At 41.6% G+C, this 72,089-nt stretch overlaps 1 protein-coding gene across 1 annotated transcript; it reads left to right on the top strand.

The window, feature by feature from the left end:
• The first annotated feature begins 16,419 nt into the window (after window positions 1-16,419).
• Window positions 16,420-46,310, top strand: MBOAT1 (membrane bound O-acyltransferase domain containing 1). Its single transcript, XM_018077716.2, has 11 exons — window positions 16,420-16,562; window positions 17,102-17,179; window positions 20,892-20,987; window positions 30,585-30,640; window positions 32,827-32,881; window positions 35,431-35,614; window positions 37,363-37,555; window positions 40,652-40,755; window positions 43,492-43,556; window positions 44,886-45,018; window positions 46,155-46,310. Exons 2-11 carry the CDS (start codon window positions 17,130-17,132, stop codon window positions 46,308-46,310), a joined length of 1,092 nt encoding a protein of 363 aa, XP_017933205.1. The 5' UTR covers window positions 16,420-16,562; window positions 17,102-17,129.
• The last annotated feature ends 25,779 nt before the right edge of the window (window positions 46,311-72,089 follow it).

Raw genomic sequence — 72,089 nt, forward strand, 5'->3', positions numbered from 1 at the left:
TGGAATTCTCTGACCTTCATTTGGCGGTTTCTTCAGAGCACAGCACTGGTCAGGCTTGTTTGGTCACTTCTGAATAGGTGGAATCCAGCCCATTCTGCACGGGGATCAGCTGGGTCAGCCAGTCCTGCCTCTGCCAAGGGAGAGAACAGCACGAGGAGAAAAACAGCTCTGGGAAACCCTTTGGGTGGTCCTTCCCCAGGTCAAGGTTGCGTCATTCTCCCTTCGTATGATCTCGACTGGAAATGTTCATTTTCACTAGTCCTTTTTATTCCTGGCTCAAAGCACTTTAAACGGGTTTTGCAAAATTGTAGGTGAGCGCAAAAACAAAAGCACAAGCAACAGTTTCTGACATAAATGGTTTTTTAGAAGTTTTTCGGGAGGCGTCTATTTGCAGTATGTTGCATTCTTACTGGAGTTGAGTGGAAATTTCTTTTCTGCTCATTGTGGGCTTCCCTCATGGTAAGAAAAGTCCAGGCTTTAAAAAAAAAAAAAATCTTAATAATGTAAGGAAAAAGTCTTGTAAACATATTTCTGAATCAAATATGTTGGAACATTTAAAGGTTCCCAAAGAATTTGTTCTCAATGATTTCTCTAAGTGTTAGGAAAATATCCAAATGGAAAATAATTTTTAAAACCAAAATTCAAGGTATTAGCTAGACAACTTTACCACCCTGGAATTATTTTTATTTTTTTTCTTTAACAGGAAATGGTAGTGTTACTCTGAAAACTTAAGGAAGTTAGTCAATCACTCTGTAACATGGGTGTTGCCATGCTGTCTGGTCTCAGGCAAAACGATATTCGAACAATTCTTCACTTCCCTCTTTCTGGATGCCTTGTCCAGGTGGGATTTGAGCACCCTGGACATTTGCCTGGTGTTCTGGGTGATTGAGTGGCTGGATAATGGGACTTTTACCTGTGCCCTCTTGTGACACTCTGCAGTGTAGTGGGTCGGATGCTGTCTCAAAGCATCTGATCTGCCTACCTAGATGACTTATGCAAAAGGCAAATAGATATGAGTGTATGTATCTGTCTGGTAAATCCCAGACAAAAAACTGGCAATCTTATGGAATACCAAGTTTAAAATTTTTGATCAGTGTGAGATTATATTCTGTGGTCTTTGAGTTCAAGTGAGTGTGTCAGGCTGGGCATATCTGGGGTGGGAAGAGGAGGCAAGAAAATACTCTTTTGGATAATTTCTTTGGATTGCATGCAGAATACTAGAAGAACTTAATAACAATTTCAGGCCAAGAAAGAAACTTCAACTGCAGGCTGTCATGTGCTGGGTGAGTGTTTGCTGCTTCTACAGGCCCCAGTCTTGTGACAAAAGCTCTAATTGGACTTGAGCATTTTCTTCGTTTGTGGTTTCTTATTCAAGTGCAATTTGGTATTGGTATGCAGATAGGACAGGAATGGGGAAGGTAAAATAACAAGGCAAAACCCGAGACATTTGAGGACCCCCCACTCCCAACATTTCTTGAATAACTTCCATGCTTGTTTTTGTGCTCATGTATTGGTTTTAAGTAAACCTTTTTTTTTTTTAATGGACCACTGAGTAGAATAGTTTTAATTATTAACTCTTACATCTAGCTTAAATGACATTATAAACTGGTGAAAGTAGGTTTTTTCCTGTTATCAGTGAGAGGGAGTGTTAAGGAGAGTACATTATTGACTTTGTTTATCTTACGTGTGCACACACAGAGGGCAGGTTCAAATCCCTGACTCCTATGGTTTGCATTAAGTATTTATACCAGCAAATTCCAGCTTATAGATCAATAATTTATCTATTTTAGAGAGAGTTTTAGAATTACTTTGTTCGCTCAGAAGCGGAGTTTTAATAGTCTGACATTTACACTTCTTATGTGTAATGGTTTTTCAGGATGTTTTGCCAACCATGCTATATTGAAGGTGAAAACAAAGTGTAGACAAACGATTTGGAGACATTGACTGAGAAGTTAAAGGACTTTTTTGAAGATCAGTTTTTGATGGCAGCGTTATGTATCCACAGTGAGTTGTGGGCACTGTTAGCACTCACAACTTTTATGCCTTTGTGTGTGTGTGTTTGTGTTCGTGCTAATTCTCTTGAGGCAAAAAATTGTGGTCTGTAGTTGCTACAGCAACAATAACACTGCACTGGTATGGGTATGGGTGGGTTTTCCCTATTTTGTACAAGTATGTCAAAAGTGTAGGCATGTTGCTGTGATACACTGTGAAATACGATAGACTCTTGAGAGAGGAAACATTTGTTTGTTTTCTATTCAGAGAATGTGATTTTAATTTTGTGTTACCTTTATTACCACTTCTGTGGTAGGGTTCTGGTTCCCAATTTTCAAATATAGCATTGCAGAGAGGAAAATGGGCTCAGCAGTTTGGAAAAAGAAATTTTCAGAGATGTTCTGTTGGTGATAATCAGTAAATAAAATGAGGATTAGAACAAAGAATGGTCCAGGGCAGAGGGAAATGTTTCTGTCCCGTTGTAGTTGCTCTTGTCAATCAAAAGATGACTACTGTTCTTTGTCATGAAAATAGAATGAAAATATGAACTAGGTAAAAGAGAAAAAAATTACAGGGTAAGCTTATTTTCTTAAACATGCAAAAGCAAAATGAGGGAACTAAAAGGTTTGCATTAGAAATGTGACTTTTAAGAGGGATCATGGTGAAAATATATGTGAGCAGCATAAAAGAAATAGATCCAGGACGTGGAATCATAGAATTCTTGGAATTTAGAATGAACTAGAACTAAACTGAATGAGAACTGGTTCATTAAATGAAATTAATGAACTTAGAATTCATCTTGGGTTGAAAGGGACTTTGAAGATCATCTAACATCAACCCCTTGTGCCAGGGAACCTTCCAGTAGACCAGGTTACTCAGAGCCATGGGTGATCTTGATTACCTCCAGGGATGGGGAGGGGGTTCACAATCTTTCTGGTCACAGGAAGAAGGGACTCCTTTCCTTCTGTCTCCCTGTGTTTCTTCATGTGCAGAGAAAAATGTGATAACATTGAAAGGCTGCAGATTCATCAGCGATTAAAATTAAGGTCTTTTGCATGCAGTCCAGACGTGGCTGTGAAACCCCTTTCAACAGGAGGTACTAACTTGGCCAGAGCCAGTGTGGACCTGGATGTTTATCTGAAAAACATGAGTTTCTAGAGTAATGTTAGCTTAAAAGAAAAAGCTTTTGGAAGTACCTGTTCTTTTTCTGGCTCCTTTCAGGGCCTGTCCCCTCTGCAGGCACTGGTTTCTGCCAGCTCTGCTGCTGGTGTTGCTGATGCTTTTAGGATCCCAAGTCACTGCTGGCAGTCCCAAGCATGGCCTCTTCCATTATGGGTGAGTGGGGCTGCTAAAGTCGTCAACCCCTCCCAGAGCTTGACTCAGTGCTGGATTTATTACTCATGTTTCTTCCCATGGTGATACTGCAGGAAGCACCAGATCTCTGTAGGGAAGATCAGCCAATGCCCAGGAGAGGTCACTTCTCCAACATCCCACTTTCAAGCAGCCCTGGCTGCACCTGTTCTTCTATTTATTAGTTAATATAAAAAGTAACTGACTCCTTATATGATTTACAATGTATTTCCCTGTTGGTTATCCTCTTATTTTTCTGTTCTGATTTTTAACTATTGGGGGATTTTTGTCCCTATGCTGAGCACTTCCCCTCTGTTCAGTTCATGCTGCATGTCTTCAATGCCGTATTTGGTAGTTTCACGATCTGCATATTCTCTCTGAAGAGACTCTGCCAGCAGGTGTCTAGTAAAGTCTGCCTTCATCCTTTGATAGGGTTCTGACATCCTGATCAGTAATCTGCTGTCTATCTGTTTATCAATCATACCTTTTTTGTGCACCATTATCTCAGTTGCCTAGATATCTCAGTTAGGCTTCCTGGGTTTTTTTGGCCTGGATAAAGTTGAGTCAGAGTTTAAATGATTATTAGGGGAAAATGGATTCTGAATCTGCCTTCTCTTTTCCTTTTCCTCTGACACTTCAGTTTTTGAGCACAGATGTAAGGGTGATGTAGCAGTCCAGTTTAGAAGACCCTAAATGGCAAATGTGCCTGTTTCCAGGCACATGTTTCGAGGATCATGTCTTTGCAGTTGCTTTGTCTCTTTCTGTCTATGAGACAGCGGTCTCATTTATTTGCTGGCAGGTGAAACTACCGTCTTTTGCCCTGGAGAGGCTTCAGGCAGTCATAGGGAACCTTGGTCATCTGCTTCTGAGGCTCCTCTCCCTTGTCCTCTATAAAGTCTGAAGTATGTGCTGCTCATTGCTTGTGTGCCTTCCAGCATCAGAGAAACTGAAATGCTACCTGAATCTGAATCTGCACTTTCGTGCTACAGTAACAGTGGGGGAAAACTCCACGTGTGTTTTGAGATAGCTAAGTTTGCTAAAAATCAACCCTGAAATACTTTCTCATCGTGCTTCTGAGACATCCAGATTTTAGTGGCATAAAGCCTTGCAATAGAAAGAGAGATGGAAAGCCTGAGAGATGGAAAGCTGTGCAGATCCTGCAATGTCCTAGTTCTCTTAAAGCATGTTTTTTTAGGCTTTATGTGTAAAGGGCTTGTTTGAAAGGGAAGTTATAATTGTTTATGCAACTTAAAGGATTGTTGAATTTCTTTTCCCTGGCTGTGTTCAAATTCTAAGGGTATTTCAAGAACAGTTCACTTCGAGTTTTTGGAATTTTGTTGTTGTACTTTGTTTCTTGGATAATGAGTTGCCTGTCACTGCATAGTAGGAGCATCACTGTAATAATTTTAAATTGTAAGAACATTCTTCTCTTTTTTTTCCAAACTGTTGAAGAGGAAAAAATGAGACTTATTCCTGTTGCCTAACAAAAGCAGGTTATGTTTCTGCTATTGCTGACTCATAAGCATGGCAAGAATACAAAAATATAATACTGTGATTAAGCAATATAAACGTGAGTTTTTTCCTTCTGATATTGCAGTTATCTTTGGAAAGTATTAGTGTTATAACCAAAAGTTCTGTTGTACTGCATGCAAATAGAACTGTGCAGCTCTGGTGGAGGGATGTGTAAAGAAGGCTTTAATGAGACAAGGAAATTAAGTCTTTTTTCCTCAAATATAGTATATTGCAAATAAAATTAATTTATAGCAAAATCCACATATCTCTTCTTTTTTTGTTGTTGTTTATATTTCTTTATTCAGCAACTGACGCTTACTGATGCCGTGTGTTTTCCTGTTAGTTTTTGTTTTGACTTGGTTGCTAGGTTTGAAAACTAGGCAATGTTTTGGGGGTTTCATTTGTTTGTTTGTTTGTTTTTAATTTGAGGGGTCAACCCTGAAATTCCTTCAGAGCATGACTTTTTTGGAAAGGTACTGATGATTTCCAGAGATGTTATTTCAGTCACAGTCGAGATGTTTGACTTGTGCCAAGTCCTGAGTACTTGTCATCTCCAAGTTACTTGTTTTCAATAATGTCTGAAGTTAAGCGCCTAAAATTAGACATGCTCCAGAGTTCAGCTTCCAGAGATATTTGCTGTAGATGTAAGGTGCTTGTAACAGGCATAACTAAACAACTGGGGCTGCATTCTTGTCTTTTTGCATGGTTTAAGATCCAAAATAAATGAGCATGAAGCAAGTATGCTGCAAATTCTGAGCAGAAATAAGGAAGGAAAAAAAAACCACAACAGGATATTGTCACTGTACACGTTTTATTGGTGGCTTCTCTTCCTGCCACTGTTCTGAAGGGAGTAAAAGTAAGTCTGCAACCCACGTGAATGAAGGTTAGATAAATGTGTCATATATTAAAAAGCATAGGGCAATAATTTTACTTTTAAACTGCAGAACAATAGGAAAGAGCAGTATTTTATGGCTGTGAAATCTCAGGAGACTGAAAGTGAGTGTCTGGAGTTGGCAGTTCTGATTCCACATGGCCACTGTTACAGCAGAGGAATGAAAAAAAGATAATTTTGCTTGAATTGAAAAAAAAAAAAAAAAACCAAAACAGCAAACCCATACACATCTCTTTGGAAAAAGGCTAACAATGAAGAAAATAGCTATCCAGAAAATCTGCTGGCCAGCAGAATCAAGGACCTTGGTGAAAATGGGTGACTCTGCAAGAAACTGAAGAATATAAAGTTTTCATTGTTTATGGAAGCAAAAAGAGTGAATTTTACTAATTCTTATGTTTGCAAACATAATTGCCAAAATATAAACTGACTTTTCCAATCAAATAAATGGTTCTGACTAAAGTTTACTACTAAAAACAGTGCTCGTGCATATATTTCCTCCTCTTTTGCCATGCTTCTTTTTCTTCTTGTGTGAAAAACCTGTCAATTGTACATCTGCACAGGTTGAGATGACTGAAAATTAACTCTAAAAACAAAAAAAATTCTCAGCAGATTCATTGCAGATTTTCCCTGGCCCTTACTGATGGCTTCCCAAAATCTTTGTGTATTCTCTTCTGCCTGTGAAAGGTAGCTGGGAATATTTTCTGTACCTCTTTCAACAAATTCTGTGACTCTGCATTGTTGGAAAGGGAAGGGTGGCCCCTTATTTTGCTAAATTGGAGCATGGGAGTTCAACGCAGATCCTCACCTTTCCATGTTGATGTACCCTAAAATTATATTTTTAAGCTCATCTGAAAGCATCTTTTTTGTTCTTCACTCCATCTGCAAATACTGTCACTGTGTTTTGGAGATACAAGACTGCTCAGGCAAGGAAGAGGACAGGAAGAACTGAGGTTTGTAGCACCTGCTTGGGGAAGCAGGAAACCAAGTGTGTTGACTACACCCATCATGTAGGAGCATTGTTGCCCTAAAACTCATGTCTGGGAGTAGATATGCTAGTTTGCTTTTTTCCTGATTGGCACATTTTTCGGTTTGGTTGGGTTTGTTTTGTTTTTGTTTTGGGTTTTTTTCCCCTCAGTTTTATTTCAGGCACTTGAAGTGGGCTTATTTTATTGCAGAATACCAGCTTCTGTAATAGGATACCATTTTATGGTGTCTTTAAGTGATAAACCAAACACTGGAGCATGGGAAACTGTGGGTCATTTTTGGAAACCTCATTTCTTATAACTAAGTGAAGTCCAGTTTCACAATCCAGAGATTTCTTTTTGCTTCTGGTAAAGTTAATGCATGTAGTATAAATATTGTTCATCTTTGTAAGTCTTCAGTGTACATTTCTACATTTAAACGTACTCACCTGGATTACTGTTATAGTAGAAGTACCTCTTTTAGACTTGTGTTTTAGGATTTGTTGAATTGCAACATAAAATTGCCTTTTTTTCCCCATCGAAATAAAAAGAAATTTAGATGAACTGCCTCAGGTATCAAAATGAATGTCAGGACAGATAAATTCTACCCTTCCTCTAGCAAAGTCCTTGCATAAATTTTTTAAGCATGTCCTAATACACTAACGTTTACAGTGCCCTTTTTTTAAGTTACTATGAGCATGACTGAGCATTTAAATACAGGATGTTCCAGATTTTTTGTGTGTAAAGGCCTAATAAAGTATTACAGAATACCATTGTGATATCTGAAAAGTTTAGTCTTTGATCAAACCACTAATTCCAAGGATAATGTGCCTAAATTTAGCACAGTGCTGACAGTTTCTATAGTGGGGAAAAAAAAGCCAGCTTTCTTTTGGCTTAGAATAACTTGTGAAGTTGGCACTTTTTTCCCCTTACTGATATTTGTTTCTTTCTGTTATGTCCACTTACTGGGATATAACTGGGATAATGTGAACAAAACTGGTCTGTTTGTGTTGGTTTGTATTTTTAAAGACCACTTACATTTTTCTATAGAAAAGGAACTGAAAATAGAATTGCACAGGCATTGCAACAGCAAGAATGGGGCAAGTTATTTTCGATGTGCCACTTCCCATTCTAGTGAAGGATTGCACTTTAAGCCTACTGTTTTATTTTTAGATTGATGAATATGTGCATGTACAAGGCTTTCATCTGACCTGAAAGTTAAGCGTGTTTCTGAATTGGGTTTTTAGAAACATTGCTACAAGGATCCTGCCATTCCTACATTCATGCAATTCCCATTGGTATTTGGGGAAGATAATTGACATTGAAGCCACAGAAAGATATGCCAGCAGGGTTGCTGGGTTTACAAACACTTGTCTGTATTGTTTTCTTTCTTTTTGAATAAATCATCTAGGTACTGATCAGTTTTGCAGAAAAAATGAAAAGGTGCTTGACTTGCTGTGCTGTGTTGTAAGTTTTTAAAAACTAAACCTTTAAATCTGGGGGGAAAAAATCAGGTCTGTGTTGATGCTATTCTTAGTGCTGCTACTTTGAAGTTATTTCCTGAAGAATACAAATGTAGAAATTTGACTGAAATCTCTAGAGCAGTTAGTGCTTGAGGTTGGTGAAGTCAATCTGGATCATGTCTAATAAGACCTGTCTTGATCCTGCTTCCTTTTTGTTGCTGACCCTTTGTCTGTGGTGGATGAGTTGACAGTGTTGTAGAGCAGGGGCTTGGCAATGCTCTTGAGAGGTGATGTGAAATTAGTTGTTTGGGATTTAGGAGCACTCATCACGTCGGAAAAGACCAGTCGGGAACAATACCTATTATCCAAGAATTTGTTTGTGAGAAGAAGATGGGTAAGTGGTGTATTTAATGATTATGAAAACTAAGGAACCAAGCTCCAGATAGCTGCCTGAGCCCTGCAGATGACTAAGAAAGGGGGGGAAGAAGTGCTTGGTGTCCCCACTGTGGGAAGGCTTTCAGAGGAGGCTTTGCAGGCACTTGTCTCTGCTTTGTTGTATTTTACTCTCCCAGAGTTGTTGTCTTCCGTGTTTCTGCTAATTTTCACTTCAGCCTGTGTCTCCTAACTTTACATACGCTTAAATGGTGTCTTTTGAGCGCACCCTGTGAGGAGAGCTGATGGAGTAATGTGATGATAAGGTTAGTCTGTACCCTCTGCATCAGTACGAAACTTTGCATAAGCAAGGAGGGTAGATGGCACAAAATCACATCTTTCTTACGGGAGGTGCTTGATCCAAGTGACCCTTATTTCCTTGGGAAGCTTTTGGAAAAGCAAGGCTGGTATTGATTTTTTTGGTCAGACTCCTTGTTTGGATAACAACATTTTACTACTCTTTTTCCTTTTTAGATTAAAATAGCCTCTATACTCTGACCTGCTGCCTGTAGTTCTGCTTTTAGATGTATCTGACACATTATACTGTGCGATACTCTACCTGCACAGTGATATGTCAAATTATTCTTTTTAAAGTACTTTTTTTGGATTTAAGGGTACTATAATTAGTGCACTACCTCATTGCTGAGTAGGCTGAAAAAATGATGCATCTCTCCTAGTAACCGAAAGGCATTCTGGTTTAAAAGAACCACCTGAATGAGTAAAGGCTCCAGATTATTTGATTTTGCTGCTGTTTCTATTGCAGGTAGGAATTAGTGCTGGGTATCTCAGGTACAAGGGAATGTCATCATTTGGCATTACTTGCTGATAGAGGAGTAATTAGTGAGATATGAGTAGTGGCAGAACATTGCTGCACATAAATAATCAGTGCTTAAACATCTGTTCAACATACAGAGTCATTACAGCTCAATGTGAGAGCTGTTGACAGCAAACTAAAGCTAGTTTTGGATCAGGTCCACATGTTCAATTTATCAGACATCAAAGGTAAATGTATGGGTGTGTGACTTAGCATTATGATGTAGATTTGACTTCTCAAGTTTACTTTTGACTCAAATGTTTTTCTTTAAAAATTTTTGAAGACTCAGGGTTTAATGTGTTCTATAGCTATATTTGTGTGTCCTGCTAGTGATTATTCTGCTAGTGGCTTCGCAGAAGTAATCCAGAAAGAACATCTGTTTCAAGTTTATAGTCTAAATCATGGAAGGATATTTGACCCTGCAAGTACGGAAACAGCAGAATTTACCCAGGAAAACAGCACAACAGGCCAAAATACTGCCAGTTTGGTATATTCTACTTTACCAGCTCAGTTTTCTGCATGCAACTGCACAAAAAAAGCCAAGGCTATGACAACTTAGTGCTGTTTCTGAAGAGCACAATAATCTTAAATTAGTCATGCATATTTGCATTTTATCTCTCTCCCATAAGAGAAATTCTGTATTCAAACCTTTGCTTCTGTCCCCTCAAAATCTTCCATAGGGCTCCTACAACACAAAACCAGAGAAATGAGTTGTTTTTGTATAGTATTGGAGCTGTGATGTTTCAGCAGTCAAATCAGTATTTCCCCAATGTATATTAATTTGTCTCTTCTCTAATCCATGCCATTTGCAGTCTACAGTGCCTAACTATAAAAAAAAAATAAAAAATACAAGCACCCTGCAAGTGGCAGTCAGTTCTGCTTTCTTTACAAATGCCTGTTTGTGCTGGCTCTCAGTGCACCGAGTTCTGTGCAAAGCGATACCACTGTGGGCAATAAGGGGAGCTACACAGATGATGTTACACAAATCCTTTTTCTCTGTGGAAACCTAACTCAAAATTCTAGCAGTGGGAAACTTTCTGTGATATTGCCCTCCTTTTTGGGGGTGTTTGTCCCCTCCCTGTGTAGAGCTAAGTGATCTCTGCAGAGAATATTTGCCCTTATAGTTCACAAAAATAGTCTGGAAAATCAAAATATTTTGAAAAATTTCAGTAAGTCTCAGATATCTTTGACATCTGATTAAAGACTTTTCCATCTCTCATTCTTAACACACCCATTTTAAATATCACAATTTGGATGTTATGAAATGTTATCATAACAGCAGATCTATTTTTCAACATCGAAGTAGAAATATCTTCTACAAAGTGAACTTAAACATGTTGTTTGCCAGGTGTCTTTTGATTATATGCACAAAAGAATCCTTTAAACATGGAAAACAAATTATTGCACTTCTCTAGTTCTTGCTTTATTCTTTGCAAGAAAGACACCATCCTGGAAAATGGGGCTGATCTCTAGCAAAGTGGAATCCTTTATTATGGCATCCCCTTTCCAAAATACTGCCCAAGGACTCTTGGACTTCACAGACAGTGGTTTGACTTGAGGAGTTACTACTGCTGTCAGTAGTTTCTGTTAACAAGATTTTTTATGCTTTTACAAATACTGAAAACAGCTGTTTGGTTATCTGTGTTAAGTTGGTTAATAGAGGAGAAATTCTAATTTTCCATATAAAAACCTTGTAGCAACCTCCTAAACTAATGCTCAGTAGCTCATCAGTAGATAGCAGCAAAGACAAAGTGTCTTGACTATGAGTTACAACTTTATACTGAGCCACTATGAGAGGCCTCTGTTCTTATACTCTCTTTTGTTCAGCAGATGAAATGCAGATTTAAAGCCTTATTCTCTCATTTGTCTGGTAATTGCAAAGCCTGGAATAGAGGTACCTTCTGTGATATCTCTAATCTGAGGACAGACAGGATCATCTGCTGCACATCGAAGTGGACATGGACCTGGATGCTAGCTGGAAATATTCTGGCAGCCTGACTGTGCTGTAACACACTTATACCTCTGTGAATATGTATAAATCTGCAACATGTCTGGTTTTTGTCCAAAGATTGTGTGCTGCTGGGGACACACTGGCACCTTGTCATCCAGCAAGGAACAAGTTAGCAGTGTGATTGCTCATAGTGATTTTCATGGTGAGTGAATTACAGCATTATTAGGAGTTTTGCTTACAGAGGACTGTCTGGTTTGCGTAATGGACGTAATTGCCATTTGGAGTTTGGAGAGAACTGCATGGTCAATTTGTTGTATCCTCCTAGATTTTTGGAAAGTGAGTCAGTCTTTCTGATAGTGTAAGGGAGGAAAAAAGTACTAGAGGAAAAACAAAGTATTTCTGTGGTCAAAACAGAATGCAGGATATTTCTTTCTGATGCTTAACTATAAGGAAAAGGTTTAAAGCACTAAAATAAGAGACTATGTGTTTGTACTTACTATGTCTTCCTAGAGTGTGATCTAGTAACTCTCAAATTTATATTACCACTTTTTTAAATGGGGAGATTTGCAGATGCAAGGCTTATGGGGTGAGGGAAAAGGAAACTTCCTGAAGTGGGTGATTAGCAGCCTACTTTGAACTTCAGCAAGCAGTGATCAAGATTCTTTGTGATGATTTGGTGGAAGTGTATAAATCCAGGTTTTGTCTCCTTTCATATTTTCTGTTTCCTATCTCCAGAACTCCTAGCTAGGAAAACCACTTTCCATTTTCTTCTTTTAAGATTTTTGTGGGTTTTTTTCCTAGTAATTTTTCAGTGCACCAAGCAACATATTTACCTGTCTCTTTTTGGGAATCCTCTATGGCTCCATGGCTTTCCTGTTAGAGGGATTTGGCAAGTTACTACTTTTGTTTTTTTTTTTTTTTTTTTTTTTTTTTCCTCCAGCCTTCACCATGGAGCCACTTTGCTTCCAGAACAAAAGGTGATAATTCTTCCTACTCAGTGTTATTTCCACTGGGCTCAGGTCCTCCAAATGGTGAGAGTTTTAGATCCATGTATTTAATGCCAGGTATTTAGAACCTTTATTTTGTGATTTGCCAGCTGGTATTTGCCCTTTAAAGTGCCCACCCTCTAATGGTTATTGGGACCCAATACCCAGTTGTCCTCTGAGAGTAGTTAGGAAGTTAAGGAGATGACTTTCCTATGTAATATGCCATGCCTGTTGATGGAGATGACTGGAAGGGTGCTTCCAAATCCCTAGGAATTTGTGTGTCCCCTCCCTACAGTACCAGTCCAACGTTTGCCAAGTTGTTTTCACCCTGTTAAAAATGGTAGAAAATGCAAAGGCTCAAGGCAGATAGAACTAACCTTTTATGTACTTTGAGGGCTTGGGTTATAGCATAATAGTATAAGGGGATTTTGAAACTGTTATGTTTGGTTATTCTTGCATCAGCATCGTGGGTGCTTGGTCAGTTGGTTTGACCTGATTGCTTGCTTTGTGTAAAACTCAGATTTGCAATCTAAATATCACTTTGAGTTATTGCTGCTACAGAATCTGAAGGAATAAGGGGAGGAACTACAGTTTATTTTTTTTTCATTGTTGCTCACACCTGATGTTTATATGCTCTGGATCCATCCAGCTTTTTAAAGTTAAGACTAATAAAGAATAAAAGGATTCATTAACTAGACAACAATAATGGTCAAGCCAGTTGAGCTGGAGCTGTTCCAGATTTTCTCTCTCTCCAAAAGTGCAGATATCTTGTTTCTGCATTGCAAGGCTGTCTTCAGCTGGCTGTGACTCAGATACAAGTCTTCCAGATGTCATTGCAGGATACTGTGATGAAACTGCCTTTCTGTCTTCCAGTGTGTAATCATGGAAAATGAAAGGAAGACAGTGTCTCCTTTTGGCAACCTGTCATGTGCTCTGATTCCTAATTTTATTACATCTTACTCTCTAGAGCATGGAAGAAAATGACTGTAAAAAGCAAAGGTGTTTCTTTTCTGCTAGCAAAGTGGAGAGCAGATGAGCAAAATTTTTATGGCAATATTGAATAGATGTGACTGGCTAAAAAAATAGGTTAAATTACTTGAGATGGGGGATCGGAATGAGAAGGGTTAATTCTCATATAGTTTTTATTTCCGTGTTATTTTTATGTGGACACCACTCGTCAATGTTCAGAAGCCCTTAGTAAACTGTTTATAAGGTGTTTTTAGCAACAGTAGAAATAACCAGAAGGGAATAGTATGAACCCTTTTCTTTTTGGGAAAAGAAAGGGAGAAAAGGGTGACATAGTTCGCTTGTGATGCAGCACAACATTTCTTAAACTCTTAGGGATCTGTTTACTTAGGTGCCTTAAATATGTAGAATAAAGAATAAAATTAATGTTAAATGGAATGCAGTAAAGTCACTGTCAGATGAACTGGCAGCCTTTGTGTGTACACATGTGAATGCTGTATGTGTTTAAAATGGTACATATAAATAACTAAACAGAGGTGGTAGTTACATGAAAAGCTATCACGTCCCTCTATTACTCTGTGGAAAACAGACCAAATCTGTTCTATTACCAAATTATTGCTTGCTGTGTACATTGAGTCTGATGTTTGGCTGCTCTGCAGAAACAGCCCTTATAAACTGAAAACTAATTGAAACATAGGGGTGATGTGTACTTTACTTTTATCCCGGTTCAAGGGTTTACCCCAACTCCTGCAAAAAGAGCACAGATAAGAAACTGTATTGGTTAATCTGCACAACAAAATGAAGATATGATAGTGGCATGGTTGGTGCGCCCATCCTGACTTTAATCCACGTAGCACAGGTGACACATGCTCAAAAGAATTGACGGTGTAGGCAAGCAGCAGCATATGTATGCAGGGCTGATCAGCTGTCCTTCACTGCATGATGTGATGTAATGGGTATAATGTGATGTGATGTCTCTGCTGCTTGCTTGCTGCTACTGCCTTAGCTACTTAAATGCTATTACAAGTGTGTCTGCTGTGGGATCTTGCACTTTCATTTTGCTGTGTGTGAACCTCTGAAATCCCAGCATCCTTAACATCTCGAACTGGGCATATGAGAGCTGGATGAAAGTAAAAAGCAAACACTTGCTTATCTTGATGGCTTTTACTGGTGTGAAGCTTCTGTGAGTGTCTTTTAGACAATCAGCAACATCAAGTTCCTGTGAGTCTTTGCACTCTCCTCCTTTATACTGAATCAGAGAAGCTCTGCATGCTGCAGAGTTGAGCTGCACTGGATTTGCTAGTGTGACCCTAAATGGGAGCAGGCTGAGGTGGGATTAAGGTTCACTGTATTGTCATTGATGAGTTGGCATCCATCGATTTGGGAACTTGCTTAGAAAGCATGCGATCAGAGCAGCCCTGTAGGGGGTTCAGAGATTTCTGCTGTACCTCTGGCTGGGGAAGGATGGGAGCAAGGTGTTAATGTTTTGAGTGTAACTCTATGGTAATAGACAAGAGTTTGGGATTTCTACTACAACATCTGTGTTTTGTGAGGCCAGGGCAATTTTGTTCTCTTGCTTTATAAATCTTGCACTAAAAATAAGAATTATTTGCTTCAGTATAGTTCTCTGACATCATCTATTATAAATGCTGGTTGCTTACATGAGCAAGAAACCAATTGATATTGGCTCTGCTCCAAAGAACTAAAACTCAGCATACCTAAGTATTTAAATTATTGCATTATTCTATTGCATGAGTGCCTGCATGACTGAAATAAAGCAACTGCAGCAATGAAGCCAACAAACCTCTAATAAGAGGATTTGCATGAACTGCACCATGTTGGATATGGTCCACCAGAATAAAAGCATTTTGGGGCTGTAGTATCTTGTTAAACATGTTGTAAATGTTTTTGACAAGAAGCCTGGCTGAATCCAACCACCTCTGGGCAACCAGCATGTCAGAGCATTTGAGTGAGATATATCATCCTGTCCTGGACTGGTAGCTTTGGATAATCCTCTAATCCAAGTGATTGCTTAAATGTTGCAGCCTATTTAGTTTTGCTCATTCTGGAATGACTTACTTCTGTAGAGCTCAGGGTGATTTAAAAAAAAAAAAAAGGACTGCAACTGAATAAATGAATTTAACTCCAGCTGTCTAGGGTCCAGGGTGGACTTAAGGATGTTGTATCCTAATGCTCTGTTAGAGACAGCTCCTGAGCTCTGCTTTTTTCTCTGACTTCTGGAATTTTTGCTGAGGCTGCCAAAGACAAGGTGACTTGAAGAAGGCAGCATGATCTCACTTTTGCTCTGAGGACACTGAAGCTTTTGCTTGTCCTTGTGTCTGATAAGAGTAGCCTCTAGTCATGTGCTGTTTGCCCTCTGCGTGTCTTGTGCTCCCACTGCCATCACTACCTCCTTACAATGGGGCCAGACTGATTCCCACGTGCAGTAGCCAAAGAACAGTTGTATATTCCTTTAACTGTCTGCTTGGTGGTGGAACAAAGTTGTTTTCTTTGCACTGTTGAACCACAAAAAATGGTGAATTGGAAGATCTGTGTGAAAGATGCTGGGGAGTGGAGGAATTCAACTAAGGCAGCTGTCCAGTTACTACTGCTTGTGAAAGAGTGTCACATCAGGATTGTTGATTTTGCCCTTGTACTGGGGTTGGAGAAAGTCAGGCACTGGGGTGATGCTTCAAAATCCCAGTCTGCTTCCTGGCCTCTGCCTTCCACCAAGAGGACAGAGAAGGGGTCAGGCTGGCAGCCTGGTCACCTGCGTCGGGATGGCAAGAGAGTAAAGCCCTGCTCCAGGGAGAGTGAGGAACACCAGAGCCCTTCTGTACCCTGGGGTAGCTGAGCCTGCCCTTCCTCTTGTATGAGTTTTTGAGTGCCTACGGGCTTGTTTAATCCCTTCTGTCATTGGCCAGGAGAAGTTGCCATATGGGCTCGCAAGTGAGAATGCTAAGAAACAAAAGATTCATAGCTCACTTTTTTGCTCCTTTTCCCGCCTCTACTGTTAATTGTTCTGAGAATGGAGAGACTTCTTCCCCTTCTCCTCTAAGAATAACAACAGCTTTCTGTTTTGTTTATCTTTTGCAGATCAATTTTGTAGCATGTCAGCTGTTTGCACTTCTGGCTGCATTTTGGTTTCGTATTTACTTGAGTCCCAGTCATGCCAGCTCCGCTGTTCGCCATGCATTTGCAACCCTCTTTGGAATATACTTTGCTGTCTTCTGCTTTGGGTGGTGAGTATTTAGTCACCATGTAGACAAAGCTTGGGTAAAAATATTTTCAAACTTCATATCAGCTTTTCTGGATCACATCTTTTTAGCCTTAAGGCACTTAAGGTTATCCTAAAAAAATAAATTAAAAAAATCTTTACCTGCATAATCTATTCCAAATCCTCAAAGTAAAATGAGTCATGAAAGTGTTTTTAAGTGGAGTATTTAATTTAATTTGTGATGTTTATTCTGGAAGTTAAAACCATGCCAGTCTGCTGTTAAGACACCTCTTTTGGAAAAGATATATCGAAATTGAATGTGCACTTTGATCCAGGCTGCTCTTTCTCTCAGTGAAACACATGAATAACATCTTGTCAGTAAGTATCAGTCTATGTTGGATATTCAGGCTATAAAGATCTAATTGGGGTAATCCATGTTTACTGGTACTCTGATATGACATCGCATTTGTGTAATTTGCATGGAAAAATATTCCCTTGCTCTGAACTGCCAGCACTTCCAGGTAACGTAGAAATTATCTAAATACTCCCTTTCTTGTCTTTAAGGTATTCCATTCATCTTTTTGTCCTGGTGATGATGAACTATGGCATTATGAATATGGCGAGTATTCCCAACATCCACAGGTGAGCTGATGTGGCTGCAAGTGTGGAGTTGCCCCCCTGACACGTTCTCTGCTTTCAGGGAGAAGCATGAGGGGTTTTTAGAAGCACCTTCTCTTCTTTCCTACTTTTCTTTCCCAGTTACTTGCAGGAGCTTTGTTTATCCAGTTACAGAAGCAGCTGTAATCTCAATTTGTGGTTTCTTGCATTGATGTATTTTCCTACAAAATTGCTGCCCTCAAAAGTTGACTTTTCCAGGCTTAATAATTTATGGCCAAACCTCTGGTTTCTTAAACATAATGAAGTCATGTTCTCCTTGGTCTTGTATTCTTGAGGAGTGCATTCGATAATCCTTTTTAATGTGTTTTCCCCCTTGCTCTTTGGCCTTTAGGTATTTTCCACTTATTCTTGAGTTAGGTAGTTCGAATAAGGTCACTGTGGCAGCATAACTTAGTGATCCACAAAATGAAGTCTTGCATTTGGTACTGGGCTTTGAGCCGGAAAAAGTAGAAAGTACCAGAACTGTCACTGCTGCTTAGTAGAAGCTTATGTTATGATCATGAGAAGTTCTCCACCATGGTATTGATCTTTTCCCTATACAAACGCCTTAGAGGAAGGAAGGCACGTAAGACTCCTGAAGAGCTTTATCAAATTAGTCCCCTCCTGGCCAAAAGACAAAAAGTGCTTTCTTATGAAAATGAAAACTGGGATAGTTATGTAGTATAGGATAGTTATGTAGTGCAGGATAATGTCTTCTTCTTTCACTGACTGAGAGGAAATTTGTGTGGAAGAACTTCTCTGTTCAGTCACTAAGCCTTCTCGTGTGGGTACCATACTCTCTTGAGAGAGAGTTCAGCACCAGCGAGTTTTTAAAATTGTTAGGTGGAGTTGTTTGCTTCCCATCAGTTTACATAAATAGGAATTTTTATTTGTAAAGCTGCTACTTTATAGCTGGTTGTTCTTCCCACTTCCGTACTTTTGTGTTGGTCTACCTAACAGCATGTGGTTAATACTGTGGTTTGGATGTCTTACAGGTGATTTCTGTCTCTGCTCTGTGTGGCTGTTTCTGTAGCTGCTGCTGAATGCTCATAATCCACAACAGTCTGGGCTGGTGAATGGAAAGCCTTTCTTCACTTGTCCTCAGGGCCAGGGCTGTCTGAGGATCTGATGTTCAGATAATCATCTCGCCTTCTTTTTAGTCACTTCCTGAGGAGAACTCTGTCTAATATCTAAGTGGGATCCCCACTTAAGATTATTTAGAAACATGAAGTATAAACAACAAGCCTGTCTACAGCAGTCACTAGCATTTTGCACCAGCAAGATAGGTATTAAGGAGGTTTTTTCCACCCCCTCACAGAGTGCAAATCCCAGAAGTCCAGAAATTATTAATAACTTCAGAAAAAAAAGTAATTGGATAATATTTGTTAAAGAAATGCCATCCAGAGACCAAAACAAAAAGGTGTTAAAAATGCATATGACTTGTTTCCTGGGCATTGTCCCTGCCAGTCACTTGAGGGAAATACAGGAGTTAGTGATTGTAGATCAGGGGAACCAAGTCTATGCAGGGAATCATCCAATGGTTGTTTACATCTTCCTAGGTAAGTTGAGGTGATGATAGGGAAATGGACACAGCTGGGAAAAATAACTGTATACTGCAACACAAAATAAGCTGGTTCATATAATGTCACCCACTGCTGCAAGATAGTAATGAGTTGATTTGATTCAATGTGAAATGTCAATCCAACATGCTGGAAAACCTCAGGAGGTCTGGGAGGATTGGGTTAGGACTTTTCCACTGTATTCCACTAGCCGTGGCAGTGTGACTCAAAGTGCATCAACATTATGAATTTTGGCAAAATAACAATGTATTCAGACTGCTTGAGAGTAAGCTTGACCAATGTCGCTTTAAGGTCTGGAGCTGTTCATACAGGGGGCCTGTAAAAGCACAGAATCCTTCGTAGTGGGGCTTCAAGACTTGGCTCTTTTTTCCCTCCAAAAAATACAGTGGAAGAGAACAAATGAAATAAACTACATAATTTAACCTTCACACTCCTTTCCCTGGTTATTTTTTGACAGCTTGCTCTCTGGTGAGGCTGCTAGCCTTCAAGGCCTGTAAATGGACAATTTAATCCAGGAACAGAAGTGCTCCCAGCTGCAGAAGCAGTTCAGCATATCTCTCCCTGCTTGCCCCCCTTTCAATCTAAGTGCTTTACACTTAAGTGTTGAGGCTTATTTTAGATCCTTCAGGCTGTCTCTTACTGTTACGTGTCTGAGATGGGTGACTTACCTTTAGAGGGATGTTTGCTGCTCTCCCTAGATGAGAGAGGAGTCCAAAGACCTTGCTGAGGCAGGATGCCTGGGATGCCGGACCCAGATAAAATAAGATAAATTCTACGCTGAATCTCCTGAAGAATCTGTCGTGTCCCCTCAGTCTGCCTTTCATCCAGCTGTTTGCTATGGGCCATGTGACCTACAGGATGACTTGCAGTCCATCACTGTCGTTCACACTGCAGTTTATTAGTCCCCAGGGAGGAAAAACTCATTTCTTTTAAAACCAACCATAATTTTACAAAGGTCTGGCTCTTTTTCAGTTGTCTGCTGAGTGATCCTATTGTCTGATTTCACCTTTAGTTCTCCCCTGTGATTGATCCTCTTATGGGTCTGGGGGGGAATCCTGCTTGGCAGTGTGTGCTTACCAGCCTCCTATGGCTCGGCTCTTCCTTGCATACCTGATGTGCCATCTTATTCTGTAACCTGTTGGTCTTTGCACCTTCTCCTCCACATGGATAACTTCTGCTACAGTGGACACCAGTAGACCTGGTCCTGGCATGTACATGTGATGCAAGCCTTTCATTCTGGTGCCCCAGCTCTCCATTGCACTGTGTAGATTGCTTCATGTGTCAGTCTGTTTCCAAACATCCATCTGCTTCTTACCTCTCCAGTATCGTCTTTCTTGCTCTCATAAGTACAGGGAGAAGTTACTTGTATGAAGGGCTGCATCTGCCCACGCAGACACTGCAGCACTTGCAGTCTTCAGACTGTTCAGCTCTTAAGATAGAAAGAGTCATGCTACTGCCCTGCCTAACATAAGTTTGCTATCATCTTGAAAAACAGAGAATGAATTTGTCACACTCTACTTAAGGAATGCTTCTTTGGTTGGACACAGTGATCTTAAAGGTCCTTCCAGACTAAATGATTCTATGATTCTTCTGGAAGATGGCATGTTTCAGCATGCAGAGCTGAAAAGAATAGGCTATGTGTCATTATATGCCTTTATAGAAAATCAGAGGAGAGAAAATACCTGAACCTTGAAATATTTTAGTCTCTGCTAGATCTGAGGGAAAGTTGTAAATAAAGAGCATTTACAGATAAAAAAGTCAGTGAATAACTTCAGCGATGCACATACAGTATCATCTGGTTTCAAATGCTTTAGTTGGGCAGAAATTTCAAAATAATATGTGAAGGTGGGCACTTTGAAATTGAAATATGCAACTTGAATTGATCCTATTTCTTCTTTTGTTTTTTCCCCACCCCCAGAGTGAAGAGACATCTCCATAATGTTTCAGCTGGGTGCACAAAACTATCAGTCCTCTTTGAAAATTTCTTCCAGGTCTTGAAGCATAGCTTCAGACTTGTTAACAATCTAATTTGCAAAAATCAAAAGTAGCCCAAACCCAATTTAGTTCTTGTTGGTACTTGTGTTGGTAACTATGTGTTCTGTATGTTGTGTTTTTAGGTACTCCTTTGTCGTAGCTATGGGATACCTCACGTTGTGCCACATAAGCCGAATATACATATTTCATTATGGTATTCTCACTACAGATTTTTCCGGGTGAGTGAGTCTGGAAGCTGGTTCCTGTTTCAATTAGTATTAGTTAATTTTGGTACGTTTTAAGAATAATTTGTATGTTACCTGTGGAGCACCTGCAATTTTTTTCCCTTAAGCTTTTTCCAAGAGTTTTGTTGTGGTTTTTTTTTTAGTTTTTTTAAGGAAGGAACAAGCACTGTATGATTTTTGCACTGACTCATTGTTTCTACTGTTTTTTTGTGAGGCACTGTCTAGTTAGGAAGGTAGAGCTTGGTTAGCTAGGCTTCTACCTAGAGCAGCCTGGGAGGGTAAGTGTGTACAACCTCTTTCTGGAGCTGGAGGACTACTATGGCCCTGGTGAGTGGCATGGCTGGTGCTCTGGTCCCTGGTGATCTGCCCTGAGAGGTGAGATGGGCTGCTCTCCTTCCAGCTTCCTAGGCACACCTGTTGGCTCTGTGTCGTCCTTTCCCCCATTCTGATTTATCTTGAAGCCCCAACTGGGAAGGTGTTTTTTACCCATCCCAGGCACTTCAGCGGGCATGAGGGGAGGGCTTGGGCAGGGGGTGAGTTGCTAGGGGAGCTGGAAGCGGGCTGAGTAAACCAAACAGACATAAGAGATCAGCTTTGGTTGTTGGCACCAGTTTTATGGGTTCTCTCATGGGGGCAGGTTGTGGCTGCTGTTTAATTAGCACAAGTTTTTATATGCCATGCATTTCCATGAAACAGTGTTTTTCATATATGCTGTAGTCTCTGATTTTACTGAAGCAGAGGATGCTTTGCAAAAATAGAGACAGCTAACCCTACATGTTTTATGAAAGGAAGGTATGCTTTTGCATGCTTTAAAAACAGTGTGCTTATCTGCATTCCACTTGTTTAATTGAATGTCTGAATACAGACTAATTAGTAACATACTATGAAAAAATTCTGCAAACTGGCACAGTAAGTTGTGACTGACTCTTCTTAGTCTGTCATCTTACAGGCATAGAGTAGGAGATTGAAGATTTTTGCTGTCTGTGTGCACGTGTCTCTCTCTGAGGCAGTGGGTTTAAGCATTTACTTAAATTCTAGGGGGTAGAGGGGAAGTTGCTCTGTGAATTTTGGGTTTTTTTATTAGAGAAGGGTGCAGAAATGGGAACTCACACATTTAGAGAAATTTAGTTCTATAGTTTTTCTGTGGTTCTTTTAATACAAAAAAGCATGTCTTGAAAGAGTGTGACATACCAAGAAGCCTGTAAATGAGATTAGAATGCTATAACTCTGTGTGTGTATGAGACAGAGGCAGAGAGAGAAATGCAAGAGATCATACTTTTCTGAATAGTGCATTCAGAAATGCACTGTGAGGCATATTAACTCTCTCTCTCTGAAGATATTTTAATAAAGATCCAGCTGAGACTGGGGGTTTATTTTATAAACCAGGTAGCATTTTCTTCTCTCTTGGTGAAAAAAGAACTACTCTTATTTAATGATGAGTTCAAGAATAATAATGGCAGTGAAAGAATAATACCTGAACTTACTGTGTTTGATTTTGTCCTGGTGCTTCAAGATACACACCAATTTATAAACTTGAGTCAAACATAAAACTGCCAAGTAGTAAGCAAATGGAAAATATAGTATGGATATGAACTGCATCTTTATGGTATATTTTAAAAGCTAACATAAATAAAAATACTGAAGTCCAAAGTGGCGAAACCCAGGTCTGCCTCATAAATGTGTCTTAAAACAGCTGTAAATAATATGTGCCCACTGAGGCTTTATGCACATACCTGAACAGATGTGATGACCCAGAGAGACAAAATATACTCTCTGGCCACAGTTTTATCAGGTATGAGCAGCAACTGAACCTCCTCTTGCTCGTCCTGCCATATTTGATGGTTCCTCATCTATTGCATAATAGATAGTTGATAACTGATAATAGGGAAGCATTTGGGCAGGTTCCTAGCTGGAAGGATGGTGTTAAATTTCTCCCTTAGGACTTCATAAACAACCGAGACAGAATCTGTGGAGCTGTGCCCATCTCTCTCCAACCTCCCACCCTTTTAGGTGAATGTGGTTGGGGATATACATTGAGAAGGCAAGACACTGGATTTAGGGGAATCTTTAAGTTGGAAAAAAAAGCCCATCATCTGCAGACTTGTGTTTGAGGTCCAGCTTGCTGCACTTGAATTTTAATTTCTTTTTAAAAAATATATATATTCTATCAAATATATATATTCTATCAAATCTCTTTCATTTATATGATTTCTCAAATGAGTGGTGACATAATGTAGGAACTTTGTTTACTACTTTCTCAAAGAAAACTATTCTTTTTTTAACACTAAACAATAACTGAATGCTGTACTTCACCCTTAATTCAAATCAATCTTTGAGAGAAACATGCATGTTTTATTTTGCTTGACATTTATACATAATACCTGGAAAAACTAAATCCTAACTCTTTTTCTCTTATTTCTTCTTTATGCTAAGAGGATTATGCTGGTAAGTTGCCTGCTTTCTGTATAACTTTGTAACACCAGTAGCAATATCATACACTTTGTGTTTTTTCCATTTGTATCACAGGCTCAGATTGAGTATAGTAATATTATGGCTTTATGGAAAAATTATTTTCAAGTAAGGAATCTTGATTGTGATTTTTGGAAACTAGTAATAGATATGGTTTCAATCTAGCAAGCTACATGAACAAATGCCATATGCATATGATCATCTGGATGGAATTCAGAGGATGTCTGCATCCATATGGAACTTGTGTCTTTTTAATCCTTTCCTTGATTAAGCTCATAGAGCTTTTTAGTTTCCTCTTTGAATTCTTGCAGTGTCTGACCAAAATTTCCTAATATTGCAGGTCATTCAGTGAAATGTCAGAGTGATTGTGCAGATGTGAGTTTCTTTCATATATGAGGAGTGGCTGAGAGAGCTGGGGTTGTTTAGCCTGGAAAAAAAGGAGGGACCTTGTAGCACTTTACAACTACTTGAAAGTTGTATGGGGTCAGTCACTTCTCTCAGGTAACAAGTGACAGGAGAAGAGGAAATGGCCTCAGGTTGTGTCAGGGGAGGTTTAGTTTGGATATAGGAAAAATTTCTTCATGAAAAGTGTTTTCAAGCACTGGAACAGGCTGCCCAGGGAAGTGGTGACATAGTGCTTGGGAACATGGTTTAGTGGTGAAGATGGTAGTCCTGGGTTAACAGTTGGACTTGATGATCTTAGAGGTCTTTTCCAACCTTAATTATTCTAAGATTCTTGCTACCATTCTTTACAGCAGAGATACTCACTTTGTGAAAATCACCACACACACTGACACTGCTTTCAATCTTCTGTTGGTCTTAGAGAGACCATAGCTGAATTATCAGGGAGACTTGAGCAGTTTTCCTCCCCACACGTGTCAAATCTGTACCTCTTCATGAGTGTGTTGGTGGACATCACTCCTCAGATGTCATGGAGATCTTTGTGTTCGCCCTATCCCAAATACAGAACAGCAACAGCATCATTCTCAGCAAACTGCTTAGAAAGGGATGATCGTTGAAAGAGCCCTCTCGAAAAGCCATATAAGCAGATGCTTTAGTAACAAGTGTCACTTCAGGCAGTGAATTTTTGCTGGGTTGTTAGTGCTTTGTTGCTGTTTTTTTCCCTCTCGGTGGCTTAGTGTCAACCACAAAAGGAAGGAATAAAGGTACAACGACTGTTTTTTACAAAGGAAATACATTTGCTGATGAGAGCAAAGATAGCTTTGCTCTGTTACCATGCTGAAACACAGTGCAGAGATGCTAACTGATCCTGCGAATTCAGCTGGTTATTTTTATTTTCCTGTCTTCTAAACGTATGACATGCAGTGAGTTGTTGCATTGTCCGTCCCAGCAGCTCTGGGTAACTTTGGTCTGCAGTTGGGGCAGTACAGCGGCGCAGGTGCAGGGTGAGTCAGGGGGGATCAGTCTGTTTCTGTGCCCGTTTGCTGCTTTACTGCTCAGATGGGGGTTTGTCCACTTGCAACTGCACTGAGATCATTTACCATTGGACACACAGGATCCCTGCCAGAACTGCAGTGTGGGAACTAGGCAAAATTCAAGCAGGCAGTCACTACTAGAGAGCTCCACGCAGATTGTGCATCCCAGGGCACCAGAACACTTCTCAAGAAGTAAACACTCTTTTAAGTGAAATGCTTCTGTAGTGAAGGCTTAAGAAATACTCTTTGGGAGCTCTCACAGAAAAAAAAAAAAGAAAACAAATGGCAGCACATCAGCACATGAAGCAAATTGGAAGTTGCTTTGTAAGTGCAAGTGTGTTTAGTGAAGTGTTTTTCCTCTGTGTGCTTCAGTACTTCATTTTACTGTCGAAAGTAAAAGTAAGAGCCCACTGCCAGTGAAGCTGTTGTGGTGTCTCTGGCTTGGCCATCCCCTCATCAGCATGGTTAACGTCATAGTAGAATGTGACTGTGTGAGCTTCTCAGCGTGGCTTCAGGGCTAAAAAGGTAACCCTGAAATAAACGTTTGCTGTTTTGGAGTCTTTTCTGCTATGAGCCTTTTGACTCCACCTCCTCTCTTAGTGAAATCAGGTCAGTGGAAACTATTTCTAGCAAGCGTGTGCCAGACTTCTCCACGGGATTACCTCAGGTCAAGCAGACTGTGCTTGGTAAATGTCTTTTCTCTTGTAAACATCGAAGCTTGCTCAGTGCAAAAGCCAGCCTGTAACGTGGGGAAGATCCCCACAACAGTCTACTAACAGTGCTGACATCTTTAGTTCCACTGGCCTGGAAAATTTATTGCATTGGGGAAAACTGTGTTTAAAAATTACATTAACTGGTATGTTTTCATTTGGAAGGTTTAATTAGGGGGTAAAACCCTCTATTGAGCATTCTGTAAACTGTTGTTATTTAGTCTTGTGTTATTTTTCAGGGCATCTAATGTGAGGCAAACAAAACCCCAAAGCTATCTTTATCCTGAGTTAGATGCCTTGAAAAATTAAATTGTCCCTGGGACAATTTCTTGACTTTTTTTTAAAATTAAATGTTACCTCTATGGTTTATGTATAGCAGGTACAATGCCGTTACAACCTGAGATTAAACTCACAGCCAATATATAAAACATAGGGAAGTCACACCTCATGTAAATCAAATTCTGTGTTTCTGTGCTAGTTTGTAACTGTAGTGCTTAATAGGACAGGTGAAGAGGAGAGGGTGTGGAATCCCCATTCAGCGCGTGGCTGCAAAGCGATTCGTAGGTGTTCAAATACAATGGATTTCAAGTTGTTTAGGCTTCTAAATTTGTTTTATTTCAAATGCTTCCTTACTAGAGATAAATATGCTTCATCTCTAAATGCACATGTGGTAGGTAGATTTTAAATTCAACCTAATAATTTACCCCACTCCAATAACCTCTGTGTCTCAAAATTCGGGAATAAGAAAGGTAATTGGAAGTTCTATAATTTTGTTAACTCCCCTTCTTGTTTTTAGCACTACTGACTTTTCCAGTAGAATCTAAGCGTTAAAATATTACCATGTTGGAAACAGTCGACTACATATGATACGGTGCTGTATTTTATGTATTAACTTACTCAATGTTTTATTGCTCTTTAAAACTAGAGCTTGCCTGAAAGGCGGAATAGAAATGACAATTCAATACTCTGGTATTGCAAAGTTTTAATAATCAAAATTCACATGCTTAGGAATTTATGATACTGTTTCCCCCCCCCTAAAATTAAGGGAGAGCTCCAGTAGTGTCATTATTTTGTTGTGCTCTGCCTATTCCTACAGTGAAGGCATGGTTATCCCATGAGATCAAGTCAGTGGGGAATGGTAGATGGGTGAGAGAGGAGGAAGATGCTCCTTGTTCACCTGAAACCTTGCTTACCCTTACTGTGAAGTGTTATCTGACACTGGTCTTGTGAAAGATTTAGTGTGTGTCATCCCAGTGCCACTGTACAGCAGGTTTTCACCTTCCCAAGTAGGGTATAGAAGAGATCACAGAATTGATTAAGTTGGAAAAGACCTCTGGGATCATTGAGTCCCACCTATGACCTAACACCACCATGTCAACTAGACCATGGCACTAAGTGCCACGTCCAGTCTTTCCTTAAACACATCCAAGGGTGGTGACTCTACCACCACCTCCCTGGGCAGCCTGTTCCAATATCTAATCACTCTTTCTGTGAAGAATTTCTTTTTAATGTCTGATCTAAATCTCTCCTGGTGCAGCTTGAGGCCATTTCCACTTGTCCTGTCACTGGTTGCCTGGGAGCACCTGGATGCAACCTCCTTTCCTAGCTGTAGAAAGTGATAAGGTCACCTTTGAGCCTCCTCTTCTCAGATTCCCTCCGCAGTTCCTCATAGGACTTGCACTCCAGACCCTTCCCCAGCTTCGTCGCCCTTCTTTGGACTCAATCTAGCACCTCAATGTCCTTCCTTAAGTGAGGGACCCAGAACTGAACACAATACTTGAGGGGTGGCCTCACCAGTGCTGAGTACATGGGGACAGTCACTACCCTAGCCCTGCTGGTCACAGTATTCCTGATATAGGCCAGGATGCCACTGGCCTTCTTGGCTGCCTGGGCACACTGCTGGCTCATGTTCAGCTGGCTGCCAACCAACACCCCCAGGTCCTTTTCCGCTGGGCTACTTTCCAGCCACTCTGGAAAATATGTATGACATGTAATACGATGATGTCAGGAGGGAGAATGGAAGGTGTCTAATGTACTTTATAGCTCTCCTTCCCACCCACGATGTCAGAAGCATCACTTTTGTGCTTGCTTGTCTCCTTTGGAGGTGGGATTTGAGGGAGACAGACTGTCTGTCTTTTCTGATTAAAGTGCAGGAAAGGCTGACTTTTTCTGCTGGGTTGCAATGTGCCATCAATGAGGCAATGAATTCCTAATATAGATGAAGAGAACATCTCTCCTCTGTGTTTATATGCTGTATGACTTTAGTGCAGGCTGTACTCTGGCTTCCCTCAGTTAATCAGCATGTCAGGATTGTTTGCATTTTGGTTCTCTCTGGCTTACCATGGGCCCAATTTTCTAAGTCAAGTGTCTAAATTTAGGCACTTAAAGGCATACGGTTATGGCTCAGACCCTGAGTTTTAAAGTTACTCACTTCACTTATTGGCATGAAATGCTTGCCATAAGAAACATATGCAACAAATTGAACCAATTTGAATCAAGTGTTAATGTTCCTCCATAAAGCTAAAAGATAAAGCACTGACAAAATAAAAATCTCTGTTTATTGCAGTAGAACTGCTGGTTCGCTGACAGCCTCTGTCTCTCTTAAGGATTAAAAAAAATCTGCCTTTTCATATGCTTAGAGGATTAGGATTTATGTATCTTTGAAAGCAAAACTAAATTTTGTCTGGGAAAATCTACTTTGAGAAACGGTGTTGAAGATAATGGTGAAAACAGCTTATAAATAATTTTTCTTGAAAGATTAATTGGAATAAAATTTAGAATGACTATTTTACAATATTGCAGTTGTCTGGAAGGTGAAAAGTCATTGTTGAATTTGTCCATTCCTTAGCTGGTTTAGGTGACCCAAAGTGAGCTGACGTACAAGCCCTTATGTTACAATTGTATTCAAGTTCTGTGCATATTTAAGTACATTCTGAATTTTATGTACAAATTTTTTTGCTTACATTTCAAGCAGGGACCGCTGAAACAATAAAAATAATTTCTGATTATGAAGTTGGTTGATATTGTGTGTTCTGGTTTTGGGTAGAAAATGCAAATTGCCCACACAGAATTACTTGTGGACTCTGGAAAAAGACCAGTGATATTTAGTGATAAAAAAAGACCATTTAGAATGAAAGAATGTCTTTTGCCAGAATTTGTGCATTTACTATGCTCCGCGTATGAATTATCTTGAAAATCAGTTTGATTTATCTTAGGGGGATAGTCTGGTTGCAAACAGTTTATCTTAACCACTGGGATTGTAATCAGTAGGTCAGTTTAGCCAAGGATGATCCAAAATCTCTTGAAAATGTCTGCAGAACATGAGTATTTTAATGTTATTTTAGATAGAGACATCATTGAATGTAACTTTTGCACTTTTCTTCTTTCCTTACCTTTAGAATTTTCTGGGGAAAATACAGTTCTTGAACTAAAAAAAACCTTCAACTTTTTTTTCTTTAATTGCGTTCCAGAAAATATATTGCAATAGTTAAAATGAGTAGCTGTAATATTTGGATTAATCATCTACATCTCTTAAAAAAGTTCCGTATACTGGTCAAACTGTTTAAATAGCATGTATACAAACTTGAGTTTTAATTTCCAAGTTGAAGACATCAGTTGTGTTCAAACAGAAACTTTTCTATATGGTTAATGTTAATTTATCCTCAAATTGAGAAACAATCCTCAGTGAAGACAGGTTCTCATGTGGAACTGGTTTTACATGCAGGCATCACAATTAATGCTTTAAAAATAATGGTAAATCCTCATCACCCATTTCCACCTCTTGACTATTGTGGTTGTGAAGGTCTCATAGGTAATGTGAGATCTGGGAACCCTGTGCTGGTGTCCCCGGGGACATAGAGGTGGGGGAAAGCAGTGTGAGCAGGTGCTCATCCCTTGCTTTGCCAGCCGTGGGTCCCTCCAGATTGCAGTTGTTCAGTGCCAGGTTTTGTGTTCAGAGCTCCAGAGCCCTTAGAAACTGTATATGGACTACAGTTACCCCTGGAGCCTCTGCCAGTGAGGAAGTGGTCAGTTGTCCCCATGGTGTTCCCCCCATCTTTCTTCTGACCTACCTCTAAATGCTCTTGGCTGTGTCCTTTACCCTCACGGGAAGCAGCTCCTGATGCCCCCATGCATCAGGAGTTTTGTCTTTTTTCCTAGTCCTTAGGTGCAGCAGCTCACATTTGCCTTCAGTGCCAAGAAGCTCTGTCAAGTTGGAAATGGGAACTATAAGTGGCTCTATTGGGCATACTGGTTATTTCTATGCTGCATGTTTAGTTGGCACCAAAGCTTCTGGGGGGTTGTGAGCCTGGCTCAGGTACAGCTAGCTCATGTTTTCAGAGGTTCCAGATCCCACATGCCTGTACACTCCCAGTTGGACAGTGTATCTTGCACAGGCTGTTCACAAGGCAGTTGGACGGCCAAGAAGCAAGTGGGAAACTGCTGTGCTGACAGCTATTCTGGTATTTGCACACAGTCCTAATTGATAGAGCTATTCATGTGGGGAAATAAGCATCTGTATCTGCAGAATCAACATTTTTTTAGGGCACTGAGGAGACAGACAATAGGAGAGTAACAGTAAGAAGAGCCGGAGTTATGTTACAGAAGTGTTGCTGTATTCTAGTGTTGCACTGAATTTGGTCTTTGCCTGAAAGAAAGCTCAGTGGACTGCAGAAGCTGGTATTTCCTAGTGGTGTGATTTCTTCTGAACTACAATTTGCACTGCTGCGCGATAGGGAGACATAAAATAAGGCTTTGTGTGTACTTAGCAATTAAAAATTCCAGTGCAAGTTACTGTGGGGTTGTTTTGAACCCAGGCAATTGTCTTATGCCTGAGTGCCTCCTTCAGTTTTAATTGGATGTTTTCCACTTGTTGCTAATACAGTTATGCCCTTTAAAGGAATAAAGACATTCAGTAAGAAAGTTGGGAATAATTTGTACTACAAGACATGTAACTGTTGTTTCTGTCTTTGTTATAGTCCGCTGATGATAATTACACAGAAGATCACAACACTTGCATGCCAGTTACATGATGGTAAGAAAAAGGAATCTCTTCCCACGTCCTGATGATGACCTTTTTATTCCAGTGCGTTCTATGGCTGAGATATGGAGTGAATGAGTTGTAGTTCAATGAGTTGTTTCAAATGAAGAAGAAAAGTGCTTTGTGGAGGAAAATGAGAAACTTCAAATTGTGATCAGTTCTCTAGGATCAAATTGTCTTTGCAATGTCAAAGACAACTGTATTTTTCCCTTTGGGTGCTCTAGTTCCTTTGGGCCCAATTTGGATTTTAGCTAGTACTGGTATCTCCTGTTTAGATGCTACAGTGCATCTCCATGAAGCTCTCTGAAGCTGTTATTGGTTCTCAGAGGTCAAGAGTTGTGTTTGGTGCATGGTTTCAGTCATTAGCATTAATTTAGCAAAAAATATGCTAGCTCTGATATATTCAGTGGTAATATACTCCATGAGTTGTGAGAGATAGAATTCAATAGCTTTTTCCCAGTGCAGAGAGAAGCACAGTTGCAAGCAAAATAGCATTGTCTTCAGTCTTGTGCTGTGCTGTGACAAAGAACACTATTATTTCCCAGTAAAATGCCTGCGTGTAGTACAGTGTACAGTGCAAAGGCTACAAATGTCAGTTGTCATCAGTAGCAACTATTGCTTGCACCTACTGATGTTGCAGTGTGAATTTCTGATGGTCTGAGGCCCACTGCATTATAAGATGTGGGCAACTAAATAAGTAACCTGCTATAGAGTTGTTATGATCTAGGATTTAGGTGATGGCCACATCACAGACTGCAGGGTTTGCATTGTTTGCAAGCCAGGTTTGCACTAGTGAGTCTAAAGTACAGCTTGAAGCTTAGCTAATTGACCTTGTTATTGGCATTCATGTTGCTGGGGCTTCCCTGCCTCTGTTAGTTAAGCTAGCAGCCAGCTCAGCATGCCACAGCAGTGTGCAGCCTAGGTACACACCTAGAATATGGAAGGTAAATGAACAGACAGAAAGGAAAAAGATAACAGCAGAGGCAGGAGTGTTTTAAACAGATCAGAAATCCTACAGATTAATGACAGTAGAAAAAGCTCATTATATTGTGAACACCCATATATGGAGCAGTTGATCAAACGGGGGCAGCTTGCAGTTCAAGCATCAGTGACAAATTTCTATTTGTAAAAGTTTAACACAGCTGTCCATAAATGGAAACAGACAAACAAAATACCCAGCCCTTTAAGTAATTAAGTGCTTAATTGTTTCTCTGAAGCTCAAGCTCTCTTAATATTTACAAACTGAAACAGTAGAGAGAGAATGGAAATGAGGAGCTTATCAGCAGTCGTTTTAGGAAATGGGTCCTCTGTGTGTGTATTGGTAATTATGGCCAGTAGGTTTAAAACAGTAGTGTAAGTTGATGCCAAGCCCCTCACCCACATGCATGCTTGGATCAGTGCTGTGAATCATCCCCTGGTGAGTTGTGCTGAAGCCAGTGGGATTCCTCACAGTTAAAGCTATAGAGTGAAGATCTGGAGCTATTTGCTATAAGCAACATCGGTTTACCACTGGCCATCACACAAGATTTTTCCTTAAAGTTTTCCTGGGATGTTGAGTCTGTGCTCTACCTCTGGCCCCAAAGGTCTTGTGCACTCAACAGGAGGTCACCCTTCCAGTCTGGACCTTGTACAATTCCAGATTATTACTGATGTGTATGTTTAGGCTTGCTCCAGCAGCAGGCAGCTGGGCTGCTCTTTCACACCAGTGGAGCTTCTGTTCCCTGAGAGCCTGCTTCCCTTCCACTGCCCACTCCTCCTGCTGTGAAATGCTCCATTTCTCACCAAGGAGCCAGTGGGAGGCTTGTGCTTAAATGAGCCAGCGGCTTCTGGCAACTGAGGTTTTTCCAGCCCGGGACTGTTTGTAGAGGCTGCTGGGGGTCACTGCCAGTTGATGGCATTGCCAGTTCCATTGTGTGTGTGGGAATGCTATGGCTGCTCTTCCTCACAGTGTAGGGTGAGAAAGGGGGAATGAGGTAAGAAACTGGGTAAAGAGATAGGGTAGAACATGAATATACTTGACCTAAAAGTTAGGAATTGAGATGTATTACAACTGCCCGTGACAAAGAAATTTTGAAGTTTGTGGTTTTAGAAAGTTGCATGTGGGGTGCAAACATTAGGCTTTGGGAATAGCTTTTACTGTTTGTCTTTTGGAAAGATCTAATGTGACTTTTTTTTTCTAGGAATAGGGCGACAAGCTGAGGAACTCACTGCTGAGCAAAATCGGCTTGCTGTAAAGTAAGGACGTAATTCCCCTAGTGATTTGTGTTTAATTTCTCCCAAAGAAGTTTAGGGTGTGGGTTGTTTATTTGTTTTTATTGTTTTTTTCTTTTCCATTGCAATGTTAGGAACAACTTCGTGTCTTGGCCATGAAAATGTTCCCTGCTTCTCTCCAGTCCATGATATGCCAAAAGTCCTATGTGCTTTTTCTATTTGCTGCTTGAGTATGTGTTTTTGTAATGCTGCTGTTATTGCCCACCTTACACAAACATAACTTCTCTCCTATATTCCTTATTTCTTCAATCCAGGGCTTCAATCCAATCCCTGTGCTGGTCAGTAAAGCACTGAAATACTTGGCAATGTCTTATTGACTTAAATACATACTCCACATGCAACAAAACTAGTCTTTGCTGAATCAACTCTTTTAAATTCAGGCTAAGACTCTACTATATGGACTTTTTGGCTGTTATCTTCATCTGGTCTATGATATGTTATTTTCCTAAGTAGAATACTTCTACCCTGTCGGCAAACCACTGCATAGTGGTTTGACTCTGAAACTTCAAGTATTGCTTTCCTTTGCCATCATTTTTGAACGCTGGAATTTTATTTTTTCTGTCTCCCTCCATAATGTTAATACTCCCAGTTCTTCATGTTATGTGACCAGTCTTCTCATTTTTCAGAGAGCATGCTGATCATCTCTTTTAAATACCTTTTTTTCTAATTTGTCTCTCAATACAAGTGCAGGATGCAAGTCAGTTTGTTGATTTTTTTTAAGAATCTGTGTTACAGAATTAGTCTTACAACCGTAACTACTTTTCACCATGAAGTGTTTGTTTAAGGCCAAGGAAATTATTTCCTTCATTTCCAAGGCAGAAGATTAGCCATCAGAAAATCTACCTATGAGCGTCAAAAAGTAGGAGAATAATTTCTTGAAAAGCAAAAATCCTGTAGGTGGTCTTGTGTCTATTTTTAAGGCTCGCAGCGTAATGTTTAATGCACTGGGCCCTTGTGACCATATGATTAATTCTAGTCAAATTCTTACCAAACAGGCTTTTTTTTTTTTCTTTTACAGTAGATGAGCTCATAACTGAAGAGTTTTAAATCCCCTTTGGTAATACAGCCTTTTGTCTTCCCTCTTGTTCTTGGTCTGTTTTTGTTTCTCACTCATCCTCTGTACATTCCTTCATGCATTGCTCATGTCTCCCCACCCAACCATGTGCAGTATCTAAGCTGAAACTAATGACTTTGTTTTTAATCTTACTGTAGACCTCAGAAGCTCAAATCATGGACCTGATTTTGTAGAACAGAAAGATGAGACTTACCCCAAATTGTTTGCTGCATCTTTCTGTGGAATGCTTTCACCAGAGAGCATACTGTTCAGGCACTAACATCTACAATAACCAGTAGGGTGAATGCAGAAAATCCTGGCTAATCTAACTGTTTATTCAAACTAATTCCACTTCAGAATAGAAGTAGGCAACAGAAAATGTTTAACTGTTGCTTAGTTTTTCTGCTAGAAATTTGTTTTAGTCTGAGAGAATTTTAAGTGGGTTTTGGTTTATGCTTGTCCATCTGTGCCTTGAACAGGAGAGCCCTGAAACACTGTGCTCAAGTTTGTGCTCTCATCTCAGGGCTCCATGTTGACTTGAATGGTGACTATTATCACATTTGTGGAGAGCACTCAGTGCACGATATTGATGTTGGCATTTTTTTGCCACATTAAAAAACCGAGCCTCTGTGTGTCTTATTTTTCCTGTAGCAAGGACAGTAAATCTTCTTCATTTTACATAAAATGTAAAATTCCAGAAGGAACTGGTGGGATATGCACGTGCAAAATGAAAAAAATAAACACGATGGACTTTCTTTGACTTTCATCTTCAGCTGTCTTATAATTTATGTGGGTTTTTTTCCCTTAGTTCCTTTTCCTGTTCATGATGCAATATAGGCAATTACTTCCTTTATTTGCACAGTAGGAGAGAGTCTCTTCATTCTCTTCCTCTGTGTCTTACGTGACACTTCCCATTTTTCAAAAGGGTGGACTGAAGGGTGAGTGAGAGCCTCTCTCAGGACTGAGAGCCCTGGTCTTAAAAGCTCCCTGCCCTGTGGTTTGTATAACAAGGCACTATGGTCCCTGACGTACTGGACAGATGTCCAAAATTAATTACCAGCTTCTCACTCCTGGTACTGGTGGCCTGGTCAAAATGCACAAGCCAGTTTGTTTGAAAGTGGATATTTAAATTTATTACTGTTTGAAACTAAAATCTTTGTAAGATTACAACTTCTCAAATCCTTAGCGTTAGTTCATGTGTAGCTTAAGCACTTCCATGTTACTTTTGTTCTGACTGCCATCTGCCAGACATCGCCAGAATATAAGGCAGACTGTGTTTCATCTTCCCCCAAACAGATCTAGTGAGCTTTCAACTGGGGTGAGGATGATAGGAGAGAGGTGGGGAAATGAGGCAGACCGTGCAAACAAAAACTGGTGAAAGCCTTTGCTGTGTTTTACCTTGTTTTTTTTGTTTGTTTTGTTTTGTTTTGTTTTGTTGTGTGTGGCTGATTTTTCACAGGTCAAGACCTTCTTTACTGGAGTATTTAAGTTATCTCCTCAATTTTATGAGCATCATAGCTGGGCCTTGCAGCAATTACAAGGATTATATCGCCTTCATTGAAGGGAGGCATGTGCACATGAAACTGTTAGAAGTGAACTGGAAGCAGAAGGGTTATGACAGGCTTCCTGATCCTTCTCCAACTGTAAGTTTTAAAATGACGAAGATTTATTGCAGAGGGTAGGAGAGTACAGCTTTGTACATGATTCTCATAATTAAAAACTAAGAATTAAAGACAGTTTTGGATTATCTTCCCAGTAAATGTTACACTGTGTTTTTTCTATGTGTGGCTGCTGTTTTTATCACAAGGTCAGGGGTGAAGGGACTAGTGAATTCCCCAAATGGGTTTGGCTTGCCGAACGAGTCACTGGTTAATGCGCACTCCTTTGTGAAGCAGTGGGAATGGTCTGAAGGTTCTGACAATGACAAGTTGCAGTTAAGCTCCAGACAGAAGAGGAAACATCAGGAAAAAAGTAAAATTTCCCCTGTAGTGCAGGAGATGTTAGAAATATATAATTCATGGCTTATCAGAAGCTGTAGCCTGTCCAGGTGCTTTGCAAGAGAATCTCACACTGTAATATGACTCAGAGGTAAGTTTTTCACATACTATTAGCATTAATTTTATTTTATATTTTTTTTAATATTACTTAAAACCTTCTTATAAAATGGCCTTCTGGTACAACAGGATAACACATGAAAACCAGATTTCTTTCTCTTATCTTAAGGTGACACTGAACGTGTAGCTTTGTGAGTGTGGGCAGAATGTTTCCTCTGAGGTTGAGTATGAGCTTAGGCATTGCTGATTCCTGTTGCACACAGTTGTCTTTCTACTGGCTCTAGAGGTGTCACTTCTGATTTACATTAGTCTGACTGAGGTCAGAATAAGGCCTATATTGCATAAGATGTAAATCAGCAGAGAATATTATAATCTACATTAGAAAATAATTTCACAATAATTTATTCCAGAATGTGGACAATATATAAAAAGAGTACTTTGGTTCATAAACCACATTGTTGTTTCAATAGTATATTGCATTTTAGTACTCTTTTCAAAACATGAGTCAGGTTTTACGTGGTACCCAAGTGTCAGATTTACTTTTTAATTATGACTGTATCTAGAAGGGTTTACTCATTATGTGTGTTTGACCCTGAGATTAGCAGCCTGGTGCTAATAACACTAAGGTTGTGGGTTTGATCCCTGTGTGCGCCATTCACTTGAGAGTTGGAGTCAATGATCCCTGTGAGTCCCTTCCAACTCAGAATATTCTGTGATTCTGTGAAAACAAGCTTCAAACTACTGACATGATTGTCAATAGTAGTATATAGGAAGGTAGGTAGCTGTAATAGAAAACACTGTGGCAGAGCAGATACCCTGTACCATGGGTACAAGTGTACTGTACAACACATAGACTTTTTGGACAAGTGATTTTTAGCAAGACCTCTGGGTGGTAGCTGGGCAGTAAGACCTACTCCTATACTGAATATCAATGCTTTTGGCTTTGAGGAGGAACCCAGTCTTCAGTTCCAGGAGATGATAGTACATATAAAGAGGATTTCTGCTTTCCATTGTAGGGTTTTGTTTGTTTTCTTTCTCATTTTAGGACCTCCACTAACTAGTGTAGGAGTCTTTCATGAAGTTCATCACCAATCACAAATGACTTGTGACTGATTGTCCCTTGTACGTATCTATAGGTAGTTCAGTAAACCAAATGAAACTAAACCTTTGACTCTGGCCTTTTCTTCATCACCTCTTCTGAATTAGTCAGTACCAACTTTGTAATTTCTAACTTTATTGGTTCTTGAAGCACATTGGTTTTGTATGTCGTGAACACTGCCTTGTTTTCCCCTTAATCAAATGTTTCTAATGAATGTTTCATTGTTTTGTCTTTTTAGGGAGCAGTGATGTACAAGCTTTTTATCACACTAGTATCTCTCATTTTATTCCTGACGCTTACCAAGAACTTTCCTATGGCGTATATTATTGATAACGAATTTCTTGATAAAACGCCCTTCTTGTCAAGACTTGGTTACCTGTATGTTGTAACACAGGCAGCAAAACCAAAGTATTATTTTGCATGGACGTTGGGTAAGTGTGGCTACATCATGTATTTTTGTGTGTAACAAATAAGTTCATAAATGGGAGAGAGGTGAAACATTGCGGATGGGGACAGAATAAAATGGTCCCTAGACCTGTAGTTCACTTGAGAGGTGTACTGTGTTCCTTTAGGCAGGGAACCCTGGTGAAGTGGGGAGATGTCAAAAGTTTTGAAAAAACATGCATAAAATCTATTCCAGCTTGTCTGTGAAGATTCCCTGTGTCTGGAGCCAAATCTATTTTTCAGCTTCTTTACAGTAGAGTCAATGTAACGATTTCCTCTCACTTAAAACTTTGTTAATATATCAAATTAATTATTACAGGAAAACCTCCTCTTAACATTGATTTTTATGCTTTACTCATAGCTTTTTACTTATACCGATGGGGTTGAGAGGTTAAAATTTGTCATGCTGGCTCAGGCTTTGCATGTTACAGTGCAAACAGACCCCTGTCTTTCTTTAGGGCCCTCTTTAACACATGTCTCTCTATTAGAAAGCTGTGGTGCATGTTGTGGGGCTGAAGTTAGGCTGTGCCTCTAGGGCACTGTGGGGTCCTGTATACACCTTGGCTTTGAGCAGTCCAGAGAAAGGACTGGAGAACCACGGGGAACAAAGGAGAGGTGTTGGGAAGGACCCAAAAATCTCTGCAAGGAAAAGGAGAAGTAAGACAGCTCATTAGAAAGAGAAACAAATTTCTTTTAGGAACCAGCTAGACTGGTGGTCAAAATAATCTTTTTGCATTGTACCTTCTTTCTTTTAGAAGTCACGTTTCACATCTGTGTGTGAGGAGTCAGATCCTTTATGCCAGGCTGAAAATCTACTGAATTTTTTTGCTGGTATTACAAGACACTGTGTGTAGGGGAGATCCTAAAAGCCCAACCAGCAATGCATATACCTGAAGCTGAGAAGGATGTCACTGAGATGGGATGGAAATAGTCAGGGAGATTCATTGCGAGACTGTGATTAAACTGCTGGGAATAAAACTGTCAGATCGAGGAAAGGCAGCCAGGACTGGCATGTGTGGGATGGGAAAAGCTTTAAGATTAAGAATGGCTTGCTCACAAACTTATTTTTGTGGGATCCAATGTCAAATTGTTGCCTCCATTTTTTCCAGCATTATAGTTAACTGAAAGTCCATTATTGAACTTGGATTTGTGACATGACTAAACCATAGAGACTGTAGAAATATCTTACAAATGAGGGGGGGGGCGGGTGGAAAGCATGCATTACATACTGGAGGGTGAGGCCTCCTTTATTCATACTGCAAATCCAGGCAGCAGAACAGCAGACACTTTATCCTTTTGCAGTTTTGCTCCTGGTGGTGTGGCCCAGGGCATTACAAAAGTGCCTGCTGAAATGGGCTGATAAACGCTTCCTGTCCTCAGAAAAGGACAGGCACGCTATTGTGTGAGAGCTGCGCTGCTGAATTCCTCCAGATCCACGGAAAGAAAATTCAGCTTCTTGCTGCATTAGCGATAATCATGGGAACGTGGCTGCAAATCTAACTCTGAGCTGTCAAACCACTTCAGATCTGAGTGCCTCCACCCAAGGAGTGGTGAAAGCCATACACCAGAGCTGTTCAAGTCAGCAGGGAGACAAAACCTCTGCTGAGCTTTGTGGAGATTGGGGTTTTGTGAGCAATTTGAGTGTGGACAGTTGTCATCTTTCTGTGCTTCACACCTCGCTCTGCAGACAGCAGCTTGGGAAGCAAGAGGCTGAGGGGTCTGCTATATTATAACTGCTGATCCTATGATTTCTGATTTCTTGGTTTTGGCAAATAAACACTAAATGATTGGTCCCTGCAACCCTTAGGGCACGAAGGAGCAAATGCAGGAGTTCCCCTGCTCTGGGGTGACTGTTACATGCAGCTCCAGCCTCTGAGTTTGGGCAGGATCCTATGGGCCAACTTCATGCAGGGTTGTTGTTTGTCGTTCATTTGGGTTTTTTTGAACAGGGAGATAATTAAAAACATGGAGGCCTTTCTTTCCATCAATAAAATCTGGCTCATTTAGTAAAGTGGAAAATAAAATGGAAAGTTTCAGGTTAGACAAGGCTACTTGTTTATTTATTTGTTGTTAGTCATGTTGCTTTTAATTAGATTCTCTCCCTAGTTTTGTGCATTAGGGCTTCTCCATGAGCTTGTGCCTGTACTCATAGCATTTACAAAGCAAAATCAATTTTCTTTATTGGAAAAGAAATACTGACCTTTTTAAAGCATAACCAGGCTTTTATTTTGTAAAGGATCTAGAAAGAAAAGCCTTACCTGTATTTGCACTTCACTTTTTCTTCCAATGATCCTCAGTTTTGGCTGCAACTAGTGATTCAGAGGTGATAATGAATCCTCCCTTCTGTTTTCTTAGTCCTGCAAGAAGGTATTTCTAGCAGGGGCACACTGAAAGCAGAATCTCGAGATCCAGTGATGAGGTGACTTCCAGTTAAGTCTGAGGGGGGGAGATAGTTGACCAGCACCCTGGGCAAGAACAAGTGTGTAGCAATATGTAATGCCTACTGTTATCCAAGCTTTTACTTGTGCTTAAAGTAGCTAAGTCTGTAATTGAAGTTACTCAATATTTGATTTGTAGAGGTGAGACACTTTAGTGAGGCACTGGGCAGCAGGATTAGCATAAGGCTTTGTCTGTGGAAGTCTGAATGCCAGTCTTAATTAGAACAGTCATGTTGGAACTCTTAATAGAAATGGTAAGCATGTCTTTGAGACATTACAGCTTTTCAGAATTGTGGAAGATGCTGTGACATCCAGTTGCCCTTTTGAAGAGAATACTCATTCATTTTATGGCCACACTTGTATATCTATCTCAGGTGAATAATAAATGCAAAATAATAGGAAAAGTGATTTTTATTCATTGTTATTTCTTTTGCCTAAGGGGTAGCTAGTCTTTCCTCTTCAGGAAATGACTCTTATGTAGCCTAATTGTAGTGCCCCTTTGCAAAGAAAAAGCTTTTCTTGGAAAGAGAGGTTGCTAATTGCTACAAAGCTGGTTTGAATGTGTGTTTAGTGTCATACTGACTTGTAAGAAAATATGGCTTTTCCAGCAGTCTGATTTTGACCTGTTTTGCTTTGAAATTGCAGCAGATGCAGTCAACAATGCAGCTGGTTATGGATTCAGTGGAGTTGATGAGAGAGGCACTTTCCGCTGGGACCTGTTGTCCAATTTGAATATCTGGAACATTGAGGTGAGATAAAGGAGCGGCTGCATTGGCATAATTGTAGAGAAATGGGCATGATAATGGGGAAAGGCTTTGTTGAAAGGAAAATAAGTCCATACCACCAGACTGCTCCTCTTTAGCGTGAAGAGGTTTTGTATTTTATCTGTTGGGCAGATAAAAAGCATCTGTCTCACAGGCTTCCTCATGGTCTGCATTCAGGTTGTATTTCTAAATATTTTCCTGAATGCTAATAAATAATTATATCAGATATTTAATAAATGAGCAGTCAAGTGCTGTAGATTGTGGCTGAGCTCAGTGGGTCAGTAAATTGCTCACAGCTATGATTCTTCACCATCTGTGAAATGTCTGTTTATTTACTTCTAACACTTTCACTTTTGTAGCCTAGTTGAGATAAGTGGTAGTAGTGAAAGAGGCACAAGCAGTCATTGCACAAACACTTGGAAGGGCTGGAGTGCCTCTTGTAAATGGAGAAAAGCAAGGGTAGGAGGCATAACAGGTACAAATCAAGCAACCTGAATGGGAACTGACAGAGCCACATAGAGCTTAGATGGCTACTAGTCTAGAGCGCCATCCAGCAAGCCACACTGTTTCTCAAAACATCTGTCACACATTTCTTGTGACTGCAGTGTACTTTTAAAATCCATTAGTCTTTTGTAAGCTATTTGTGCTTGTATCTCTAATGCAAAAGATGGCCAACTGTTTCCCCTGAAAAATATTCTGTGAATGCCAGTGAGATAGGAAAATATTTATGTGTCTGAGACTGCTTTCTAAGGGCTTCTTTTTTAGAAATAGGAGGAGCTTCCCTCTGTAATTTTGTAGTTATGATTTTAAACATAATCATGGAGGAAAATAAGTTGAATGCTTTATTGCAGAATGATCTGTGATTAAGTAAACGTGCTGTAATAGCTCTGCTCAAAAATGAAAGAGCTCCTGTAATTCTTCATTGAAGATGCCAAAATTGGAAGTATCATGATACGCTCCCTCTTTTTCAACATTCTTTCTTTTTATTTTTAATATTAATTAATTCTCAGTGTACATCTCTCCTTGAGCAGTACAGAATACAGAGCCCAGAAATGTTTTACACTCCTCAATGACAGCAGCGCCCTAGGTGCCACTCTGAGATCTTGAATAAATATCTGATTCAGTCTTCAGCAGGAGATGATTCCTCCTTTGATGAGCTGAGGAAACTTTTGTTTGAAGTAGGAAAATGAAGAGCAAGCAATGCTCTTTAGTCGAGCCAAATTAAGGAAATAGGAGCTTTTGCTCCTCTCTAGCCACTGAACTGTAGGCCTCTCAAAACTTACTTCCTTTATTGGTCTCACGAACAACAGAGATCAGATATTGTTTCCAAGAGCATAAAGCAGAGTGCTCTCTGATCTGATCATGTGTGCAATGAGAAAAAAAAGGAGCTACAGAGACCATGACTTCAGGTAAGCCTTGAACCATCACTTTATGTGCCAACAACAATGCTGGAAATTGAAGTGTGATTGTGCAGTATGTACAGGTATAGTCTGTATATTCAACATATGTAAAATTGCTTAAGAGTTGGGAACCTGAGTGCTAAATGGGACTATGTGATCTGTAGTAAGATAAGCACATGGCAGGAGTGGTACAAGCATTAAAACGTGGACAGGGGCTAAACACATGTTGGGGACGTGAAAGCCTTGGCAACATGCTTGTTTTGACAGCCAGTGACTACTTTCACTCTTGGTAATGTAACTGGGGAAATTAAAGGAGGCCAAAAGAGAGTGACAATATTAGTTGGATGAGAAACTGTATTTTTCTTGGCTTCTCTTGGTGCAGTAAGGCAATTAAAATGTGGCAGTGCTGCACTGGGAATTGCTAATCATTTTAACTCTAAATTCAGAGGATGAATTGCTAGCCTTGGGATTCTTTGTGGAAGTGCAAAGATATCTGCATGTTCCCTTTGGAAATCGTTGCCCTTAATACATCTTTTCAGTGTGCGCTTGCCTGCAGCTGATATGGCAAAATAATGCAGTGTCACTGAATCATGACCCTGCTTGGTGAGGGGGCCCTTGAAGGTTTTTGTCAGCAGGCATGGAGCCAAGGCAGGGAGCAGGGATGGAGAACCACCAGATGTGAATTTGATCAGGATTAGGGAACCGATGCTGAACAACGGAGTCCAGCAGTCTCCTAAAGCTGGGGGAACTCAGAGGAAGTATGGGTGGTTCTCTCAGGACCCTGGAGTCTACTCTGGTTTCTCAAGCTTGGCAGTGCACTGACAGTTGGCTTCTAAATTTAGTCCTAAAATTTTTTATCCATGTTTTTCAGTCTCCCCCCCTTCCTTCTCCAAATAATAATGCATTTCTTTTGATTTTTTTAACACATTGTTTTAATTGTACTCTAGGAGAGTCCAGACTGCATAATTGGGTGGCAAGGTATCTCTTCCAAAAATGGAGCTGTTTATGAACTGAAGGGAAGACCAACCATATAAAACAAGAAAGCTTTTCAGATTTGCCATTATTTGAAAAATAACCAAACATTGTATTTAATTTTATGTAACAAAGTGAGACTTTAGAGCAAGTGCCAAGTTGGCAGTGAGCCATCAACCTAGTTGATGTCCCTCCCAAATCATATTAATGTAATGATGGATTGTGGCACGGTCTTCACAAAAGTTAGCAGCTAGAATTAATATTTTCCATGTACCTCCTCATGAATTTAAAATGCAAGTAGTATTTTACAGGTTTCAGTGCTAACATTTCACATGAACTTCTTTCTTAGACTGCAACAAGTTTTAAAATGTACATTGAAAACTGGAACATTCAGACAGCTGCCTGGCTAAAACGGTAAGAGTAATCAAACAGTAACATGCATGTGAGACCCAAAACCACTACATGGCCTGGAAAAACGCTGACTGGTGGATCTCATAAATGTATAGCCTCTTGTGCTTTCTTTGTTTCGGTGTCTTAAACAGTTGGTGGTATACAAGGGTATTTGGTGCTGTAAAGTTTTATTGCTGCAAATGTAAAATGTTCATATTTTATATATGAGCAGCAAAGTAATACATGAACTGTTCGAATCCCTCATAATAGGAAGTAATAGCATTTTCTTGTTTCTCTCCATTATTCTTCCTATACTGTTTTGCTTTACTGTGCTACATTTCCCATGGAGAGGTGAACCTTGCTGTGTCACTGGGATCCAGTTCAGTAAGAAATGGAGAGAAGTCAAAATCTTCAAAGTCCAAGTGTAGTCTGAAGATGCTTGCCAAGGAGTCCTTGTTTAGGATATGGCACTGAGATGACTTGATTTTAACCTCTGACTGTTAAGGCACATGTTATAAATACTAGCACAAGTACAAATTTTGTAGATTGGGCTATGTCTTGTTATTCATTACACTTTGTGGCATGATTAAAGCTCAGTGTACAGTCAGCACGGTGTCTGAAATGCAGGCATAGATTTATTGTAGCTATCATAACTATAATGATGTTAAACACATACATCTTAAAAGTCAATGTCTACTGTTTTTCATTATTCAAATTATGTTCCTGATAAGAAAAGCATTTATCTTGACTTGTTTCTTTGGAACACAGTTTTTCAGTTAAACTTTGGATAGCCAAATAGACCTGTTTTTGTGTTCTTAACTGTTATCCATCACTTGCATCTTGGGAATAAGATTTTCAGGCTGCTAAAGTTAGCAGGAATCCCCTGTTTTGCAATAGCTTACGGCACTCCCTGTTGTTCCCAGCATCTGCCAGATAACTGTGCCTAAAAATATCTCAGTTCACCACTGAAGGGTGGGGTCACATCTCTTTGTCTTTCAACTTGCTCTTGATCTGTCATCAGAGTTTTGAAGGGTAGTGTATGATTCCAGATAGTGATGTAAAGGTGAAGGAAGTCTTGCCTGTCCTTTATTCCATTATTTACTTAGATGCTTTGACCGCCAGGAATGAGTACAGGCACTCTTTGGATATTCAGTGCAAAAAAGCATGCTTCCTCATTCCACCTAAACCTCCATTTAAATGAAAGGAGAGTGCCTCGTGCCCTAGTCTGTAACAGAGGCAAGATAAGACCATTAAGGAAGCAGATTAAGACCTTAGAAACAGAGAAGTATTTGAAATGCAGTGTCCATTGTTCAGTTATATTCAGCCTCTTCTCTTTTGTTTTCATTTTTGCAGTGTCTGCTATGACAGAGCTCCCCGGTACCCTACGGCTTTAACATTTATCCTGTCGGCCCTGTGGCATGGTATCTATCCTGGATATTATTTTACGTTTCTCACTGGAATCCTTATCACACTTGCAGCCAGAGCAGTATGTACCTTTCATTGTTCTCTTCTAAGGCCAGTGCTAGATACTCTCCAGTTGCCAACCGCACCATCACATGGTCAAGCAGCTTGTCCCTGATGTGAGCCCTCTTGCATGTCTTTGCAGGCTTGATGTTCATTGAAACTTTGTTCTGTATTGACACTAATTGCAAAGTACCCCCAGCAGTTAGAACCAGCACTGATTGTGCACGTGATGCACTGCTGTCCCAGGCTGTCAGAGGAAATGTTGTTTGAGGATATACAATTAGCAGAGCCACCAACTATGTCCATGCAGTCAAATTAGCTCGGAATTCAAGATCATGTTGGATTGCAGACTTTTACTGGGTCATGTTGCCTATATGCTGGTGTGTAATTGGCTCTGGGCCCAGTCTTACACAAGAAGCTGCTATGGGCTGAGCATTAGCCCAAACTTGAACAATTTATGTGGATTCAATTGATGCAGTAAACTGGTCAGAACAGGTTTCATGTCTCACTGTTGATAAATTTATCACTGCTGATTTTTCAGGCTGAACCAGCCAGTGGTGCAGGGCTAGGAAGCACCACTGTTGTCTTTTAGAGTTTGACTATGGATAAATAGTCAGGTCAATTTGAAAGGTGAATTAAACTAGTAATCAGTATTAACCACTATGGCTAAAGGAGGTTGCTGAACACGCTCTCTTAACGTGTACTTTGCCTCTCATTTATGAGGATTTCATAAATGTGAAACTAACCCAAAATCTCTATGGAACAGCACATACTTGTAGGTATAAACACTTATTTGTCCAATTAAAGTAACTTTGTTTTACTGTTGATAACCAGTAATAAATGAAAACAAGGAGGGAGGAAGAACAGCTGCCCTCCCCAAAGATACTGTGCCAGACACCCATAAGGAGAGTCTGCTTCTGTGATTATGAGAGAGGAAATTGGGGGCCACTCCTCTGTTTGCCACTGACTGTGGCATCTTGGATATGCCAGTCAATACACTTCTGTGTTCCTACTCAGTGCTTTCTAATGGGCATATAAACCTTTCTGTGATACTAATGCTGATGGTAAGTGGGGAGTTATGCACTGCAATGTGTCCACGTGGCTTTGCCTAAGAAATGGATGTATATAATTTTTTGTTTACTTTTCCCTAATCTGCAGATAAGAAACAATTGCAGACATTACTTCCTCTCATCAGTGCCTCTTAAGATAGCCTACGACATTGTTACCTGGGTTGTCACTCAACTGGCTGTGTGCTATACTGTTGCACCGTTTGTTATGCTGGCTGTTGAGCCCACAATTAAGTTTTACAAGTAAGTTTTCTCCTCTTGACTGTTGTTCTCCACACCGGCATAAACTTTCATTAAATAACCCAAACTGCACTGAAAGACAGTTGGCATTTCATCAAATTTGAAAGGAGTTTCAAACAGGATGCTTCATAATGTGTAAGGGGTGATTTTTGCGCTTCGGTAACGTAGTGAGGTAATCATAATGCCAAGGCAGGGCACTTTGCTTGTACTTCTCTGTGTCCTTATGCGACTTTTCATATACTCAGTTCCCATTTTCAGAACAGCTGAGTCTCAGCCATTAGCCACAGCCGAGGCTGAAGAGGTTAAAAATAATGTGAGTTGGCAGTAGGAAGGACTTGTTGAGCAAAGACCAGGTTTCCAGCTGCTAAATGGGTACAACAAGAGATGGGATCGATCAGGAGATATGGAGGGTTCTGGCAGCCCATTACTTTTTGAAATGAGTATGCTTTTCTTTATTAAAGTATGCTTCTTTTCTTAGGAAATGAGTACTTCCCTACGTTCCTTAAAATAAGAAAACACTGCTGTTGCAGAGTATATCAAATGTACTCTAATAAAACCAAATTGAAATAGGGAAATTGAGAAAATAATTAGAAAAAGGAGACTGGAGTACATTGCTTTGCTTTTCTTTCATTCTACAGTGAACTGTCAACATAGAGTAACAGGTTTTGGTTCAGAAGACAGACAATTTCCTCCTCTAACATAAAAGACACGAAACTGGTAGTCAAGATAGGCTGATGCCAGTCGGTTTGGAGGGGTTTGAATTTCGACATTTTCTATTCCTGTTTCTTAAAACATTTGATTTCAACACAGAAAACTTACCATATAAAAATTACTCCAAATATTTCTTAGTTTCATTTCTTAATATTTTTTGCCCTGGTGATTTTGAGCATAGTTAACATTTAAACTTAGAGACTGTTAAGCAAGGAAATTATACACCTTTGGACTAGGGCATGAATTTTTTGAGCACTGCTCGCCTAGCAATGGTCTTAAGCAGCTTACAAGGATATTAAGAACTGTGGTAAGGAGCATAAATGAGACCATGGAAAGATGCATTTCTGTGGTTAAGAGCTGGACTGTACTGCTTCCAAACATCATCCTTACCAAGCTACCAGAGCCTCACATATTTGGTTTAAGTATTTTTTATTTCTCTTCAATCTTGTGTATACTGAATTATTTGAAATAAAAATATTTGATGTTTAGTAAGAAACCAAATAAAGATATCTCTGAGTAGTTACCTTCAAAAACACAAGCCTTCTGTAAACATCATTACCTGACCTTCCCCAGCTAAAACTTGAGTGCTTTGATTTATTTCAGATGTCAGGACTTTGAATGAATTTTTTGCTTTCTGTCGCTTTTAAATTTTTTTTATGCATGAAGGATATTTCTCAGAACATGGCCTTGTATACTGTAACATTAAAAGAGAGATGGGCTGAATAAGTCTGGGGTTGAATTAGATGGGTTTATCTGAGCTGTCAGACTTTGGATTCCAAAGTTTGCTGATTGTTTCCTTGCCTCATTAACATTCACGGCAACGTTTTCATCCATGCCAGCAGATATCAAATGTGGATCTGTGTGAAATGTGTGACTGTGTGAAATTCAAGGGTGTATTTTTGTGCTTTCTAGGTTTCGTACATTCTGCATTCATCCCTTAGCACTTAATTCTGCTTGCACAATTCATGTTATTGCCAACAAAAATATAATATTCTCCTTCTGCTTTTGTTCCCAGGTCTGTGTATTTTCACATGCACATTCTAAGCATCCTGGTGTTGCTCCTGTTACCAATCAGACCTCAAACCCACTCCCTAAGAAGGGCTCAGAATCAGGCCATGATGAACTCTGTTAAAAGCAAAGACAAATGATGCCTCCAAAGAAAATTGCCAGCACTGTGTAACCGAACTGTCGTATTGTAAACAAACGAAGAAGAAAAATGGGTGGCATGAGGGTTGAAGTGCAAGACGGGTGGCATTTCTGTTGGCTATCTTAAAATCTTACTGGAGAGGGCAGAGAAGAGCCTGAATGACTGTATTTCAATTTATTCCAGTTAGTGGAGATTTTACAGGCAACGTTTACAGGCTCATGGGGCATTTTGATTTTTATAATAAATATTTTTATGAAATGTTTTTATATATTTAAACTTTTTCACAGAGAGGCATTTTTTTCTCTTTTGCAGAAATACATAATTATTAATCAACAAATAATCCTGTGATTAGAGAGAGGGACAGAAAGCAACTAGTAAAGAGTTAGGCCAGCTGCCTGATAGCCTGGTGCTGTGGGCAGCTGGGAGGGGAAACTTTTCATCTCTTGGTAATGGAGAGAGATGGTGCAAGTAGAAGACTACAGACATGGGGTTGCTCAAGGTGCTGGCACTGACTTCTGCCCCAGCAGGGGGACGGGGGAATGGGGCTTTCCCCAGCAATCCCCAGAGCAGGGACTGCAGCCTGAGCTGGGTAGCAAGGGTACTTCACATCCTTCAATGTGACACCTGCTGGTAATGAGGGCAAGACAAGTCCCTTGGGAATAGATGTCTGGGAGCACTGATAACTGCTTAAGCCAAAATCTAAAGCCAAGTAAAGGAAAAACAAAGGCAGAAGGGGGAACTCAAGCTAGAGTAAAAGAAGGGACATACACCCTGTGGTGTGCAGAGTTGTACTTCTCTAATGATGCAGCTGGAGCTCATTGCTACATCAGCCTTAATTTGCAGTTTTAGAGTGATGCAGCACTTCCTTTTTGGTATCAAAATAAGTGAGGAACCATGCAGGGTTAGTGTTTTAAAGCTTGCAGTTGTGGGTTAAATCTGAAGAAGCTTTGCGATGGATCAGACTGTTCTACTGAAAAACATCCCATCTTATGGTGTGGTTACATTCCAGCAGATAACACTAATAAGAAACCTGAGCAGTAATTATCATAGTCATAATAAATCATTCTCTGAAAAATATTGTGATGTGATGTGATAGGATGACCACAAGTGTCAAGACTGAGTCCTTGTATGACCTTGACATCTGACTTAACTGTTGATGCAAGTTTCCCTGCTTGTAAAGTCCTTGATTTATAGGGATGTTTTGAGGCTTAATTTCTCAGAGCTTGTTGTGCATTGAGATAACCTACTGCAAAATACTGTGTCAGTTTTTTTTTCTTTTTTTTTCTTAAATCCACTTACCCCAATAAAATAGGCTGGTACTGCACGTCAAAATCAACTAAACCATGTTTTTAAATGTTTTCCAGGAATGCTTTTATCAGGATTTTGTAGAAGCAGTTCCCTTGTTAAAGTATTGGGATTGCTTTATGAACATTTAATCAGAGTGTGATTGAGCAGAGAATCTGCTATTTACTGCATTCTGATTTTTGTGTCAGATTAAAATTTTACAGAATCCTAATGTTTTGAGAAGAAAAAAATCAGGGAAACCAAAACAAGTTCCAAAATAAGTGATTTTTTTTTTCCTCTGTGGGAAGTTCTTGTCCTATGACCACCTCACAATTTAGAGCATAGTTCATGGAAGAGTTTATTTGGTAATTTATTTTAAAGGGTGAGATGGAATTAAAAGATTGATCTGAATAAACCATTTGCTTTGTGTCACCGCCTGGCGTTATTAATCACAAACATCTAATGTGAAAATGGGTGAGTGGGTGGGTGAAATCCCTCACACCTGTGAAGGGAGATGTTCAGGTCTGCTGGATTTTGCAGAGCAGCTGAGTGTTCCATCCAGCTCGTGCTGAAATGGAGAAAAGATGATCACAGTTCGTTTTTGTGGCAGCTTTGTCCTTAACTTGGCAAGTCTTTTTTTTGGTCCTCATGTGTGTATTCTCCTTGTGACACCAGCCTCAGTTGCACCTTGGGCATCTGATATTTCCCTTGAGGTCTAGCTGTGCCATCCCTGTTTCTTGTGGGAGGGAACCAGGGTGCCTCCCCAGGAAGGGATGGGGACTTGGGTGCTGCTGGCTGTGGAATCCTGTGTGCTGAGCCTGTGTTTACCTCCCACAGACTGGAATGAATTGCTGTGAGCTCTGGCAGAGCCAGCATAATGCACAGCAAGGCTGCAGAAGACTGATGTTCCCAGCAGGTTGGCTTCAGCACCTGCTTTGGAAAATAAATGCTCAGCTCAAAGGTGGTTGCAGGTCTGTACCTGCTGCTCTGTGCCCTGAGATCTGCCTGCACAGCCCGTGCTCTGGTCTGCGGCCCTTCCTGAGCTGTACGTTCAAGAGGCCAGATATTATCAGTGGGGTTTCTTTTCTACAGTTTCACCTAAGTGGAACTTACCATCAACTTCTGTTGTAGTTTCAGCTCCTACAATGTGATGAATTAGTCAGGGCTAATGAGCAAACTCATATTCTCCTGTCACATTGTCTCCTCAGCCTGAACCTCTCCCTAAAACCAAGCATCGTCCCTGGGTGACGATGAGAACTGGTCATGTGGGTTTAATATGATGTGTTACATGAATTAAAATTGAAACTGTCTTTTTGAAACCTTGTATTTGCAGGGAAGCTTGCTGGTTGAATTAGTCTTAAAGCTGAAGGGGAAATTTTCTAAAATCTTTGCTGTAGCGTGTTACTGTGGACTAGGCATCTTACCTAGCCAGATGTGGTGGCCCTGCAAAGCTAATACAGAGTGGATTTTAATAGCTGTAAAACATTCCTTTGAAAAGAGGCTGTTAGCTATGGGGCTAACCTGATCAACCCATTGTATTGAGTCTTTCTCTCCTTTTGTTCTTCTCAGGGAAGAAACTTTGGTATTATAGAAAGACTGCAAATAGCCACTATTATTTAAAGGACACTTGTGCTAGTAATGTGCATCTACTTTGCACAGGAGAATATAACTCAAAGAGCCAAAGTAGAAATTCAGGTTATACCCTTATAAAAGGGTGATGTCAGGAACTTGAATTCCGGTGATTCTAATTCTAGTGTAATTTGAGAGTGCACTTCAGTGATTAAAATGGACGATGGTGATTACCAACATGTTATTAGTTTCTAATCCCTTTCTGGGTTCTTTGTGCTGCAAAAAGCTCAAGAGCTGAAGCTTCTAGAGAGATTCTGAAGACAAAAACAATCGTGATGGTCTGTAAGGGAGAAATAAAGGACTATTAGACAGAAATAAGAAAGGTGGATTGTACTTAATGGACAAAGGTTGATTTTAAATATGAGAACACAATAAAGACACCGGCACCAGTACACCCTTGGATTGAAAGCAAATTCTAGCTGCTATTTTTCAGCATATTTTGATTTTTCTAATCTAGAAGTTGAGATGCACTCGGAAGAGCAACGAATGAAGAGTAAAACTTCATTTCAACTAAACTATGGGTCTGGTATTTAAAGAAGCAACAGCTCAGCAATTTCCTTAGTGAACTGAATGCACAATGTGCATTTTTACTGTCCTGTAAGCTGTCCTATCCTTAAGTACATTCCTGCATGTCCTCTTGAAGCTTGCCAAGCAATGGAGGCAGCACTGAAGTGGGATACAAGGTGAGCAAATGTTTTTCCTCCCTGTTTGGCTGCTCTGTTCTATGTCCATGCATTGCACATAGCTGGGATTTTCGTATCACTTAAAATGAGATAGGTGTGTGAGAAGGCTGCAGATTTTTACTCCATTTGTAAGTGTTTGCACATGTAAAAGCAGGATTGGCAAACTAGATCTGAGTCCTTTCATAGAAACACAGGTTGAAATCCCAACACCCAAGGAAGTCTAAGGGTAAAATTCCTGTCAGTGAGGTTAGTAACTGATATTTAAAGCCTTTATCTCCTTATCCCTGAACTGAGAACTTTAGAAAAATGATCTGCTGGCTGCGGTAGTAAATAAGAACTTGTCCTTAGCATTTAAGAGTGGAATCCCTATAGTCCACCTGCTGTGGACAGAGGAGGAGCATATGTGTCCTCATCCTTGCCCAAGATGAAGTGACACACATGGTTGCATATATGGAAATATCGAATATCCTTTGAGTACCATTCTCTTTCCTGATGTCATTGAAGTGATGTAGTTCAGCTCTCGGGGCCTAGAGGCGTTCCACAGCAATACAAAGTGGGAAGCCTTGCCTGACATCTCAGCATGAGCATGAATGCACGGTGTGCGCTTTAAAAACATATTCTTTTGTGTGCCGTCAGCCTGCTGCTTCCTTTCTTCCTAGAGATGACAGCAGTAATATGCATCAAGGGTTTGGGTTTGTGCTGGTGAGACGGGAAGCGGCAGCGCGTTTGCTCGGATACATTTACGAGTGGTGCCCTCTGTGGGTGAACAAAAGAAGATTCTTGTGTGCTGAGTCAGGGATGCTGCAAAGGCGAAGGGTTTTGCAGCAGCAAAGCCGCCCTAATTGCTGGGCAGCCTTGGGTTTCACATCTGCGATAACAAAGGTGTTCTGCTTTGGGGCAGGAGAACGGGAGAAATTAGAACACCTAGATAGACTGGGAAAAAAATATTATTATAGGAGGGAATGCTGTTGGTTGGTAGAAAAGGTGGTGTTTATATGCCTTAAGAAGTTGGGCTACACTTTCGTTCACCTGGCTCAAATATGGTCTTTGTAAGGGAACCACAGGGTGGGGGAAAATCAGTTCTGAGAAGTGCCCCTTGGGACCTGATTTATTGTCCATCCATAAAGCAGCTCGGAAAGTGAGACCCTAAGTTTGCCTGGAGGCTGTTCTAATGCATCGTGGCTCTCTGTGCACCCGAATGAGAGGCTGTGCAGCTGGCCTCTGAATCTCTGGCATGAATGGCAGGCAGCTGATCCAGGAGCATGCCATGCTCACAGTCAGTTTTTCTGATCCCTCTGCCAGATGTTGTACAGGTAAATACTGTGCCCAGCAGTACTGGAAAAAGTGTGGAGCATATCAAGGCTGAACCAGTCACAGTGGGACAGGATGAAGAGAAATGCTGCCACAGCCCAGACATGCTATGCAATGCTTGCCTTGTCCGGGGATGGAAACTGGTACCCCTTTTCATCAGAAACATCTTCAGATGGTGACATTGTCACTGCTCTGAGACACTTGGATTTCTCTTTATTCATACTTATTCTTGCCTTTAGGGCTTCTGTATTAGTGCACCGTGGTTTTGCTGTTTAATTGTTTTACTTGTGTTTGAGAAAGATGGTGCCATGTGGCTCTTTTATATCTGATCAGGCTGTTACACAACTAAGGGCAACCTCAAAATATGTGGCGAATAAAGTGAGTATTGGAAAAGATAATATGAACACATTCTATTAGTTCATTTACCTGACTGTTACTCTGATGTGTTTTTTTTCCCCCTAAGTACTCTTAAATGACGCTTTCCTGTGTGGAGCAGATGGTGCAGGTTTTCCAAGGAAAACCTGCTTCTCAGGAGGCATCTTGGACAAAAAAGCCCCTACGTTTCTGACATCCACAGGCTCCTCTGTCTGGCCTGGTGAGTGGCTGCCTGGGACACTTTGAGGTAGCTTGGGGTGCCATGTACTTTCTCCTTCTCCCACCCTGGGAACATGAGTGCGACCCACAGCATGTGTGAGGAAGTACTTGCAACTGCAGTCCTCAGTGTGCAAACCCGGGTGCAGGGTTCCTTGGATACAGGAAATAAGGGACAATTCTCAAACAAACGCTGAACATAAAGATAGATCACTTCAGGCAGCAGACAGCAGAGATAATTGTGTAGGTGGGGACTGGAGGCACAGAGAGATAGTGACAAGTGACCATGAACAGGCAGCTCGTGCCACAAGAAGGAGCTACAGGCAGGTTTCCACAGTGCCAGCCTGTGGCTTTGTGTGTCTGCCGCCAGAGACAGTGGAAAGCTTTGTCTGCTGTTTCACGGGGATCTATGTTAGACCCAGCACCTGCGGGGCTGGACACAGCCCCAGGGTGAATGACTGTCTACCCTGGCATAACCATAGGACCTGGGTGGCACTGAGGGAAGGACTGCAGCCCTGAAAGCTGCCCCACTTTCAGGATGTGCCTGATTGCCAGTCCTGGGTGTTTCAGCTCCTGGGCTAGACCCTTCCGTGCTTCCCCCCCACCCCAATGAAATCAAGAGATGCTCTTAAAATATGAAATGTCATCGAGAATCTTTAGTGTCTTTGTATTCGCCTTCTGATCTTGGCACCTTTGAAGCCCGTGCATCCGAGCTGTTCCCAGCTGCCAAGGCTAGAGTGGCATTTAAAAAACACGTCTGTCAATAAAACCTTTCCCGTGCGGTGCCCAGATCCCCAATGGGTTTTGAAAATGGTGTGAAGCCACAATGATAGGCATGGGAGCCCTCCTCTCCCCTTCCTGCCTGGAGTTTCAGTGCCAGGAGTGGCAGTGGCAGAACTGCCCAGAGGATGGGAAGTGGCATTACTGGCGGCTTTCAGAGAGCTGTCTTCTGTGGAGTGGTTTTGTTTGCAGCCAGCCGCGTGGTCCCAGCGGCATGCTATGGGCCTGCCTCAATTAGACTTCTTGACTGATGGCCAGTTTAATGAGCCTATGTGCAGAGGGTCATTCAACATGGCAATTATACCTATAAATCTACTTGCAGCAGGGCTTGAATAACCTTTTGCGCACAGTTCTCCATAAAATGACTGTCTGATTAATTAACATTAATTTTTCCACTGTGTGTAACCAGATGCAGTCTGTATGAAAGCCTCTGCTCTGATGTGCAGGCGCTGTGTGAACTGGGAGGATTTGGGGATGGGAATGTCTCTGATGTTGTTTAAAGACACTCTTTTAGATTTTTTTCCCCCCTCTTTCTTCCTCTCTCCCTCTTTCTCTGGTCCCAGTTGATTAACATTCCAGGGCAGCATCATATAACAGGGGGCAAAATTCAATTAATTGAATATGAAATATTTATAACCCTACTCTATGTGTCTATCAGAGAAGGGTCCTTAATAGATCTTCTCATTAGCATGGACTGGTGACTCACTTCTCTGCTTTCACAGTCATTTGGAATTAAAATCCAATTAATCTAATGTCCCTGTGAATATTATTAAACTATTTGAAAAACTGCATAGAAGAGATATGAGGCAGGGGGTGAGGGGCTAAGAGAAGAAGAGGGAATATGTCTTGAGCTCATGAAGATTCATTTCTTCTCTGTTAAACACGTAGTCTGGAAAGACTAATTCCCTGTTTTCTACAAAGTGGATAGCTAATTCTTAATATCAAAAGCCCAAGAATGGAAAAATAACTTGCTTTCTACAAGCAGAACTGTGTCGTCTTTGAACAGGCAAAGGTATGCCCTTATGTCCTCCTACCTTTCAGGTTGTTCCTACTTCTTGGGTGCCTGAAGCGATGGAAAGATTTACACGATGTGTTTAGACACCATGAGATAATTCTGGAGCTTGTGCCCAGCTCTTCAGCTGCTGTAAGCCACAGGGCTGGCTCTGTGGCCAGAGACCCCAGCTGCCTGCCTTGAGGACCAGAAAGGCACTGTGTATCCTTCCTGACCCTTGCAGAGAATTTTCCTTCCTTTGGGAAGGGGAGTGTGGGGAGAGGCAGGGTGAGACCATTCCTTCATGAAGCAAAAACAGTCAGGGCACGTAGACCCCTGGGCTGGGGAGCACTCCTAGGCTGCCTCGTACAGACGTAGCCTAGAGGACTATTTAATCGTTAAATATCTCTCTCTCTTCAGTGGAGAGGGCACTGACCTGAAACTCAGCAAGGAGGGATCTTAACTGTGAATTTCACATGCAAACTTTGAACAGCAGGCAAGTTTCTAAATTGAATATTCCCCTAATGGGAATGACTTGAGGACAAAATCCTTTAATGACTCAAAGGAATTCAGAGACTGCTGCAAGAGCGCATAAGTCAGGAGATAAATATTTCTGAGCTGGAAGAATATTCTGGATATCCAGATAAAATAATAGTGCTTTTCTATTTAAAAAAAAATAGATTGAAAGATCTAGCGCCAAAGTTTTGCTCTGGTTTTGTTTGTTTGCTTTTTGTTTTAGAGGGAAGTAGCCTATTCCTTTGAACACTAGCCTCCCCCCCCCCTTGCTTAGTCCAAACGTTATCACAGACGTAAATACCTATCAGAATACAGCTACTATACATTCCAATGTCTTTATGAAGCCTTATAAAGCCAGAATTTAGAGAGACTAAACATTCTTCCCCTGTCACAAAGGTGCAACCCCTGAGTGACACTTAGACACTGCACAGAATCACAGAGTCGTAGAATATTAAGGGATTGGAATGGACCTTAAAGATCATCTAGTCCCAGCTCCCCCTGCCATGGGCAGGGACACAATAGACCAGGTTGCTCAAGACTTCCCTGTAGGCCCCCAGCATATACTGGAATGTTGCTTGAGGTCTCCATGCAACCTTCTCTTCTCCAGGCTGAACAGCCCCAACATTCTCAGTCTCTCTTTGTAGAGTGGGTGCCACAGTCCTCTTTATCAACTTCATAACCCTCCTCTGGACTTGCTCCAAAAGTTCCATGTCCTTTTTACGTTGGGGACACCAGAACTGTACCCAGTACTCCAGGTGGGGTCTCACAGGAGCAGAGTAGAGGGGGAGAATCACCTCCATCAACCTTTTGGCCCCTTTCCTTTAGTTCAGCCCAGGATTCTGTTGGCTTTCTGTGCTGCGAGCACACACTGCTGGCTCATGTTGAGTTTTTCATCAACTAGCACCCTCAAGTCCTTCTCCGCAGGGCTGCTCTCGATCAATTCTCCACTCAACCTGTAAGTGTATTTGGGATTGTGATAATCCAGGTGTAGGACCTTGCACTTTGCTGAACTTCACGGGGTTTGCACAGGCTCACCTTTCAAGCCTTTCCAGGTCCCTCTGGATGGCATCCCTTTCCTTCAGCATGTCAATCACACCACACAGCTTGATGTGGTCAGCAAATTTACTGGGGTTGCACCTGATCCCGCTGCCCCAAAGCTGCTATATGGACTGCAAATCAGACGTAAGGAATATTTATATGGTCAGGCTCAGTCCATCCTTTCCTTCAGCACACCTGGAGTTTTTGTCACCCCTGTATTGACTAGTTCCAATTTATTTACTGTAGTCGGTAAAACTACAGGCCCTGCCTGTGTGGTACAGTGAAGTTCAACGTGCAAATCTCATCTGCACTGGACTTGATGCAGCAAATAAATAATAGGCGAATGTATGTATTTTTAATGTATTGAGGGAAATATATACCTAAAATACCCCTTTGCCCATTGTTGTAATCCTTAAGGTCATCTAGATATTTTTAAGTTTCTTAATTTACAAATAGTGAGAATCTCATCAGCAGTTTGGTTTGGTGCTCATCTGCACTGAGGAGCTGAAGTCAGACCTGGCAGGAACATATTCCCATTCACAGCAAATCTGAGCAAGAAGCCTCTAAATTCAAGTCACAGCTCTTAAGGAAGCAGAATGACAACTGAAATCTTAACCCTCTTCACTCTGGAGAAATCACAGTGCCTGAAATGTGGTGGCACCTCACAGGACAAACCCTGAATGCCTTGAGAGTGCAGCTGAAAGCTGGTGCTACTGTCAAAAGCTGCTGTTTGGCCTTGGTGGCATTTCATACCTGGCTTATATGCCTGTCTATCAATCTATACCTATTTATTGCTGCTGACCTCCTATGATGGATATAGAGAAGTGACTGAATCTGAACTACAGACTTAAAATGTTATTATCTAAGGCTCTAATTCGGTTTGCATTTGATATTAGAAGAGATTGACTGTGGCAAAACTCTGGAGTCCAATCAAATTAAGAGAAGGAACAAGTTATTCTTTTCTGTAACTGTGCTTTTTCTGCAGCTGGTCACTGGATGTTGTCCACAGTTTATTCTTATTCCCTCTTCCATCCTAGCCAGAGATAAATGTGGCAGCTCTTCTCAGTGGTTTCCTTCTCCCTTTGTCTGTTGTTTATGGTCTCTGTCCTAGCTTAGGCTCCAAGCCCCAGTGGTCAGGGACAAATGGTCTTGATTGCCCCTTTTCCTGAGAGCTTTGCAGCAGGAAAATAGAGAAAAAAGCAGGAAAAAGCAACATAAAGTGCACTTGTTCTGTGCTGTGAAGATTGCACTCCCGCTTTGTGCTGGTTTAAAATGACTGCTGCTGATGAAGGGCAGTGGAAAATCAAATCTCTGGGTCTTTTTTTTTCAATCTTTTGTAGTTCCCCTGCACACTTCAGGCGCTGTATTAATCATTATAATTTCTTCCACATTGCCACTTTGTCTGCGAGCTTCCTTTGAGTAGTGTTTCCTGTTTTGTGCTCTCTTCCAGCAGGCTCCAGCTTTTCTGGAAGCGGCTGCCTGAGCTCTTTCCCAGAGTGAGGGTATGCCAGCCAGCGCATCAATCCACTTTTGTTTTCATTATGCCAGCTTCCTGCAAAGTTTTCAAATTAATTTTAATGCCTCCCTCAATTTTAAGGCCTATAAAAAGACCTCAGTTGTGCTTACCTTGGTGAACTGGGACCTGTTCAGGAATCTGGAGGATGCTTTTGCCTTGGTGCCGGGGGTAACTGTTTCCCCTGCCTGCATTCAGTGGGTTCCTGGCACTATTAGTCTGAAAACATCCGGACCCTTCCCAAGCACCCCCTGGGTCAGAGGATGGAGCTACGCTTTGGATGTCACTGCCCTGCCCCATGCTGTGCTGGGTCAGGCAATGCCGGCAAGGCAGTCCTGAGCCTCACAACCTCAACTCCATGCTCAACTAACTCGTCAGAGCTGGGATTGTTCCACAAAAGCCCAGCTGAACCTGGGGGTGAGTGGTGAAGTGACAAGTGATGTAGTTTTCCCATACAAGGTCCAAAAAAAAAATTTAAAAAAGGTTAGGTCTGTGTCTGGTTTGCAAGTTGAAAGGGTGCAGCTCATGGTGGACTTATTTATGTTAGCTTTAAATTAGCTGGCTTTGCGGCAACATGGACCTTGGTGTGGGCTTAGAGTTGGCAGAGGTGATGGGGGATGAGGACACCTTTACACCTGTGACAGCTGTCCATGCTGCACGCTAGGTCAGGGGTCTATGACTTGTGGATGCTTGGGGGTTTGTGGACAACTGCCAAGAGCTCTGAGAGGAAAAGGCAAACCTGATATTAGCCTTACATTTGTGATTTAGACATCTCCATCACCAGTGGAAAAATGTTTGGTGGCCTATAGACAGAAAAAAAGCACTCACCCTGGTGTAGGATGCCCTATTGCACTGGATAACCCCTTTTCTGCTTTTCTTTTAGCTCTCTGCTAAGTATCTTTAAAACATCTTCCCTTTCTGATGAAAGAAAGGATGTGTGTGGTATAACAGTCTGTAAAGCATTTGGCTTGCTTGCAAGGAGTTGATAAGTCTATGATTTCAAGAGACACTCTCTCCCTTTCTAAGACCTGTCTCACAGTGACAAGATTTAGGGGGACAAATTAGGCTGCAGAGAAGTAACCTTCCTGTGCCCCTAGAGTCACAGGTCTACACCAGTGGAGAGAGTTTGTGAGCTGCAAGAGATCACAATGGAACCAAGCAACAGTCAGTCACTTTGAGCTAGAGGGAGGTCACAGAAGCAGCATAACTGAGGTTGGGGAAACCTCTGGCGGTCAGGTTGTCCAGGCCCCCTTGCTGCCACATGGGGCTGACACAGGGATAGGGGTGGGGGAAAAGGGCAAAATATTGATGAATGGGTCCCATGGCCATTTTTCTCTGTCTAGTTCTCCCTTGTTCATACCAGTAAGGGACCCTGCTACTCAAGTTGCCAAAGAGGCACTGCCTGAGCATGGGTGTTGTGTGGAAGAGATCAGAGGAGAGGCTCACACCTTTCCCCTACTCTCAAGAATGTATCAGGTGTTTTAAATAACAGAAAGAGAAAAAGTTTTTAAAAGCTTTCTATTCACAACAAAGTGAAAAAGCTGCCAGTTTCCCTATTAGCTAAAACCTCATGATCCCAACTCACACATTACGTGGCAGTCAGATGGTGAAAGGAGCTTCTCTGTCGGTGCCTACCTACCCACCTGGTGCTCCGCTGCCTCAGAGAAGGCTGAGACCTGGGTGGCTGAGAAACAGCCTACTTATTATGTTTCTTTCCCTCCCAACACCAGGCTGTTTCACAAATGAAAATACCTTTTCAGCCCTCGTATTATCCCGCGTATGGATGGCACCTTTAGTGTGTGCTATTCATTGCTGTAATAGCTGCACCTGTGTATAGCACACGTGCCGGCGCTGCAGCAGCTGTGAACCATAATTGCAAAACGTTATTTTCTGTTTCTCCTTGAAAGCTTTTTTTCCCCCCCCCCCCTTCTTTTTGTTGCTGTGAAGGTCCATTTATAATGACTACAGGCCTCTCTCTTCCTGCAGGACTCCCTATTACACCTATTTCTGTACGCTGGAGTTCTTCAAAGAGCACCTGTGGACGCACACGTACTGTCTCACGTGGGCATGTGACCAGCGGCCTCCACGTGCAATGTGCAGAGCAGACCGGGAGCTTGCTGTGGGATCCGATGTTCTGTGGTCAGATGAGGGGCCAGGCTGTGCCCCTCATCGCCGCCGCTCTGGGCAGCGGGCTTTTATGTGGTTTAGCGTGGAAGCTCTGAGATGATTAATTCATTTGTTCCAGGAATATTCTGCCCCTAGGTGCCTGCATTACTGTGAATCAATTTAGTACTTTCAGGTCTGGATTAATGCAAGTGCCGATGGAGCATGCACAGGGGAAAGGAAGGGGGTGGAGTGGGGGAAGCAGGATGATATCCAGGACACAGCTAGCAACTCTTAAAAATGAAAAATACAGAGATGGAGTGTTTTAAGAACAGAATTTGTTCATTTGTTTTTCAGTCCTCTCAGCTATCATGCTAAATTCAGTTCACTGAAAGGCAACAAGCTAGTCAGTGTTTCAGGTTGTGCCTTATAAATCAGGGCTGTAGCAAGGAATTTGAAATGTATATTGAGTCTGGCTGTTCTCTTACCTCCTGCTGTAATGAATTCATGTCTGCAGACAACAGACACAATTATTATGGAAATTGCACGCACACACACACACACACACACACAAACACTCAGAGGAAAACAGGGGGTTTTTTTTCAGAGCTCTTGCTTTATTACTCCTAGTGCAGGCCTTCAGTGCCTGACTGGGTTGTCATGGCTGGTGGCAGGATTTTGCCCACTTGCTCAGACAGCTGCTGGAGGACATCACCCATCACTGGAGGACATCACTGCCTTGAGCAGTGGGCTGTGCAGCTGGGGGTTCCACCACTCCTGGGCAGATGGACGAAACCTGGGTATATAGTTTTGGGCTGAAAAGTGACTCAGCAGTGCAGTGGGCAGTGTGGGAAATAATCACATGTCCATCCACCGGTCACTCTGAGGAAACTGACTGTAATTAAATTAAGCAAATAAAACCAAATCCTGATAAGTGTTAAAGCGTGATGCTGTAGTGAAGGGAATCAAACTGGTGAGTGAACAGGACTGATGCGATAAAAAGTTGAGCAATCCATGCCCCCTTCCCGGGCCTCATTTTGAAAGCTGGAGAGGGACTTTTTATGAAAGCATGTAGAGATAGGACAAGGGGTAATGGCTTTAAACATAGAGAGTAATTTTAGATTAGGTATTATGAAGAAACTCTTGACTATGAGGGTGGTGGACAGGTTACCCGGAGAGGTTGTGGATCCCATCCCTGGAAGTGTTCAAGGCCAGGTTGGATGGGGGTTTGAGCAACCTGACCTAGTGGGTGGTGTCCCTGCCCATGGCAAGGGGGTTGGAACTGAATGTTCTTTAAGGTCCCTTCCAACCCGAGCCATTCTACGATGACACAATTTTCTTCTGGGCAGCAATGCCTCGGCAAAATCCTTCGCTTTCAGCCCTACATCAGAGGGAAACCTTCAGTCACGGGCTTGATAACACACAGCCCGCTCCCCCATCTCCGGGCGGCGAGGTGATGCTGGGGGCAGGGGGGTCCCTCTGCCCCGCGCAGCCCCGGGGCCCCGGCGGCGGGGCCGGCCCGTCCCGGCAGGGGGCAGTGCTCCCCCAAGAAATCGGCGTCCGACGCTCAAAACCCAAACCCAGAAAACAGCGATTTCCTTACAGATGCGGCTGCAAAACCAAACGAAAACGAGGGCAGAGCGCTGGGACCCTTTTCCCTTTCCTTCCTGCTTTTTTCACATGGAATCGTAGAAGTATTCATCTTAATCATTATTTAAAATAAACCCTGAAGATTTCCTTTCTGTGCCTAAAAGTAAAACAGAACAGACCTTCAGCTCGCCAGCAGGTTAGGGATGAGAAGGTAGGTACACATGCTCAGTGTTGCTGACCACTAATGCCACTATATTTTGTATCAGCAAAAGGGCACCAGTGGCTAAAATCCTTCAGCTTGCAAATAGATGGATTTAATTCTCCTTCATTTGAGGCAAATGCATTTCTTTCTCCTCCAGCCCCAAAGACAAGTTATGCAGCTTTTTGCAAAGCTCCAGGTAGTGTTTGTGTGGTTTTTTTTTCTTGGTTTAGGTTTTTATTTGCTTATTTGTTTGTTTTGTTTTGGGTTTTTTCCTTCCCCTGACGCTGGCAGTGACATCTTCCACTAGACCAGGCTGCTCAGAGCCCCATTCATCCTGGCCTGGAACACATCTAGGGGTGGGGCATCCACTATTTCTCTGCGTAACCTGTTCCTGTGCCTCACCACCCTCTGAGTAAAGAATTTCTTCCTCTCCTCTCATTTAATTTAAAACTGTTCCCCCTTGTCCTGTCACTATCTGTCTGTTATTTCCACATCATGATGGGCTCTTCCTCATTTGCATTTTATTAGTGGCCCAAAGATTAAGGCGAGACAGGAGACACTGGAGGTGTTTCAATGATGCAGAAAAAAAAAGCCTCACGAGAAAAATAGTCCAGATAATGATATTGAGTCCAGATAATGAGTGCTGCATATAAACCCTCCTCAAATGCTGCAGCTTGATGAGAGTCACTGTATCAGAAGCTAGAAAACATTAGTATATCAAAGGGATATTTTTTTAGGGTAGTTTACATGGAGGGATATTACCACTTGTCTATGAGGGACAAGGCTGAGGGTTCATGGTCAGCTAACCTCTGTCTAGTGCCTGGCTTTTCCCTCTCCTGTGAATTTAGGGAGTGTGGCAGTGGCAGGACACGGGGTCCTAGGGAGGAAAGGAAAACCCTCTGTGCACAAAGCCAGCACAGCAGCATGTGCAGCTTCCCTCACAGTGGAGCAGGGCATGCACTGGTTCTCTACAGAGACACCTCAGACCTGCATGCAAGATTTTCACATGGTCCGTCCCCTGGGATGCTTGACACAGCTTTGAGCCTGCTGGAATTGTTGTTAGAAGGCGTTACCTGCGCAGACTTTAGACCAAGGCCATGAGTTGCTTCCAAAGAGACTGTTGAGTGACTATTATGTTTGTCAGTAGCTTGCCAGGCTCTATCTGTAACATAGTGCACAGAGACAATCGGTGATATGTTCTTACATAGTCCCGTTCATCACTATGCCCCTTGACCTTCCTGGCTTGCTCGTTTTGAAAGAAATAATTTTATAAACCATCAGGACAATGCTGAGAAATCTTCCATGTGGTGAGGAACAGCTTCATCTGGATTTCAGAAACCATACTGAGCCTTTGAACATTCTTGTCTTGCTGCTCACTTATTTGTGTGTGCTGCGTAATTCAGTTAGGGGGAAGCAGAAACAGAGAATTGTATTTCCTTTTTTTTTTTAAAGTTGAATTCTGAATTAAGAAATTAATTGCAAGGCAGAGCAAACACTGGGTATAAGCTGGCTTTACCTGTGGGTTGTGTGACTACAGCTCTTTCGTGTCTTTGTTTCAGAGAGGAAATCTTAAAGGATGGATGAGGTGACAGGGTTTGATCATGATACAGCAGTTCTTACCTCCACATCACTGGCTAAAACCGTCTGAGGGCTGTATCGATGGCTGTTACCATCTGTCAGTTGTGAAATGATTTGATAGTTTCTAGTTGTGTTTTTGTGGGATGAGTTTCTATTTAACAAGAAAACACCAGCGAAACAGGCGCTTTTGCTAATCGTTACAGAGGCCAGAGATTGAATAGATGATGGAAATGGAATTTCTTTCTCATCTAGTTCTTGTCAACGCTGCATGAAAAATAGAGCAGGCCTCAAATTGGGAAAACAGCTTCATCAAATTTTGAACCTCTACAGTTATTTTCATTGTGCAGGAACCAGAATGGACTTCTGTTATTTCTTGTGAAATAGGCCACAGTATCCTTTAATGAAATTTGTTAGCAGGATAACTCTTGAGATAATTAATTTACTGACTTTTTTTCAGATAGTAAAACCAGTCAGAAGTAATTTCGATGCTAATTTTGTTACAAATAATGACAAATTTTTGCTGAAAGGAGGGAAAAGTCCTGAAAAGTGTCATTTTTTCCCAATTCAAATGTATTTAATGTGAAATTCTCTGTTGTTCCTAGGTGAAAAATGTGTCCTAGCCATTATTGGATGATCACTCCAAACCAGGTTTGGATTTTCTAAGATATTGTTTTTTGTTTCTAATAATTAGTAGTGACACTGGAAACCAGACCTTTACCTGAGGTTCATTTGAACTCCCTGCAGTCTTTGAACATTTTAACAGATTTTGAAGTACTTACACCTTTTTTTTCCTCTCCCTTTTTTTTTTTTAATTTTTTGTGTTAGGTCCACACCAACAGACTTGAGCAAGGATTAGGATCCTGTTGTGAGCAGTGTTGCACAAGCATGTAGGAAGAGCCAGTTGCTGCCCCAAAGAATTTTGTAAACAACGTGATGAAGGCATATGACATTTGGGAGTGGAAGCAGGCAAATGGAGACAGAGGAGCTTGTCCAAGGTCAAGGCTGGGATCAAATCCAGATTTCCAGTGTCCTTGTCCAGAGCCTGACTCACAACTGGCTTAGGCTTTTCCACCCTGATCCCTTCTTCAGTACTTTGCAGTTGCCTAGACTTTTCCACTGGCCTTCCCTCCCATTTTGTACCACTTTTTGGGGAGCCACATCCTTCCTGGTCAGACCTTAGAGGAGATGGCTGAGAGGAGAGGTCAGGCGCCAGATGAGATGGCTCAGCTGAGCTTGCTGAGCTCCAAGACCAATCGCCAGCAGTTGCTGGAGCCATATTCTTCAAGGCAATAGAGAAGAAACCCACAGCAGGCAGTTATGAAATGGCTTACCCCTGGGAAAGATTCCTTTGAACTGCTGTCAATTAAAGGGTGACTTATGGCCTTGAGCACTAGCTGCTTTTTTTCTTAATATTTACTATTTAAATTCTAGATGTTCTTGTTACCCAGACTTGTTTGTGCTTGGTCTGCCTAATTTAAGCTAAAGTAGCTCCTCAGGGCAGAGTTCTGGTCTTTTTATATTTGTTAATTGCCATGTTCCCCCTAAAATCATGCAAAATAGCAATGATGGGTCCTTCTGGTTTTAACCAGTCATTCTCAATCTTTTCTTCTCTTTTTGGTGTTGGTTAGGCATACTCCTTGTGTTGAAATCATCTATGTCTCAGACTTTAAACCCAAAGAAAATCGTATTCAAAGGAACCAAATCTCATACAAAGAGACGAGGACCATATTTGGGATGGCTGTATCTTTATTTCTGCGATCTTTTTGGTTTGAGAACTTGGGTCAGCAATGAAATTCAGTATCAAGGGTCAGACCTTTGGCCAGGTTAAGTCAAGCTGCTTCCCAGAAGGCAGTGGGAATCAAGGGCATGGCACCTTGGAAGCTGCTCCAGGAGCACTTGCCACACAAGACTCATTTTGGGATGGCTTGTGAGGTGGAATGAGCCCCTCAGGAAAGAGCTCTGGGGAAGCCACAGCCATCCTCATGCCCACTGCTAGCACAGCAGCTAGACTGGCCGAAACCAGTGCATGGTGAGAGGTGGATAACTCAGCTCCTCTCTAGATGAGACAAAGAAGATTCAGCTCTTACAGTCTTTTCAAAGCTATTTTGTATGACTTCTATACTACCTGCCCTGGAGCTTGCATGTGCTAAGGAGGTGTCTGTGCTGAGAGTGAAAGCAGCTGCCACTGCTTTTGAAAATAAGGGGATACCACCTCGTCTGTGAGACTTGTGGACCTGATACGAGGTGTACTTCACTTATGAAGGGTTTGGCACCTTTTCAATAACCTCTTTGGATCATTCACCTCCAACAACCATATTGTGAATGGTTTCTCCTCAAAGCATAACAAAGAAAAAAGTTTTTCAGGGCAAGATGAGCTAACTTGACGTAGTAGCTTGAGTTACATTTCACTGTGCTTGTCAAAATGTCGCTAGCTCAACTGTGAAGCAATCGGGGAAACCACATTGCAACTACACAAATGTTGTGACGTAAAAAACCAAACCTGTCACCCAAATCCAAGTCTCCCTGGTCTGGCCTTACTGAGAGAAATGAAGATAAACAAAACCTCCTGTGAACTCTGGCCTAACCCCTGTCTGCAGGTCTGGCTTAGACTGAAGATGACTCATTTGCTGTGACATGATGGTGAAAATGAGCATCTGGATTGGGTTTCTAGCATGCAAAAAAACCACACTGCACGCTGCAGTCCTGCACACTGAAATAGAATGAAACACTGATTTGTTTAACATGTGGGTTGCTAGAGCTCTTATTCATCTTCCTTCACCCCTTTGCCCCTCCTATAGCCCCACAGACCAAACTGAGAGAGGTCAGGCACAGGATCTCCTACCCCAGTGTGTGCTAGCCTGCATCCTCAGAGAGAAGCAAGCATGCTGCCTGCCTGCTTGGGAACAGTATTCATATGCAAGTTTTCACCACAGATGGCTGAAATGGAGTTTTCAGTTCACCGGGTGTGTTATTTCTACCCCGTTTGAACCAGAAATATGTTTGCTTAAATATTTTCTCTGAAATTTCACTTTTGGAAATTTGCCTTGTAGCATTTCAGAACTAGATCACTTGGTCATTTATTTAATTTGGGAGCTAATTGCAATGTTATGGTATTCCTTGATATCCATTATTAGAACTATCCCGATAGGTAATACAAATAGTACAAAACCTAAAATAAACCATCTAAAACCCACTTTGACATTAGATTCTCAAATTTCATTTCAAAACTTCAAAATCTGATCTCAACACGCCTACATGTTCTAGGTTGAAAGTGCCTAACTCATTTTTATTTAATTCCATTATCTTTTTAATTAGATCATTTCTAAAAAGATTAAAATGGGTAAAGGCTTCAGTTTTACATTAGAAATTCTGTTGCCACTACCCCACACCTGCAGCAGAGATGCTTACATGAGGTATGTTTCCACTGAGTCTGGTTGAGAGGCTTTTGCCTGTGTCTTAGAGAAATCCTAAATGAAACATCCAGTTAAGAGTTTGGTTTAATGCCACAGTGAATTTATCTTAAGTTATCTTTATTTTCTCAGACCTATCTGGGCTCCAGCTCTTCATTAGGAGTAAATGCCTGGAAACTAAGTTGCTGCCTACTTATGTGTCATACCTGACTGAGCTAAGCCAAGAGGGATTTATGATGTCAATATTAAATATGATATGAGACATTAGCATGTAGATATGTGATGGAGACTACCAAGAGAGGAGTCCTGCTGTATTACCACGTACCTTTCATCACTCCTTTTGAGAGGAGCATGGAAAAGAGTTGAAGGAGAGATCAGAAGAAGACAAGGTTAGGAGATAGGGCAGCAAGTTGTAATGTTGAATATGGCAAATCTTGAGGTAATTTTAATTTCTGGTGATGGTGAGTTCTACACTGCATAAATCACAGGTCTGCAGGAGAGCAGCCTGCTGTCAGGAGGAGATGGATGGCTGGTGGGGAGAGGTGGGCTCCCAGGTGAGTCTGGCTGGGCCACGCGCAGGCGCAGCAGGCATCTTATACCTCTCTATCTGCACTGAGGAGTCTGCATCCCACTAGCAGGATGGGGGTGGAGGTTTGTTCCCAGGGACCTGTTTTGCTGAACAGATGTACCATTCTGCTTCACACCAGTGCACAGCTTTTTTTTTTTCTATGTAACAGCAGGAAGCATCAAAACTGTGCCCACCTCACTCACCCTGGGGCTCAGCAATAAGCTACCACAGGCAAGTGAGAAGCCTGTGCTTTGTACCTGCTGTTTCTTATCTCCCAGTACTCAACCCAGTCTCCAGGGTGGAAAGCACTGCCCCCAACAGTTGAGTGGGCATTGCCAGGGAGAGGAAGACAGCTGAAACCAAAGAAGCCTCTCCCACAGGTGGCTGATACTGCTAGTGTCCTGTCAGGACACACATGGGAACAACACAAGGCTGCTCACAACCCATCCCTCCAGAGACCTACCACTCCTCCTGCCAACCTGGCATCCAGACACCCTCCTCCTGACTGGACCGAGAGCTGGGGTTAAATCCTGAGACGACTGAGGCTTGTGGATGGCTTGCACAGCTGGCCCTTTGCATAAGTCTCCTTGTTATGGGACAGCAGCAGGGTGGCAGGCCTGTATTTCTCATTGTCTCATCCTTCGTTGTCCCCTCCTGTCTCTGCACTCTTTGCCCTGTGTTGAACAGGATAGCAGAGTGAAGATAATGATACTAATTTGTATCAGTTAAAGTCTCAGCCCACTCTGGAATTTACTTCATTAGGATTGTAGGCTGAATTTATTTTCATTTCTCCTACTCTAATTCCTTGCTGCAGTGTAACTCTTTTTAGTGTTCTAAAGTACCAGAGTTGTCTATTCTCATTTCTTTTAACCTTCTTTGCTTTCTTTTCCCTCACTTTCCACTTCTCCTTCTTGCTCTTCTTTTTATGAGTTATTTACCCGCCTCCTCATTCATCCAGACTCTGATGCTGGGCATCGTCTGGATTCATCATCTGCTAGCAATGGAGAGGCAGCAGGCAAGGATGCCTGACACACTCGGTACATCACTTGGCCTGTGGCTCAAACCCCAATCTCACTGTGGGGGACAGGTACCTATCCCTTTTCCCCCAGCTGTAGCAAGTCAGAAGCTGAGGGAGGGCAGAAAGATCCTGCTGCCTCTAGGGCAAGGAATAAAAGCACAGGAGAGATAAGAGTCACAATTTAAAAAGGAGGGAAGTGGGGGAACACTGGGAGTGGAGATCACGACCCATTGCACAGAGGTGTACCTGTACCAATGCAGCTGTGCACATCCTACCCTGACGTGGTCAAAAGCAGTACTTCATGTCCATCCCTGTTCTTCCCCCAGCCAGGGGGTCGGACGGGAGTGGCTTTTGAGAGGATGCCCCGTCCGCAAGGAGGCTGGGTCCTCACATTCCTCCTTACTCCAATTTGTGCCTTAGATGGAGGAAAAGCGAGGCAAAGGGAACTTTTTGCGTGGCCTTTTATGAGTGGCCGTCTCCCGGCGTTTTGGCCCGGTGCTCCCTCTGCTGGGGAAAGTAAAGAGGTGAAAAGCAATACAAAATAGGCAGAATTGGCAGTGTTAACAGAATTCCACTTTCCACTCTATCACATACCTGTGTGACAGTAGCTGCAGCCACCGACTGCCTATGGACATGCACAGACATTTGTTCTTTTTTTGCATAGGTTTTCCTGTGAGTCTATGCTTTAAAAGATATATACAACCTTCTTTCACAGCAGCCTGGCTTTACTACATCTGGTCTGGTCCCTATGTCTGACCCTAACATGGGACTATTTCCAAAGCTAGACCCTAGACTCAGGGTTCTAGAGGCTGGTGGCTTGGAAAACCCATCACTTCTTGCTCTTACACCTGGTATAAGACCCTTAGAAACTCTCTAGAGGCAAAGAAGTCCTTCATTGGGGGTAACCTTTTCACATAGCACTGGTGCTGCATTTTAACGTTAGAAATACCTGTTTTGAATAAGGGAAATGGTGAAGTTTAACTCTGTGTACTTGTGTGGTGCACAAACCTGCACCTGCACATGTGCTGTCAGTGGACAAGGAGAAAGTGTGCACCAAGCTCTTCTTCTGTTTTGGAGGTGGTGGCAGCACGTTTGCTTCTACAGAAAGCTTTATAGACATGCTTCCCATCAATGGGCAGTCCCTAACTGTGTCATTTCATTCCATTGAAACAAATGAGTCTGTGGCTGGATCTGGCTGCATGGCCTTCAAGGGAATTCATTCTGTATCTTTCGTGCTAGTGATATCTGTGAAAAACAGGAAACTGTTTTCCCATCTCATTCACATAATAGATAAGATGAGAAATTAACTGCTGGGTGAGCATCCCAGGGGCTGTTCACTTTGTCACAATAAATAAGGCTCTGCTGCCTCCTGTGCACACACACCATGCACACACATACACACATGTGCACCAGCACACACACAGACATGCACTCTCACATGCTTCTCTCTCTCAGGATCATCTTCTGACTTGAGAGCAGCTCTGCCTCATTGTTACAGTCTTCCTGATTTTGAAAGATTTTTCTCCCTCAATTTCTCTTCTCTCTTGCTTCCTCCAGCCGCTGCTGCCTGTGGAGTGCCCGGGCTCTCCACACCTGGCTGCGTGTACCACCAAAGGAGGAAGGTTTGTGTAAGCAGTAGATTTTCACCAGCACAACACGTACACAACCCCTCCTGCTTGCTACTCTTCCTTCTTCTACATCCAGAAGCAAGGATCAGACGAGAAGCCTGATGTGCCACTACAGTGAGTCCCAGACAGTGACCCCCAGACAGTGACCCCCTTGGATGACCTCCACGGCTTGACAGCAATGATTTTTCTCCAGCCCAATGAGGACCACACTGTCTTTCTGCACTTCTCACTCTGCAGACAGTGACCAACGCCATGTCCAGGTACCACTGTAACTCACAGGTGACAGGCAGAACTGACTTTCTTTTGAAATTTGCTTTTTTCACCACCTCACATTTGTCCTCTTTTGGACAGTAAAATGAAGTTAACAACAGGCAGAATTAATCCTGTCCAAGAGAAACAGATAGTCTTTAGGATATAACAAAAGTATTCCCAGGAGGGTGCTGGAAAAGGAGAGGGTGCTTTTGTCCTCCCAGTTGTCTTCCTGCAGATCCAGCTTGGGAGAAGCTCACAGCCTTGGAGCAAATTTGAAAAAAAGAAAGTGTAGTCAAAGCAAAGGTGGTGTGTTTTTTTTCCATTTTGTGTGTGTTTTGTTTAATGTTTAGAAAACTAAAGAAAAGGAAATCAATTATGAGGCCTACCTGAATTTTATTTCCTCACCAAAAACCAAATTACTCAGCAAACTTATCGCTTGCTATTGCAGGCCTTGGTATTAAAGAAAACAATCAGGCCAGCAGGATTAATCTCTGACAGCTGCCTTATCTTTAACTTGCACCTTTGTTATTTTCTGATGAGCTTCTCTTTTTTTGCTGCCACGTTGTACCATACCTCACTGGTTCCTTTCATTTTATCATCAGGCAGTAACGGAGGACCTTTCAGTTTATTAAAAAACCTTTATTTGTGAAGAACAAAGAGAGGGGAAAAAAGGCAAACAATGAGGTCAGACAATCTCCTTCTTGCCAGGAGTCACTCACCTGTTATTTAGAGTGTTATCAGTTAGAGGAGACTTGCATCATTGAAAATCAGTCCCTGACAGCACACTCTGTTAATGCACACACACACGTGTACGTGCATGCACACAAAAGACCCTCACGATTGACTCATACCAACCTCCAGACAAGGTCTTCTCTTGCCAAGGCTATAATATTTTCACTGGGGGAAGTCCATTCTTGCTCTGGCTCGGGTGCAGCAGTCAGGGTCTTGGCACAGGAATATGGCTTTGACAAGTCTAGCTGTACCAGGCTACTTGCATCTCAGTGTCCTCTGCACCCCAAGAAAGCCTCCTGTCCTAACCTGCTTTGTGCTCTCCTGACAGCGCCTCTTGGCACACAGGAGACTTTGAGATTTGCTCTCAAGCAACAGACTTCTCCTGTGTCTCTCCACACAGGAGATCGACTCAGGTAGCATTCAAAATGACTTTGTCGGGTAGGAACATGTCATTGCTCAACTGCAGTCCTCAGTGTTGTGCAGAGACCAAACCCTTTTGTGCAGGAAATGC

Source organism: Manacus vitellinus, unplaced genomic scaffold (assembly GCF_001715985.3).
Source record: "Manacus vitellinus isolate BGI_N305 unplaced genomic scaffold, ASM171598v3 scaffold_39_pilon, whole genome shotgun sequence".
NCBI lineage: Eukaryota > Metazoa > Chordata > Aves > Passeriformes > Pipridae > Manacus > Manacus vitellinus.

Excerpts from the sequence above, each read along its gene's own strand:
- MBOAT1 (XM_018077716.2), top strand. The coding sequence starts at position 17,130 with ATGATGAACTATGGCATTATGAATATGGCGAGTATTCCCAACATCCAC. Across the intron at positions 17,180-20,891 it reads AGTATTCCCAACATCCACAG|GTACTCCTTTGTCGTAGCTA; the intron begins GTGAGCTGATGT and ends TTGTGTTTTTAG. Across the intron at positions 45,019-46,154 it reads TCACACTTGCAGCCAGAGCA|ATAAGAAACAATTGCAGACA; the intron begins GTATGTACCTTT and ends CCTAATCTGCAG.